The sequence below is a fragment of the Callospermophilus lateralis genome, unplaced genomic scaffold (assembly GCF_048772815.1).
Source record: "Callospermophilus lateralis isolate mCalLat2 unplaced genomic scaffold, mCalLat2.hap1 Scaffold_525, whole genome shotgun sequence".
NCBI classification, from domain to species: Eukaryota; Metazoa; Chordata; class Mammalia; order Rodentia; family Sciuridae; genus Callospermophilus; species Callospermophilus lateralis.
The window spans coordinates 281,794-353,882 of NW_027514457.1; positions in this window are offsets into that span (position 1 = coordinate 281,794).

Genomic DNA, 72,089 nt, shown 5'->3' on the forward strand with positions numbered 1-72,089 from the left:
GACAGTATATGGTTCCATTCATTTACCAGCAAATTCCATAATTTCATTCTTCTTTATGGTTGAGTAATCTTCCATTGTGTATATACAACACAGTTTCTTTATTCATTCATCTGGTCAAGGGTACTTAGTTGTTTCCATAGCTGAGATAATGTGAATTGAGCTGCTATAAACATTGATGTGACTGTGTCACTGTAGTGTGTTGATTTTAAGTCCTTTGTGTATAAGCTGAGGAGTGGGATGACTAGGTCCAATGGTGGTTGCATTCCAAGTTTTCTAATGAATTTCCATAATTCTTTCCAGAGTGATTACACCCATTTGCAGTCCCACCAGCAATGTATGAGTGTGCCTTTTTCCCACATCCTTGCCAACATTTATTATTACTTGTATTTGTGACAATTAATGTAATGACTGGAGTAAGATGAACTATCAGTGTAGATTTAATTTGTGTTTCTCTAATTGCTAGAGATGTTGAAATTTTTTTCATATTTATTTAATCTGACATTCACAGTGTTCTTCCTGTCTCCTGGGGGCAGGACAGTATGCCCACACTATGGGGTCGTGTTGACCTGCAAAGTCGACCTGGGATGTTTTCTTATACATGTTCTTATACATGTTTTCTTACACATGTTCTTATACATGTTGTTTCCTACCTCACAGAATTAAGTTGGCAGCAGGTGTGAAGAACACAGCCTTGAGAAATAGCAATGGAGACCAGTGGGCAGTGGACCACAGCAGCACCCAGATGATGGCTACCCTGGCCTGCGTGGGCCACCAGACACCCAGGGCAGGTGAATGCTGAGAGGCCCAAGGCCCAAGGCAGTCGAGGGACTGGGTACTGTGTGGGAATACAGGCCTAGATGTGGCGTCTAGACTGATGCAGCTCCATGTGGAGATGTGCTCTTCCCAGCCCAGTAGCCTGGCTTCTGAAGATCTGTGGTGAAGAACACATGGGGCAGAGCTTGGTTCTTCTGCTCTTCATGCACAAAGGCCTAATGAGGTGGATATTGTCCAGAGCCACTGAGTTCACATTTATTACGGTGCGAGTTTTAATATCTAGTTTCAGAAAATCTTTATTTTTGTTGTTATTATTGTTTTTAACTAAGGGTTGATGAAGGTAGTGGGGAAAGCAGAAATGACATAAGAGGTGAGAGGAAAGTGGACATTTTCTGGCAGACAGAGGGAAGCTCTGGCTTTTGGTCATTGTTCCTTACCACCTAAATAGTCATTGCTCTCATGTTACAAGTGAGGACCAGTGCATGTCTTTGGTCTTAAGCTAGGTCCCTGGAGCTGCTGGCTGGCAGCCTCTCTTCTCCAGCTGGGGCTCGAGCCACAGGTATGTGGACTGTGCTCAGCTGTGCTGCAGAGAGACGTCCTCACTGATGATGTTGTATCAGGACACCTGGTGGATGACAGGATTCCTTGCCTGAAGTCTCGGCCCCTGCCCCCTCCCATATATAGAGCAAGCATCTTCATCTTGTGGAGCGAGGTTATTCAGGTAAATGATGATGACAGCTGTGCAGAAACCATCACAGCTGAGGCCTCACCCTAGGTGAGGCACAAGCTCCTCATCTGGGCACACGCGCCCCTCCGGCAACTGCTCTGTCACCCTGCATTGTCATAGTCTTTTCTCTTTCCTTTCTTCTCTATTAGACTTTTTGAGGACCATGTGCACAGGAGCTTCGGTGGGTGTGTGGGTGGTGGGGGCAACATGTTCCCTGGAGTGGTATGGTGTGGCTGCCACTTCCTTGTGAACCTGACAGCATCAGCTGCAGTTTCCCTCTGCCTGCTCTTTAAGGGGCAAGAGGGGCTCAGATGAGTGCTGGTTAGAAGCCTGTTAGGAACCACTGTCTGGGTCATCTATACACCTCTCCCTTCAAACTCATTCCAGCAGCTTCAAGTGACCACAATGTCCCTGGAAATCTATGTCTATCTGCTGAGCACCCCCAAATGCTGGCCACCCCAAGTCCAGAGCATCCCCAAATCTTGAACATACCCAAATTCTGAGCACCCCAAGTCTTGAGCGAGACTTGTCCTAGTGTTTTGTTCTACAATCAGTCTCCAAGGGAGTCTTCCCTTCAGAGCTCATTAGTAAGCTGTGGGATCTATGCCTTTGCCCAAGAAGCAGGTACTCTTGGGAAGTACCTGTTGTGTAATATTTTGGGCTTTGTAGTGGGAGATGGTCTCTGCCATCATGGAATGAAGAGGGGAGAGTAGCCAATAGTACTCTTCAGAGTTGGTGTCTGTCAAGGTCTATGACTTTATTCCGTTTTGCACAGTGTGTGATGCAGCTTTTCATTACTGTGACCAGGATACCAGACCCCTACAGCTATGAAAAAAGAAAGTTTACTTTGTCTGACCACATCAGAGGCTTCAGTTCATGGCTGGTCAAATAGATGGCTTTGTTCCTGAGGTGAAGCAGAACATCATGGCTGGAGGGTGTTTTGAGGAGAGCTGCTCAGTCCCAGACCTTGGGAGTGAAGAAGGCAGGAGCTGGGGATGAGATGAACCTTCTCAGGCCAAATGCCTAGTGATAACCTTCCTACAACAGGGTCCCCCTCCCAATTAGCCATTCCCATCTTCAATCAATCTGCTGCATTATTCCACTAAGGAAGTCAGGACCTGGGGTTGGAGTCATTTCCTATGATCCCCACCTCTGGACATTGCTGCACTGGGGACAAAGCCTTTAGATGCATGATACTTTGGGCGACTTTCCAGACCCAAACCATAATGCACAGCACTGCTGTGCATATTCCTGGTGGAAAAGTTCCTCTCAGATTCTTGGTTTATCAGCTGGTTTTGTCCATTTGGTCCTGTAACATTGAAGGTCATCAGGCAGTTTGAGTTCATGGTGGACAGGCACCAGGAGTGTTGAATTGGGGCTCCAACCTTCTCCTCAGAGCCTGTACCCATATACCCATGGTTGTATTCCTCTCAGGTGCTCTCCATCCTGGAGGAGGATGGTGGAAAATGACTACATCTGCATCCATCTGCTGATTTGGTCACTCTGATAGAAGCTTTTCTTCGCAGACAGGCCCCGCACAGGTCCTGGTCAACCATGGCCCTGGGGATATAACTATGACATATGATCCCCTAAGCAACTGCCATAGCCAGCCCTGAAGTCAGGGTTTCCCATCAACCTCAGCTATAGGCCTGGGATGGAAGGTGGGAGGGGTTCAAGGGGGCCTTGGACTCTGATGGGGACTTGAGTGAGAGTGAGGCAGACAGTCACCACAGTGTCAGGGTTCCTGATACCCCCAGAGCATGCTGTGGGTGCCATCTGTCCTTTCATCCTGGGACACTGGGTAGGTGATGGTGTCCAGGTTCCATTCAGAGGGAATTTTTAAAAAATATTTAGTCAAATGGTAATGTTGCAAATGCAGAGAACCACACAAGTTCTTGGAGGTGGTTCACTGTTGTTTTCTAAGAGCAGAGTCTGCAGTTCTTAGAAGTGACTGAGAAAGAGCTGTGTGATTGACAGCTCCTGGCCTCACCCTCCTCCCCAGGGCTGAAGAAGGGCAGGGATTGTGGCTGTGGTGTGATAATTTATGCTTATTTTGAATCCCCCTAGAATCCATTCCATAATGTAAATAAATAACTGCTTCTTTTTATGCCTTATGTTCCATTTTTATATCAAATGAGATGTGAAACACAGGCCTGTGGAGGAAACTTGCTGCTAACAGGATTGTGTGAATGTATCTCAGCACATCATTTAGCAGGAAGCTGTGATCCCTGGGTTGTGACAACCTTGAGTGGAGCTGAGTTTTTAATAGAATATAATGTACAAACTGCCTGAAATCCTGTGATAAGAATTACACATGTTGTGTGGAGAGCCCTGATGCACACAGCTAGGAGGGCAGTGCAGGTCTTAATTTAAAATATTGTACTGAATACTCATCCTGAGTGAATGTGAGTAATAAGGATAAAACCAGAAGACAAAGGGTTTTGTTGCCAAAAGAGAAAAGATTATAAAAAGAAGCAAATTGGAAAGGTTCATAACAGATAAGCTGAAGCCAAGGGAACAACAGAGGACATGGCTCTCTGTATTGAAGCCACCTGCCTTTGGCCTGTGGGGGCAAGTGATTCCCTACCTTGTCTGGCTGTTGGACCTAGACCACAGGAGGTGAGCCACCTGGGCCCATAGTTCAAAGCCCTCCTCTTCTGAGCACTGTGGTTGGGGCAGAGGAAGCCTCTGTTGTCCACAGGGAAGAGGGGAAGCAAAGCCCAGGCTTTCTGCAGGGAGACGCCCTCCCCATGCTGTTTCCCTGGTGCAACGTGCGCTGGGAAATGTGACCATGTTTGGAAATCTGGAATCCATCCTCAGCTCCTTTCTGGGATTTTTCTTTGATGCTGTAGTCCAGACAACATGGTGACAGTTCGCTTGCTTCCATTACTGGAGCAAGCACTTGAGACATCAACTTGCAGAGAGAAGAGGTTTGTTGGCATATAGTTTTTGAGGATTTAGATTGTGGTCAGATTTGGGGGCTTGTGGTGAGTTAGCACCCTTCGGCAGGGAGCGTGGGGTAGAGAAAATGTCCACTCACTCTTTCCCTGAACAAAGAAGAGGAGAGAGCTGGCTTCCTGCAGTCTCCCTCAAGGCCCATGATCTAGAGCTTTCTGCAAAGTCCCCAAAGTTTCCCCACCCCATCAACACCAGACTAGGAACCCCATCAACAAATGGCCTCTGGGGACAACCCAGATCTAAATGGAAGCAATCACTAATGAAACAGGGAGGGTCACCCTGTCAATCATTTTGACGAACCCAGTTGCTTTTTGTTAATATTTAACCATTGGCCATGAAACCAAAATACAATGCTGATTAAGACAGCCAGCACATCATGGGGCATGGGGCATGAATCAGGCTGTGTCACCCAGTGGGCTTACACTTCACACCTGAGCTGAAAAGAAGGAGGCAGTTGCCGGCCGGTCCTCACCAGGCCACCTCTGCAGCAAGCCAGTGTAACTGCCCCTCCTCATCGCCATTTGGTGTTAGCTTCTCCTCTCCTTCTATTAATGGGTTAACTGAACAAAGTGATAGAACACATGGAAGGTTTAGTCTGTCTCTCAGGAACGTCTTGTGTCATTTCATCATCTATACCTTATTTTATGAAAAGATTTTGTTAAAATCACAAACACAAACACGTATATAGACAGACTTATATAAAATCATATATATGTCAGGAGCCAGGAATCATTTTTAAAGACTTTCAGGGGAACAACATTTCAAAAATTAGAAACCTGAGTCCTTGAAGTGGACACCTGTCATTATTCCCACTTGATAGATGTTTGAGTGAAGGCTCAATTCAGCAACTCTCATGGTACCACAGTCAGTTTGTGGTCAAAGCCATTGACTCCAAAGCCTGTGCTTGGACCACTGGCCAAGGCTCTGAAGATGCTACTCAATGGGTCCCTACATGGGTCCCCATCTTGCAGATCTCTGTCCCACTGGATGGAATGCTCAGTAGCAGCAGCTCCTACAGTGCCAGCAGACATCTAGCACATGGACCTAGGCCACAGTGGCCCCTCCAAAGAAAGGCCGACATTCTCATCTCCAGAACTTGTTTGCCTATCTTTGGTAAATGGGCCTTTGCAGTGGTGGTTGATGTGGGCTATAAGGTGACCTTCACTGAGAAACTGGCACCTCCCTCCTTGGCTGGACAGGGGAGGGAACTGGAACCATGTTCTGGGAAGGAATCCATTGCAACTTCTCATTCAGTGAGAAGCAGTCTTCTGTCCACAGAGAATCCTGAAAGCTCATCTTGAGATTTTGCCACAGACCGGCAACTGTGGGCCAGATTCTGTGAACACTGCCATGTGTGGGTCGAAGGTGACAATCGTTTCCTTTATTGACAAAGGGGAATGGGCCATTTACTGTGTTCTTGACATTATGCTGAGTTATGTGCTTCAAACTGAACTTTAATATGTATTTGTTTTCCAGAGCAAATTGCTCAGTCTATGAGATCCTACAAGTGGACTTTGGCATCGACAACAGCAGTGGTCTGGCTGGGACCCAGCAAATCAGCTGGCAAGTGGTGTACCCAATCAAGGAATTCATGAGTGAGCTGGTCATTTCTGAGATCTTTATCAGCCAGATGACCTTTGTGGACCTCATCCCTCTTGCAATGGTGTGCAATTATGGCTTTAGGAGAAGAAGTACAGAGAAGTTTTCTTTGAATACTTTGATTACTCTAATGTCATAAAGCAGAACGTCAACTGTTCTCTCCCATGCACTTGGTACATGTTGTTTAAACAAGAAAAATATTCTTAAATTGCATTTCAAGCAGAACTAGTATGGCACTGTTAAAAAACGTGGATGTGTAACCGATGTGATTCTGCAATCTATATACGGGGTAAAAATGGGAGTTCATAACTCATTTGAATCAAATGTATGAAATATGTTATGTCAAGAGCTTCGTAATGTTTTGATCAACTAATAAAAAAAATGCATTTCATTTACCTGCTTTCCATAGTTCCTCCTGGAAACTATGTAGGCCTACTGTGTAAATCCCTTTTCATTTTTGGAGGCTGTGGAATGGTGTCCTGGGGAGCCCTTGTCCTTTGTTGTCTCCATCTTTGTGCATGTCAGGAACAAGTGTTGTGCTGAGGGAAGATAGTTTTATTGAAATGTATGATAGGGTGTGTGTTGGGACAGAGTTCTGTGTGCCCAGTTACCAGACCCTCATCAATTGGCTTTGCTTTGTGACACCCCAGGTGGGCTGCGATTGGCAAACTTTGAAGTGCAGGTGGACCAAAAGAATCTTGTTGGCAACTGCCCAGATTAACTTAGACAGGATTCCAAAGCCCACTAAACTGCCTGCGGTTTTGCTTCATGGGTCAGAAGTTGCTTGGGTTTTTTTCCCTGTGTTTGGCTGAAACTCTGTCCACAACTAAGGCCCAGGGATTATACTTGAGGATGGAGTCATGGATGACATTCCTGTTCATAAAAAAGAGGGAAGGTGTTGTGGGTCTATGGGAGGGCCATGCACTCCATGCTTTTCTGTCCTGGAAATGATCAGGTACATTCTGCACTGATTTGAACTTCCTGCCGGGACCTCACACAGTTGTTCTCGGGAAATTTGTGGCTGCTTTGGATCATTTGTCACTCAAGTTGGATACCAGATTTGAGCCAATTACAGATGAAAACCCTATTCATTAACTAATCTACCTTTACTCCCCCCATCTTGAGAAACTAACATGTGCCCTTTGCCTGGAACACATCTTCCCTGCCTCTCCATGGGGTGGTTCCTTTCCTGTGAATTGGCTGTTAGAGAGGCACCTTCCCTGACCACACTGGTTTCTGCAGCTCTCAGCCCCTCTCTGCTCTTCTGTTTCTGTCCATGTCTTCCTGCTTCATGATACTCACAGACGTCACCACTGGCCATTGCTGGAAGCATCTACTGACTCTCTCCCCTGAAGATGGGATCCTGGTCAGTTTCATCCACTCCTGTCTCTGTGGAACCCATAGCAAGGCCTGGCACAGTTGATGGTTGTTGAATGAATGAATGGACCTCATGCTTGAATCCAAGATTCAGGGCATTTAGGTTTTGAAAATTATGTGATCCTGTCAGCAGTGATCCCCATTTTGGTGTGGTGGGGTCACAACTTGGTAGGAAAGCAGCTGCTAAGGAACAGAGGTGGCTGGTGTGTATTTCAGGGAGAGATGAGGCTTCCCTGCAGTCCCTCACCCTGGGAGCTCTCCTGCAGATTCTCCAGCTCAACCAAGCTTGGGCCACAGTTGGGGAATATCTTCACTCAAGTCCTTTCCCTTTGTCCCATGCTTCATCTCCAGCTCTCAATTCCCTATTGATGCTAAAGCCTCCTGACACTTATGAGGGTGGAATTCAGCAGAGAGCTTCATGCTCTCTTCTTTGGAAGGCACCAGTTTCAAGAGTTGCAGGGAAGCAAGATGTGTTTACCTGTCAGGGCCTGGGACCAGAGCAAGAGTGGAGAACAGGGCTGGTCAAGTGCAGAGGACAGGCTGAATCCAGCCTCGTGCCTGATTTGTACATAAAGTTGCCTTAAAATCCAGCCATGTTCATTGTTAGAGTCTATGGCTGCTTGGATAATGATGCTGATGGATTTGAGTATTTGAACTTTAATTTTACCACCTTGTAATAATGTGTGAGGAGGTGGGTGAGGAGAGGTCTGCTGTCCTGTTGCTGTTAGGGACATTGTTCTTGACTCTCAGCATTTCTCATCAGGAAATGGGACTTTGCCAAAAGCACTCCAACACTTTTTGACCAGTAGTGACATTGTTTTTCATTGGGCCACAAGACTCAGGTGCCTGGCTAATTGAGATGTCACTCAAGGGTCAGGTCCCAGGATGGGGATACAGCAGAATTGGGGGGAAGAGCTGCCAACAACTTCATGGCTGTGATAGAAGCCTGGGTGACAGACAGTATGTGGCCTGTGGTCAAGATGCAGGTCAGCTGGACAGTCTTTTTTAAGCATTACCACTGTCCTAGGGGGCTATCAGTTTCTTGGTGACTGGAGGAGAGGCCAGTGGATAGAGCTGGGTGCTGCCCCCATTGGTGGCTGCCTGCAGCTTGGGTGAGGTGCACTCTCTGTCACCAATTTCATTGTCCTGTTTTCTCCATGCTGGTGCAGGCTGATCGTCTTGACACCACACAAGGCCATGATCCTGCTGTATGCTGTGCACTTAGTGGCCATGAGCACTCCCACCTGGCTAATCTTCACTCAGTGGCCCTCATGGTGTAGCTATCTGCAGTTGGAAAGTGCTGTGGAGGGAGGGCACTGGTGTCAGGTGTCATCATGCTCAGGACCCCAGGCATTTAGTGGAGTTTCCTGAGGATTGATACATTACAGGCAGTCTTTGTACACTGGCCTGCACATTGCATGCAGTTAATAATATTTAGTTTTTATTATTTTCATCTAATATCGTCATCACACTCACACCCACTCACAGGTAAAAGGAGCCATTTCAAACTGTCAAGGACAATGTGTGTTCAGTGAGCTCACTTTACACATGGCCAGAAGTAACCACTCTTGTTGGTGGAGCCACAAGCTTGTGCAGCTGGTGTTCACACTTGCAGCAGAGTGGGTGCCACATGGGTGCCACGCTGGTGCCCAGCTGAGCATCTTTCCAGCACATGGCTGTAGTGGGTCATAAATATTCCTGTGCACAAATGTGAGGACGTGTTCCTCAGGGCTGTGTCTACAGTAATATTTATAACCCATCCAAAAAACGGCCATCGTGTGGCATATTCATCAAGGGCTTCTACCCTGGGAGCATTCAGTTTTGTGGGTGATGAGGCCTGAGTGACAACTTTAGGAGCGATTATGTGAGGGACTACAGGTTCTATTTGACACCACCTTTAAGGTGGTGAATCATCAGAAAAGTCAGTCTGGAGACAGTGCTTTTCTTAAAAATCAAAAGACCCATTTGATTGTTGGAAGGTGAACTAGGCTGTTTATTACGGCATGGAGCCATGGCTGTGGGAGCTGTGCATGGGCACTGTGGCTTACAGAAGCATTCCACAAGCTTTCTATTTCTGTTTGGAAATGACAAAGAGTTCTTGCCAACAAATGGCCTTGCCAGTCTCTGTGCTGGCCCTGGGGGGAGAGCCCTTCCCCACAGCTGGGGACCAGGGAGATGTCTGTGCTCACACTAAGACAAGCTGATCAGTTCCTTTCTAACTCACTCTCTACTGAAACTGTGACTTCAGGAGGTCTGCCTGGGTTGTCCCATCTGCAAAAAATCACATGGACTCCTCATGTTGTGTTACCAGTTATTGTGAAGGCGAGACACAACACACCTACACAAATGCCACATAAGGCACATATGGGAAATGCTAATGCTATATTTCCTTTTTATTTTTGCTTAAAGAGGAAATACACAAGAACAGTGATGGCATTCAAAATGTTCCTAATGGGTGGCACAGGCTCGGATCAGCTAGAATATGTGCGACTTTTAAATAATCATGATGGCTCTGCCCTTTCCTGGGCCCACCAGCTGCACGCCAGTTTCAAAGCACATAGCAAGTGCCCTCATGCCCCATGCTTGACTGGCTCACTGCCAAGCCCAGAACTCATTTCTAAATTTCAGTGGTCAAGAAGGCATTTTTTTTTTAAAATCTGCTTTGATTTTTTCTTTTCCCAGAAAGGAATCTTGGGTGACTGTCCCTAATGTACCCACTACATGGTGCTGATATGCCAGGTTGTGGCCACAGATGTGCCCTTCTCCCCTTCCCCAGAGGGCTCCAGAACACCTGAGGCCAACTGGCTTTGCCTAGTCTCTCCTGAGAGTGAGCAGATAGGCTCCCTTCTGTCACCCACCTGGTCCAGCGAGCACCTGGCACCTGGCAGCCTGGAAAGGTACTTTCTCCCTTCTCCACACTACTGCAGGCCCCACAACTAGATGAACGCCTAGTGGATTTTCCCCTCAAAAGTCTTTAATATATTTTTTTAAAGAATTGGTGCTCATTATACAAATTTTAAGCTACATGTGGAGAAATTAAAATCCCAGCAACCCCAGTGTGACTCCCATTCAAAATGGCTCATCAAAGTCAACGCTGTGCAGAGAGAGCTGGCTGGACAGAGAGTTGGGGGTTAACATCACACCCTGTAGCCATGAGCTCCTGCTCTGCATGCTAGAATTTCAAGAGATGTCAAGTCTCCCTTGTCCTTCTACTTAAGAGGAACCAAGAAATCTAATGTGAGATCCTTGCACTTCAAAAAGCACCAACCACCACAAGGTACTAATTTTTGATAGAACAAATACCATCTATATTTTGCCTAGAAGAATCTCAGTTCACCTCCAAAAGACAAACATAAGACAAAATTGAAGAATAAGACAAAGTTATCTCAAGCAAATAGAAACAAAAATTAAGTAGCTATTCTTATATCACAAAAATTACACCTTAATACCAAGTGATTCCCCTGCCTTAGCCACCTGAAGTGCTGTGATTACAGGTGTGCTCCACCACACTCAGCTGACTTTAGTTTTTAATGCAGTTGGAATTCAATCAAATTATGCAAATTTTTTAACTATTTAATCATATCCAGTTACCCCAATAACTAAAACATTCATTTCTTCTAATTTTAATGTTATTATTTTGATATATAAAACTTTAAAATCAGTCAACTGATTTATAGGTTAGTGTTATGATCCCTAAATAAGCACTGTTATTTACTAATAACATATTTTAAATAAATGCATGTTTCTTTAAAGCATAGTATAAAGATGAATAAAGATTAATGAAATGATGATGATGATGATGATGATGATGATGATGATAATAAAAAAGCAAAGATAAAAGAGTAAATAGTATTTTTCAGGAGGGTAACATTTTCACAGGTAAGACACCTAAACCTTTTAGACCTTTGAATTATTTGATTCTGCACATGCTATATCAATTAGATTTATATATTCATTTAATTTTCAAATCTCAGAATTGTGGAACAAATCTATGTAGTACAAGATATCAAAAATAGAAGACAGTAAGAGAGGAAGAAAGGTCACACAGCACAAGTAGTAAACAATAACCAAAAGGGCACTAATAAATATTCACCTGTCAAGAACCACCTTAATCGGGTAAATTTCCAGTAAAAAGTCATAAAGTTCTATAATAGATACAAGAAAAATCTATATTTGGCCTAGGAGAATCTCATTTCACCTCTAAAATAACACATACGTTAAAAGTGAAGAATAAGGGAAAAATATCTCAAGAAAATGGAAATAAAAATTAGAAGTAGCTTTTCTTATATCACACAAAATAGACATTAATACCAAAAGTAAAAAATAGACAAAAGTCATTGTATAACGACAAATCATTTTATTAAGCAAGAAACTATCATAAGTATAAATATGAAAATCACATAATACTACAACACATAGACATAAGAAAGACACTACTTCATCTAAAGGGAGAGAGAGACTTCAATGCATATTAATAGAGGACTTCTATTAACAGAGTTTGAAAAATGGGTGGATCATTCATCTAAAAACATCAAAAAAGAGACACAGGATTGTAAGTGTTTTGACCATACAAAAATAAGGACATCATTCCTATGGTGAGCAAACTCCCAGGAGGTAACAGGCACCGTGTTTCCTATGTTTGGAATATTCTCCACTTTCTTTCAGAAACTAGCAAGATAACTAATACATGTGTAATAACTAGGTGTTGTGGTAATGCCTTGCATGAGGAAGCTCTTTGCTAAAATCTTTTCAGCCTCAACCGTGACCTTAGGCAATTAGCTCCTGGGTGGGGACTCTGTTTTTAGACAACCACAGTGATTTGCCAAGCTCTCCTGCACCTGAATCTGTCCACATAATAGTAACTTTAAACAATGGACTTACTTGAGAGCCACACAAATCTCCTAACATTGCACATTGCAACCTTAGTAGGTAACTATCAAAGAAGCTGCATAATGTTGCTAAATGTGTAGCCTAATGGCACAATGAACAATTATGTACTACTGATGCCAGTGACCTAATGTAATCTACTACTATAAGTTAACCTGGCAGCTTAGACAAGGAGACTTTCTGCCATTCTATCATTCTGCATCTGCACCTTGCTTCTGTCTCTTCTTCTTTCTTTACACAGGATTTAAAGTACACTGCAGAGCAGATGGACTTCACAGAACTTTCCAACAAAAACCAAAAGAAGACAAATTCTTCGCAATAGTACTAACAACATTCTCCAGAATAGACAATAGGTTAAGTCATAAAACAAACCTTAACAAATTTTAGAAGCAAAAAATCATTTGAAATAACTTTTTTTCTGAACACAATGTAATAAAATTAGGAACCTACAACAGGAGGAACTTCAGAAATATCCTGTGTGTCTGCAAATGTAACAACAAGCTCTCAAATAGCCAAGAGTTGATGAATAAATAGAATGGAAATTTTAAAAAATTCTTGAAGAAAATGATGATAGAAACACAAAATAAAAAACCCTATAGCGGTAGTGCTTGGGGGAGGGGAGGCCAGAGCGGCACATGGGGTAGGGGAGGTGAGGTCCTTGCCCAGCGGGGACGGTCCCCCTCCACGTTGTCACGAGTGGGGCCTGGGCGCTCACTTGCAGCCCTTGGGCACCTTGGAGACACTGGGCTTGGCTGCCTTCTTCAACTTCTTGCTCCCAGTCACTGCCTTCTTGGCCTTGCTGCTGCTGCTGCTGCTGCTGCTGCTGCCCTTGTCCTTGGTGGCAGCGACCTTCGGGGTGCTTGCTTGTTGGCTGTGGCGTCCTTGGTGGGTCAGGGATCCATGTGGCGCGGTGCTGCCTGCTTCTTGGGTTTGTGCATTGCAGGTACAGAAAAGGGGCGCACCTTTAGCTGGCCACCAGCTTTTGGCAATTGAGCTTGAAGGAGACTGTGGAGCCTGTGCCCTTGACCTGCAGTAGCAAGTCATTTTGCACCAGCTTGCACAAAACACAACATCTTTGTTTGTATGTGGTGCTGAGGATCGTACCCGGGCCACATGCATGCCAGGAATATGTTGAAGTCTTGTCTTACATTTTTTGGTTCTTGACACTTTCCTGATGTATCTGGTCTGTCTTCTTTGATCCTGTTTATGCATAAGCAGGCATGATGGGAGTTCAGTGTTCTAACCTCTCTTCATTAGCCATGTGTCTTTGGGTTAGTTAATTTCCATTAACTTCAGTGTTTTCCTCTGAAAATGAGGATAATTACCTCCACTAAAGAAAGATAATTACCTTTCTAACTTTGGATCACTGTTTTGAGAATTGAGATCAAATCTGCATACTTGGTATTTTGTAGACTCCTAGATTTTTAATTTTTGTTTTTGTTTTATTTTGGTACTAGGGATTGAACCCAGGAGTACTCTACCACTGAGCTACATCTTCAATCCTCTTTATTTTATTTGAAAAATTAGAGACAGGATCTCTCTAAGTTGCCAAGTATGACCTTGAATTTGTAATTCTCCTACCTCAACTCCCATAGTCTCTGGGGTTATCGGTGGGTGCCACTGCATTCTGTCTAGACACTAGCGTTATTACATTGTAACTTGCACAGACACCTTTCAGGACTGTTGTTTTGTAATTTTACTGTAATATAGCAGCCTTTACCTGGGAATAACAAAGTAGCAAGCATTGCAATAAAATTAACTTGTTTAAAAGGAAGTTTGAATTATTCTTCTAATTAATGTATTTAAACTATATTTTGGTACTGAGGATTGAACTCATGGGCACTTTACCACTGCGTTGCATGACCTCCCCTTTTTATTGTTTATGTTGAGGCAGTCTCACTATGTTGTTCAGGCTGGCCTTGAATTTGTAATCCTTCAGGCTCCCAAGTATTTGTCATTATACGTATACACCATCGTCTCCTGCATGCATCTTTTTTTAAAAAAATATTTTTAGCTGTAGAAGGACACAATACCTTCATTTTATTTATTTTATTTTATTTTTTTGTGGTGCTGAGGATTGAACTCAGTGCCTCACACGATCTAGACAAATGTTCTGCCCCTGAGCCACAAACCCAGCCTCACTGTATGTATCATTAGTATTCAGAAGTTTTTGTTCAAAAAGTGCCTTAACAATATTTGAAATATTATTTTCCTCTATCCAGATTGTTGTGAATGGGTTTCTGTTTTACTGTTATTTTGAAGTATTAAAGACTAGGTACTAGATTTTATGATTTCATCCATATTTGTTTTTAATTAATTTACACTTAAATGAACATATGATATTACTTTTCTTAAGAAAAAATATATGCTTTTCCTCATTTTCAATCTTTGTACTTCATTTCATTTTATGTCATGTCACATTAATTTTTTCTCATTTTATTTAATGGTGCTGGACATTGAACCTAGGGCCTCCCACATAGCAGGCAACTACTCTACTACTTGGCTATTCCCCTAGATGTTTTTAACATCATCATCATCATCATCATCATCATTATTATTATTATTATTATTATTATTATTTCTGAGGAATGGGTACTATAAATTGAACTCAGGTGTACAAAACCAGTCCGCTGTTGTATTTTTGTATTTTTGTGAGTCAGGGTCTCACTGATTTTCTTAGCATCTCACTTTTGTAAGACTGGCATTGAACTCACAATTCTCATCTCTCAACTTCCAGAGCTGCTGGAATTAGACATGAACCTTTATGCCCAGCCGTTTATTCTTATTAAAAAAATATTTTATTTATTTACTTTTTAGGTGTAGATGAACACAACACAATGCCTTTATTTTTTTTTAATGTGGGCTGAGCATCAAACCTGGGTCCCACCTGTGCCAGGTGAGTGCTCTAGCGCTGAGCCACAAACCCAGCCCAGCTTTTTATTCTTAATATCAAACTTAACTCTTTTAAAGTCACTTTAGGGAAAGGAAATATTGTGAGAGTTACTGGTATAATCAGGAAAGTACATCATGGAGCTACCCCATGAGGGATAAGATGCATAAAGATATTCATGATACAAGTTAATATATGGCAAATCTCAAAAGGTAATTAAACTGGGATATAAATGTTGTTGTGTACTTTACATAAATTATCCCATTTAAGTTTCATGAAAATGTCAGTAGGCAGGAATTATCATTCATTTTACAAGTGAGAAAACTAACAGATTAGGTATCCCAGTAAGGCAGAGCAGAAATTTGAGCAGACCCAGCACTTGGTGCTATGGATCTTCTTTTCAAGAGAGATTCTCTAAGTATCTAGAAGCACTGGAATGTCACCTTGTTCAGCAGAAATACATTTTTATACCTCAATCTGTTCTAAAGAAATTTATGGGTGGATATTAAAATGATAGTAATGAAGGGATGTTTATAGTGTTGACTCATATTAAGAATCCCAGCAACAGTATGTTTGTTAAGGTTATACTTTTTCATTAGTATATTGTACATTCAGAAAATAGCAGGGAAATGTGAGAAAAATCTATGAACTAAAGAGATATGTGAGAGACATTTAAAACTGCATGTTACCACTATGAAAAATTAGGAATCTTGGACAAGAGACAATAGACTTGTGAAATCATTGAATCAAGAGGATCAGGAGTTCTCTTGTTGGACTCTTCATTTTGAATTGGAATTCCCAGTACCTCATTCTCTCCAGAAAACACTCTTTAATTTCTTTTGATGAGTGATTCAATTCACTTTTATTCATGGAACCAAAATCCACCTCACTTAGCCTTTTTCAGTGAAAATAAGCATTTTTTACATGTTTGTGTATATACAAACCTCGATCTAGTCCTTCCAAAAAAATAGGACCTAATCTGTTTTCAATGGCACTATAGTATGGACATGCATGACTTTATGTCATAACTATTGTCCAAACTCATTGATACCCTATCTTCTTGTAATACTTAAACAAATCCCCTACTTATGCTGCTCAGTTCTCTCCTTAGACTTCCTGCCCTATCTTTGGATTTCCAGATCACTCTTCACATGCACCATTCTCATTTGATAAATGGATGAAGTTACAGAAGATAATGCTAAGTGAAGTTAGCCAATCCCAAAAACAAAACAAATTCAGAACGTTTTCAGAATTTGGCTATAGGCACCACTTTTCCTCTGAATTTTCTCTTTAGCCTCAGAGTAAGAAGCTTTCCTGTTTGTAGGACAGCCTCTACAAAGATGTTACTTTTAATTTTTCAATAACTGTCTTTCCTTACTCACTAGTTTGCTTGATACACATAATTTTACAAATACAAAAATAATGTAGTGGGATTCCAAAATATTTACAAATAAAATTAAAACTTAACAAAGTTATAACTTCCACTTTATTAACTTTTTCATGATGTTTACATTGTAAAAGAAGATATTCTTTTTAGTTATTATGCAAGTATTTTTTAGTATAGTATTTCTCAATTTATTTTCTATTATATTGTATTCAGTTATTTAAGGGTTTTTTTTAGTATTTGAAGTAATGCACCTAGAATATAAACAAATGGGTTTTTTTCATATTTTGGATTTCTTTATTTCTTTTTTATTCATAAATGACAGCAGAATATATTACATTTTTATTACACATATTAGAGCACAATTTTTCATATCTGTGGTTTTATATATAGTGTATTCACACCAATTCCTGTCTTCATACCTGTACTTTGAATTATAATGATCATCACATTTCATCATCATTAAAAACCCCATGCCCTCTCTCTTCCCCTCCAACCCCTCTGCCCTATCTAGAGTTTGCCTATTAATCCGATACACCTTTGCCCTATCCCACTATGAATCAGCCTCCTTATATCAAAGTTAACATTCAGAATTTGGTTTTTTTGATTGGCTAACTTCACTTAGCATTATCTTTTGTAACTCCATCCACTTACCTGCAAATGCCATGATTTATTGCATTTTATTGCTGAGTAATATTCCATTGTGTATATATGCCACATTTTCTTTATCCGTTCAGCAATAGGTATAAGGACTTAGATTACATAGATCAATTTGGTGGAAGACACAAAATGCCAAAATGCATTGTATCCTTGGTGATCTTCATACTGGGAAGAAATTATTGTTTTCAGCATTGAATGCTCACCAAGCCATGGGTTTATTTAGGGTAGGATACTGATGTTTTATTCTGTAACCATGACATGGTATCAATCATATGTTAAAAAAAAAAAAAAAAAAAAAAAAAAAAAAAAAAACAGAAATTGGAAATGGTTCTCTCAGAATAAAAAGAAATTACAAACACACTGTGATAATGCACAGAATATCCCAAATGTGGCCTCTGTATATGGGCACCTACAGAAAGCATGAACTTGTATACCTACCTGCTGGGAGAAAGAAAAATGTTGCAACCCTCCAGCTAATTGGGCTTTATTGTTTGAAAGTATAAAAAAAATAGCCATTGGTAAAGCAATATTTCTTGCAGGACTGAACATTGAATGTACATTTGCAAGAATATAAAAGAGATTCCCAGAACTATTAAATACACAAATATTGTTAAGAAATGAAATTCAGAAATAGCCTGAATATCCATCATTATTTAGTTCCAACTTTCGTCTATCTATATCATGGAAAGTTAAGATTTTTGCATATGTGGAGTGTTTTCCAGGTTGTTTCATTGAGTAAAAAATAAGGGGAAGAAAGAATATACACGAGCACTCCCTTTTGGGTAAGAAAGAAATTTACATAATAACATATTATTGTAATTGCCTCCTACCAAAAAAAAAAAAAAGAAACAGTAAGAATATATACTAGAAACAATTAAATCAGTTGTTCATTAAGGGCAAAGGTTAAAGATTAGTGGGGATGGAATATAGGTGAGTTTTCAGTGTATTTTAACATAGGTTTATATTTGAGCGACATAAACAAAAACCATGTTCAAAACATAGAATTAAATCAAAAGACAAAATCAAACCCAACAGGCAGGTAAGAGTCTGAAAACACAAATATGAACCATACTATTCTGTGACTAATTAATTTCTTAAGCTTGCATAATTTCCACGATCTTTTCTCCAATGTGAACAAAATGTTTACCTAAAGTAGCAATGCTTGCTGTGATATAACATTTACTGATCAGTAATTGGGAATGAATATTCAGAGGATTCATATGCAATGTTTAGTGTCAGCACAGCAAGGGACAAGATGGGTTTTATGCTTTCTCCATTAGACTGGAGTTTACAAGAATAGCAGCCACTTCTTATCTAGTGTGAGCAGCCTGGTGAATACATAGATATGACTATTAATATACACTGAAGAATTGTTTGAAAGTTTAATGCCAAAACACAGAGAGAACTTGAGAGTTACTTTTGGGTCCAGGTTTCAGAAGCTTGGTTATACACACTTGGGGAAAAATGACCAGTCCTAGACCCTGTGTGAGTATGTATTTTAATGTTGTGGTAGTTTCTCATGAGCCTAGGAAGACAAAGGTGGGGTCCTGCAGGTTATTAAGTCATGTTATAGAATTATTGTCATTTATTAAAAGAAAGCTGCAAAGAAACTTCTCAATTTATTTTGTGAGGACAGAGATCGTGTACTTCCTTACTCTCATCAAGCTGCTTTAATAATCAATGGTAGACTGGGTGGTTTATAATCCACAGACACTCATTTTTCTCAGTGTGTTAGATCAAGGCACAAGGCAATTCAATGTTTGGAAAGGTCATTTCTAATAGGTAGAAGCTTCTGGCTGTGTCATCATGTGGTGGAAGAAGCCAGCTAGCCTGTAGCACTATTCATTAGAGCATTAATTCCACTGATGAAGTCTTCAGCCTCAGGACCTTAACACTTCCCCAAAGACTAACTTTTTCATACCATCACCTTAATGGAGAGGAGTTCAACCAAGGTACCCAAGGAAACACAAACCTTCAAATTAGAGCTGTCTATGAAAAAGCAGGTTCTCAATAGTCAATAAACCTGTTGGAAACTTGATCTTGGACATCTCAGCTTTCAGAAGTCGACAAATGAATATTTTTTTGCTTGTAAGGTATATGTTCCTAGTACTCCTTTAGAGCAGTCCAAACAGACTAAAATGTATTTAAAGTGATAATTCTGTCTTTTCAATTGTTCCTTCTATATAAACTCTTCCCTGAATTTTACACAGGTTATCAACTATCTGTGAATCCCACCATGTATGTGCCTATGTACATGCACATACAAAAGCAAGGAGCTTGGGGCTTTCCGCCAAGCCCGATCCTCATATTCTGCATTTCTACATGTCAAATTTGGGAACCTCCCACTTGGCCCCATCCTTACAAGGCAGGCGCAGGCCTCCCGTGGTATTACTCTCTGAGCTACCTCTTTAAGATAGGAGTGAAGCCTCCTTCTACCCTGCATTCTGGACTCTACTCTAACCTCCTCAGGTGCCCTGCCTGTATCCTGGTTAGAGCCAGGCCTCCCATTGAACCTCTACATCATTTTCCTGCTCTATGACCTGATCATTATGTGCCAACACTTTACAATGCTCATATGTGCATTTTTTTCTCTGTTCCCAAAGTAACAATGAAGCTGCCATTTGCTAGCTTTGTGACCTTAAGCAAGTTAACTCGACACAGCTGAGCAATCCTGTCCTGCAACATGGGTGTAAACAAGGATTCAACTCATGGAGTTCTTATTGCCAGTGTAGAGGTCAGGGATAAAATTCTCAAAAACAATAGTCCAGTACATGATCTTCAATTGCTCCTGATGTCATTAAGTGTCACCATTACTAGCTGTCAATCCCACTTCACAACATGGGAAACATGAATCCTTGAAAAGTATAAAATAAAATAATTAAGTTCATGTGGCCAGTGGGCCCAGGTCTGCTCTGATTCTAGATTCCCTACCCCCAAACAGAGCTCAGGGAAGAATGAATACAAAGGTGCTGCATGAGGAGAGGATTAATGTAAAGTGGATAAAGGGAGTTTCATGAATCGTCAAAAGGGAAAGAATTGAGGGAAGGAGCCAAATCTTACATCTGACACTTGGAGAATCAGAAGATTTTACCTTCACATTGACTCCCTCCTGTTGAGAATAAAACTGTACTTAAAACAGACCACTAAGACAGGTTAGTCATTAATGCAGACAATGAAGGACACACTGGAAGTTACCAGGCTGGTTGGTGCATGTACAAGTAGTCAGAGACACAGATTGGAAGCCCTCAAAATTGACCTTTTGCTTCCTGCATCTTCATTCCCTGGATCACACAATGGCAGGCTGAGCTTGGACACTGAAGGTCCTCCGTGCTGGCAGGTGACATGCCCAGAAAATAGCATCCACACGTCTTTTCAAAAATTTACTCATTCTACTCAGCCATAAACAAAAATGAAATTATATCATTTGAAAGAAATGAATGAATCTGGATAACATCAGATTAAATGAAATAAATCAGATGCCAAAAGTCAATTGTCAAGTCTTTTCTCTCATATGTGAAAGGTAAAAGAAAATTGGTGTTTAAAAAATAAGTGAATCTCAAAAAAATTGGAGAAAGAATAGTTGAGTATAGACTGATCGAAGAGAGGATAAGAGAGATGATTCAGGCACTGAGAAAAGACACTGGTCAATGATGTTATGCCCATATGTGTATAAATCACAATTGAACATACTAATGAAATAATTATGTCTTAAATTAAATGACATTTTGGGTACCAGTGACTGAAATCCAGCATGCTTCACCATTGAGCAACATCCCCATCACCAGTCCTATTTTTGTATTTTTTTTTGAAACAGGGTTTTGCTAAGTTGTTCAAGGCTTTGCCAAAAGAGCTAAAGCTGGGTGCCCACAAAGCAAAAATACAAAGGCCTGGCATCACTCTAGGTTATGAAGTACTCACTAGGAACTAAGTACTAACTATCTATGTCTTTAATTTTCACTGTTGTCTTGGGAAGCAAGTGGCATTAGCCCCATCTTAAAGATAAATAAATAGAAGATAAATTAAAGAAATACTCAAGCTAAGTGAGGTGGCACATGTCTGCCATCCAAGCAGATTGGGAGCCTAAGGCAGAAAGATTGTGAGTTCAAAGCCAACCTCAAAAAAAATGATGTGCTAAGCAACTCAGTGAGACACTGTCTATAAATAAAAATACAAAATAGGACCTGGGTTATGACTTAGTGGTTATGTGCCCCTGAGTTCAATCCTAAGTACAAAAGAAAAAAGAAATTATTTAAGCCTCTATGAATATATAAAAGCCAGAATACAAATGTATGATATGTACTCAAGACCTTGGTCCATTAACATTTATTTTATACTAGTCATAACATCTAGGAACCTCCCTGCAAGTTTCATAAATCTAATGAGTGAGAGTACTCCACAGAGATTTTTGTTTTACTGACTGGAGCTAAAGTTAAGGTATCAGGGTAATTTACTCTAATGATCACAGTTAGGGATGCAATTATTTTCTATTAAAAATCATGGAAACTTAGACAATGAGATTGGATTCACCTGCTCAATGTGATGCATCAAGTCCACAGGAAAACTAGGGGTGTGTCTGTATCTCTGTAGCTCTCCAAAGAGCTCTCTGTGGCTCCAAACAAAAGAAGACTCCATGAAGCTGGGTGGGGGAGGACACAAGCCAACCCCTCTGACAGAACTCATCCCACAATACTCCCAGGGAATAAGTGTACATAGAGGAGAGAATTCCAAGTGGTACCTTGGTGATCAATGGACAATGACATACAAGAAAATAGGACACAACCCACTTCAGCAAAGGCAGAGGAGTGGGCTGGGCCAAGATGGGGGCTGGCCTAGAGGATAAATGTTTCCATGGCACATAAAGCCCAGGGCTTCCTCCACCCCAAATGACCCTTGCCTTATCACACATATGCTTGTTCAACTATTTATGCCCTTCTCCTATTTTATATTCCTATTGCACATGGCTTTGGAGGTCTCATGCTTTGGCATTTTTTATAAATTATTTTCTGCAGCTTTCAAACTACTCCAAATTCAACCATGTGAAAAATTACCTGTAGAGGTTATAGTTTTTATTTTATTTTATTACCATTTAATTCAAGTTTCCAAATCTCTCTCAAAATACTTTTTTTTTCTTTTTTGATATTTTATTAACTCTTCACACATTGGCAATTGTTGTCATAAAGCAGTATCTTCTGACTCCAACACTGGAATTTCAGTGACGTGCTTGAAATGTTTGTACTTCTTTTGAATCTACATCACAAGTCTCCATTTTATTTTTTATGCTTTATATAACTTTATATATACTACAGACAAGACTAAGCTAATATTACATAATTTGTCTCAGAGAAAGGGCAGGCCTCCTCTCTATCTCCATTAGTGAATATGAGGGCTCATCGCAGGTACATTAGGGTTGCCTTTCAGCATGGGCTCTGACTCAGCTCCATGTTCAATCTTCTTCTGATCTCCTCAGCCTGTGGCCTTAAGTTGTTGTTGTTCTTCTTCTTCTTCCTCCTCCTCCTCCTCTTCCTCTTCCTCTTCTTCTTCTTCTTCTTCTTCTTCTTTTGAAATTTCAGATTAATTTTAATATTTTACACAGAGCCTGAATCACAAAAAAGCCAGTTTAGAAATGGTGGCTTGCAGAAACAGCACTACCCAGAATCCAGGTGCTTTTTAGCAAGGGAAGAGGAGCCTATCACACATGATAGAGAGAGGACCCTAAGAGCCATGGTGTAACCAAAGGAGGTGCCAGAAATCCCTCACCCGAAAGTTGAGGCATTGTAAATTGTTTAATATTACTGGACTAATTTGAACTTATGGTCAGAGCAATAGCAATTTTGTTTGGACATGATTCCAATTGAGATGCCTTTATAAATATGTCCAGAAAAATTTTTGGAGACCAGATCTCCCAGGATTGATGTTATCCACCAAAGAAGAAGTAAAATTCAGAGACAGCTTACATGTTTCACTGAGAAAGCCACAATTATGTGTTTACCAGGGAGATTTTTGTCATATTTCTCTAGACAATAATATTATAGGCTGGCTGGGGTTGTGGCTCAGTGGTAGAGTGATTGACAACCATGTATAAGGCACTAGGTTTGATCCCCAGAACCACATAAAGCAAACAATAAAATAAAGTATTTAAAAAAATGTTATAGGCCTCCAGAGACAGAACTTAAAGATGTCTTCCCTTAAAACGTGCAACTCTTTAGGCTATTACCTGCACACATCATCCTTTGCATCATCCATCTGGATATGTGCCTCTGCTTTCTTAGATTCAGAAGTAGTGTGCAGTTGGGTCATGGAAAGGCTGTGGAAAAAGGAAATTTTAGCATACTAGTGAGGTTTCTTGTAGATGCAGAACAGAGACTTCAGCTCCAAGAGTTTTACTCAATCAAGAAAACTCTGTGCTGTATAATACATTGTGAATATTTTCTTCTAACAATGTTTGCTTCTTTAATTTATATCCTCTTAAAATGAGTCATTTTTTAAATTGTTAATAATGATTAATTTTAGTTTTCCATTTGTTTTAAGTTTAATGAGTTCTAGTGATACAACTTACATATGGAATGTCATCTAGAGATTTTAAAAATTACTTATTTGTATACATATTATAAAAGAAGACATGAGTTTTAACTTGTTATTTTATAAACTTTTATTTTATTTTCATGTGGTGCTGAAGATAAAACCTAGGACCTCACACATGCTAGGTAAGTGCTCCAACAATGAGCCATATCTCCATCTGTAATTTAGCATTTTTCATTTGTAAACTTGCTTCTGTAATATTAAAAAATAAAATAAAACTACAATTGATGTGGAGTCTATAATTTGAGTAATTATAAGTTTTTAAATTTTTAGAATGAAATGATATTCTATGTTCAAAACTTCATTTCATAGAAGGCAATATCACAATGCCATTAAATACTTGTATTTCTCATTAAGTCTTTGGATCCAATTTAACTCAAAAGATTAAAAATTTCTTGATCCTGTACTCTTTCAGTTAGGAAGTGACAAATGAGAGGATCATGAAAAAAGGTTTTGGAAGAACACTAAATATTTTTGAAAATCAAATGAATGTCCTAGTAATTTCCCATTTCTGGATTAAAAATACACAGGATTATAATTTCCAAGTTTAGAGGAGGAATATTTGTGTTCATTTGTTTTTTATGTATTAGTTTCATGTATATATATATTACTATATACATACATTTATGCCCTTTTCCCATTTCTGTCACAATGGATATGTCTGAATCTAATTTTTCTTAAAGGAACATTTAGGTCAGTGGAATCTCATCCTACCCTGATCACTGTACTTAAATTTCTGATGTTTTCACAAACTCAGTTGTTTTTTAGTTTTTTTCTTGTTTGTTTGTTTTTTGTCTTTAGCATGAACAAATAATTGTGAACCTATCTCATTCTCTGGTTACTGAAACACAAAGAACAAGATGACACAGAAAAGCCAAAGTTGTGGGGAAGAAAAGCAGGACTTGAATTTTACATAACTACATCAATCAGAGGGACAGACTGCCCTCTAGAACTCCTTGGGTTTCCCAGTAATGAAAGCTTGACATTTGAGAAGAAGCACCTCTCTGGCTTCCTATTTCTTTACTTTAAGATCAAACAGATCTTAACTTCATGATCCATATAAATTTATTGATCATCAACTATGTGAAAACTCTAAGGCTAGACTCTGGGATGAGAATTTCTTTAAGCCACTGTGCATTTTCTAGCTCGCATGGTAATTGGTCTCTAATTTAGAAACTGTATGATTACCAAGAGTTTCTAAAAATATTCTATAATTAGAAGGAGGCATATAACTCATATAAGCATATATTACATTAATACATCGGAATCAATGAAGCAAGTGAGATCACAAGACAAAAACATAGACCTAAAACTCCTCACATGGCTATAAAACATGCTGCAATTACAAAGCAAAATAACTGTGTTTAAGTCCAAAGCATGTGTTTTCAAAGCCCTGTAGCTAATAAATATCTATTCCTTTTTTATTCCAAATTTATTGCTGTGCATGCATTATCATAATTTGTTTGAAGGATCATGTGTTGATATAGTGTTTCATTTCAAAAAACTCTCTTAAAAGGACTAAGAATTTTTCTTGTAACATCCATCACTAATTGTATTAGTACCATAGTTATATGGTGAATTTTGAGCCTATAGGAGAAGTTTACTTAAAATTTAAAAATTCTGTTTCACTGAAAAGGTAGGAGATATTAAAGCTGACCTTATTGTCTAGGAAATAGAATTCTGTCAAAGGAAATATATCCAGGTATTTGGTCATTTTTGAGGTACTGATCTGTGTATATAAGTAAAATTTAATTGTATTTGCAGATTTATGGAACTGTGCTTCAAAATAAATGTGCCTTGAGAAATAATATTAGTGTATTTAACTTCTACATCTATGTCTAGAAAATTTACATAATATCATAAAATTATATGATTTGTGTAGAAATGCTATTCACTTTATATTATTTTGAGATTCATGGATTTGTTATTTTTGCTTCAAATATGTTTTGTCAAAAATAAAGAGAACTTGGTTATAAAGCTTTTTGTTTTATATTATAACATCAATTTATGGTGACATAATTATTCTCTTTCAAGCACAACTATATATAAAAAATAGTGATTCTTTTTCTTGGTGTCATGTTATCTTCCAAAATTCTTATCCTTTGTGAAAAACAATGAAATTTTTCAGTGCAGAATTACATCCAAATGAAGCCTATTTTATTTCCTCCAATTTTAATCATGGATCTAAATTCATATTAAAATGTATTGAACATTTTTTATTGTGTATTATAAGCCCATAAACTAAGCTAACTAATTGACTTAGAGATCTGGATCTTCAAATATCCAAGTCTATTTTACGCACAATTAATTAAAATAACAGAGAGAAGCATGAAATGAGATAAACATCCACATTGAAAAGAGGAGGTAATCTCCAGTGACAAAAGACTTCAAAGAACTTCTGGAAAGCAAAGTCTGGAAGTAGATGAAGGATGCATTTGAGTCCAAATTAGGGCTTCCCAGGAGGTGGATTAAGACTATGACTAGGTATCTTGGAAGTCCATAAGTTAGTGTGCTTCAGATCAGCACAATGCAAATAAAGGGAAGGAAGCACATTTGGGCCCACAGAATCTGGAGTTGAAGTCTAATGTCAAAAGAGGCTTCTACTTACTGAAAGTGAAATTATGAATCTGTCTTGTACTCTTTCATTTTTTGTACTTGAGACATTGAGTGTGATTTACATGAGTCTCAAACAGTCTTGAGTTTAGGAAGCCTTAAATGGTAATAGCCAGAAAAACGATCTTCTACTAATGAAAATATTTTGAAAAGACCACTTTCAGCAATTGTCTGGGAAATGAATCCTTCAGTCCTAATTATGCCATAAAGCATATTTCCCATTAGCGACACCACAAAAACTCACTTTTCAGTCTAAGTTCTGTACTTACTTTATGGTACTTGTGAGACTCTATGCTTGAAGAAAACTTATAAGAATGGAAAACAGTGCAATTAATTACAATTTTGACAGCTGTGTAGACTGAATGTCAAATTAATAGTCATCTTGTGTCTCTTCTGCTATTCATTTTAGATCCACTAAACATAATTTTTTTGATCTCTATACTCATCCCAAAATTATTTGAGGCTCCTCACTATAATTTTCTCAAGACACAACTACTGCACTGATCTTTTTACAATTCCTGTATACTAAAAATTAGAGAATTGGATCATCTGTTTTCAAATTGAATCATCTGATTTTTATCTTCAAATGTACAATAGACTTTTATATTTGGATACAGTGGATACCAAGATCATAGACCAATAGTAATATTTTTATTTTTGTTAAGTGTGGTCTGATTCAATTTTAGGCATGATGTATTGGCACTTTATTAGTGGCACTTGCTTGGCATTGCAACATGGAATCAATGTCCTTCTAGTGAGGAGGGTGAATTGACCTAGCTAGGATTGTAATTTCTCCTCTTGCTTTCTGTTTTCTTACTATATAGAATTTAGAGTCCTCAGGCACAGTTTAAATTTTAGTAGGAATTTTGTTAGACATCCTGTTGGAAAAATGTCCTCTTAAATAATTAGGATTTCTAAAAGTGGAGGATGCAGAGGCATGGCGTAAGAAAATATAATTGCCAAGTGCATTAATAGGAGTGATGGTGAGTTAAGACTCTTAAACTTTGACACTCTGGATCCTGGATCTATATAGTGTGTCTCTTGCTAGCACAACCAGATATAATGATGTGAAATTTAATTAGTGTTAGCAATACCATCACCTGTCAAGAATTCTACCAGGCCAGCAGCTTTTTGTTTCTTTTTTTAGATGATAATACAGTGGATACCATGATCATAGACCAATAGTAATATCTTTATTTTAGTTAACAAAACAAAACACGCACACACACACAAAAAGCAAACAAACAAACAAACAAAAACCGAATTATCTTTAATCTAACTTTTTATATGATGTCTCAGATCCTCTTAACTTTGCACATTATTGTAACTGCTTTTTGTAGTTGAAAAGAGTGTGACTATTGAACTTGAAACCTTTTATTCTGGGCATCCTGGTGGTTTCTGGTGAGGTTAAGTGGGTGAGAGGGTGAAAGGAAAGTGGTGTTCTTTCCTATCTTAACATGAAGTTCCCCCATAGTCTGCTCACAGGTGCCAGACCTCAAGTATTTCTTACAGTGATATACTTTGATTATTTTTACTTCCCCTTTACTCATAAGTGTTAATAGCATTTTATCAAACTGCAATTATGAAGAACCATTTTTAAAAGAAAGTTATAGTTCGCCTAACCAGTCTGTACTTATTGCTTATGGTTTAACTCACCTGCTATGCCTGTTTTTGGTATCTGAAAAACAGTTATAGTATTTTCCATATTTTATCCATTTTCTTACATGTATATACTGAAAATAAAATTATGTCTGGAAATCTTTCATTTTGATTAAGTGCTATAATCAAGAAAATAAAATTTAAATATGCTAAATACATCTCCAGATTTTCTCACGTAGCTATGCTTAAAACAAAGAAAATATCCTGAAATGAAAAACCATGGTCAGCTTCAAGAAAGCAAGAATAAAACCCAAGTATTTATCCATAATGATGGATTATAGATGATAAATATAGAATAACCTCAACATTTAAAGGAAAAATAGTATTCAACCTGGTATTCTAAAATGAAGCTGATTGTCCCTCAATGATATATAAAAATAGATTTTCATAAATAATAAACATCTAAAAAACCATTTCCATGCCTCATTTCAAAGAGAGTTACTCAGTATAGAAGAATTTTTTTTAAAAAAAGGGAGCAGAGTTTGTTTAGAGAAACAGTGGCTCTAACTGCAGAGCTCAAGAAAGTTATGCTGATTCTGCAGTAGACCTGGAAAATAGTTTTGTTAGCATACCTCAGTGCTACATTTAAAATGATGGTTTAATAGAAATATTAGCTAGTCAATAGTCAAGTGATTGAATGTAGCAAAAGTTAGAAGATTTTAGTGATCTATTTTTCTCACCACAAAAAAATTGAATATTAGAAAATACAGGAAAAACAAAGTGATGAAAAAAGAAAGTAAAAACTCACTAAACACAAATAATGAAAAGCCAATTTCTGTATATGAAATACAGTAAAATGTGCACTTTTTGTAAAATTTAATGGGACAGAAACCAATGCCCACAATCAGTCACCATAAAATACTTCCTCCTCCATGTAATAACCCTACTTCATCCCCAGGTACAGGCCTTATATCCTTGAGGACACACATCCTTACTGGTGTGTGTCCCCAGGCTTGGCATTCTCTAACTTCTTCAAAGATCAATCAGCCAATGTCCAGACCCAAACTGCTACTCCTCAGCCAGTTGCCCCTGCACTGCCTCCCACTGCTTCCCCTCCCAGGACTCCCAGCCTAATCCTCACAAGAACCCTGTCCTGACAGGATCCTGCATTCTATTAATTCCCCTTTCTGGAATCTCCCACTGCCTCCCACTTTCCTGCTGCTCACTAATACCTAGACACACATCCCAGGGCTTCCAGGCATCCAAAGCACTGTGGTGCATGTAGAAGGCAGATGGTCCTCTCAGTAGCAATATTCAGGAGCAAACTTCCCCATTATGTAGGCCACAACTAACCTCCAATTTGCATCATTCCCATGGAGTCAAGCAGAATCCAGATCGGGGGGCTCTCTTCCATCCTTAAGCATTGGTGATGGTGTCTGCCAAGTGGATGTTGAACCAGAGCCCACACTGCCTTTCTGCTCAACTGCAAACCAGTGCCTCCTAGCTTGCAGCAGGGTCTCCAAGTGTCTCCAATCCACTGATTCATGGTCAGCCTCAGATTCTCTCTCCAGCACCTGCAAGATCACACTTGGTTTGAGTGTGAGAACTGATGTTTCTAGGAGTCATTCCCTTATCATTGGAGCACCATTCTTCCCATTATACTTGGTGTCCCATCCCATCAACACAACCTGTCATACACAGAAATGGAATTTAGAGTGCAACCATACCAGGAAATACTCTTCACAGGAAACCAGTTCACTGACTTGAGGCTCATTAAATTTCTCCTACTCAGCAAGCAAGCCCTGAAAACTACCAGGCCAAGGATCAGAGGCAACGGTGCTGCTATTTCCATACATTTTTAATACCAACCACAGCGTGTTACTGAGCATTCAGACAACAGGGATACATTTATCAAAACTGAGCACAAACAGAATGAGCTAAAATAACCATGTTAATATATTTAACTACCATGAATATGTACAACTCTGGTACATCTAAGTTTCTACTGGTCAAAATGTAAGCATCATTTACAAAAGAAAGAGAGAGAAAATAAGAACTTCACTCACACTCGACTTTTTTTTTTAGGTTTACATACAGAAGAAAACTGGAAGCAAGAAAGATAAGGAAAGGCAAGGCAATGTCCTCACCATTATTGCAGTACTAACAGATCAAGGCTAAACTAAAACAATTCTAGATTCTTCTACCTAGAAAAGATACACACAAATCTCAATATATAGCTAATTTTTTTCTCAACATATAATGCTTTTCTGTTCAGAGATATCTTGAAGGATCATACTGCAGTATCCTTTATCTTTTCTACTTGAGAATGTCATGCTCCCCCTCAGGTTCAAAATACTTTTGAGTACTTAATTGCACATGTGTGAATTCTATTTGGACTAAAAGTCATCGAATCACACACTTCAAAAAAGGATCTACAGTGGTCTAAATGTCTGTATAGACATTGGGGACCATGTTAATGAACAACATTGGAAAGCTACTCTGCTAATTGGGAAAGACCAAATAAAAGTCAAGAAAGAAGTACACTAAATATTTCTGACAACATTAAGTTGTGCATGGATGTGGAAATATTTAGCATACAAAAGAGTGGACCACTGCCATTCAGTTGAACTGGGATGAACGATCAGTGAAGAAGAAAATAACCACTTCTGAGACTAATCCGGTGAAGTATAGACCTGCACTAAAAACCTGCAAGTTCTTCTTCAGAGGAAACACAACCACTGTCAGCTCACGTTCTGAACCTTGACTTCAAATGACACAACTTCAGGACACTTATTTATGTAAGAAATCTCTCCTTTATTCCAGTCCAAGTGTGCTTCCTACACCCTGAAGCCCTCCCAGTTCCCAAGCTTGGCATGCTATCACCTCTGAAAAGCTGCTGCCCCCACCAAACACCCAGCCTCCACTTCCTCTGCTCTGCACAGAACCCCTGAACAGGCTTCAATGGTCTCCCCTCCCCCATCTCTTTCTCACCCCAACCTTCCTCAGCAAAACTGTGCTGGTCCCCTGGAATTTCTTTTGACAAAGAATGAAACAAACAAACACCTCCCACTCCCCCTGGTCACCCTAGAGCCTTCCCTACCTGCTGCTGGATGCTTTTCCAGGATGGGGTTGGGCTGGCAGGTGATATCATCCAGGATGGTACAGAAGACTCCAGGTACCACAGGCCAGCCTCTTGGGAATGTAACCCTGCTTACATAAAGCAGAAAGTTTTTAATTCTTACTGAATTGAGATTAAATGTCATTTGTATTTACCTTGGCTCCCCATCCAGAATCTGCTAAAAGTTTACCTTCTGTTTTCCCATGAGCTCTTCTTGTCATCTACATCGTTCCTCTTCTATCCATAACAAAGTACATATGAAAAAAGGTTCATTTTCAGAAAAATTCAAAAGCTTGTACATTTCTTTAAATTAAAAGTTTTTTGAATCTATACTGTATATTTCATCATATGCTGGCCTGGTCAAGAATTATCCTTCCATATTTAGTACTTAAGAGCTAAGTTTTTAAACAGTGTGATAACAGAAAAGGGTGGGATGGTATTCCATGTACTTATATTTTTGTGAGTGTTTAAACATTTTAATAACAATATATTAAAAAATAAAAATAAGGACTGCTTCTGTGTAACAGTTGCCACCCTTATCCAGGTGCACTGGTGTATACTTGTCACCTCATCTATTCAGTAGGCCGAAACAGAATATCTCAACTGTGAGGCAAGTTTCAACAACTTAATGAGAGATTGGAACAAAAATGTTTTTAAAATTAAACATAAGTTCAGTTGTATGGTAAAGGGCCTCTGGATTCATTAAAAAATATCAATGAAAAAGGTGGGGAGGGGCTGGGGATGTGGCTCAAGCGGTAGCACGCTCGCCTGGCATGTGTGCAGCCCGGGTTTGATCCTCAGCACCACATACAAACAAAGATGTTGTGTCCACCGAAAACTAAGAAATAAATATTAAAAAATTCTCTCTCTCCCTCTCTCTCTCTCTCTCTCTCTCTCTCTCTCTCTCTCTTTCTTTTTCTCACTCTCACTCTCTCTTTAAAAAAAAAAAAAGAAAAAGGTGGGGAGGACATCACCACCGGGAGCTGGCCTAGGTAGTTACTTCAGCTTTCCTCCTGTGCACCCCACAGAGTTACACCCTCTCTTCCACCCAGGTTTCTCAATTTTGGAGAGAAGCTGTGGCTAACTGATTAAGATGTGAACTGCTGTATAATGTTCCTTTAGATTTACAAAACCCAGGATATCTGGTGATTCTCAGATAAAATCAGAATGTGTCATGCCTCTTTTTAGTCTTTAGCTACATACCAACACAAAACAAGCAAATTTTTGTGACATTTACCATGCAGAAAGAAATATGTTGATTCAAAAAAAGTATAGGTACTAGCCCCAGAAAGTCAAGCTCCATTGTGATGGTCCATTCAGAAAGAAAGAAAAGGAAACACACCCTCAATGACAAAAGTTCTGCTAAAGAAACCTCTCCCACTGCCTCACAATCCCATCTTTCTCTCCCTATAAAAATCCTTTGTGTCCCTGAGATTCCCAAGAGGACACTATGAGGATGACAGCACCCTCCCTCTACCAGTGTGCTGGATGTGATTTCTTTCCCACTAATTCACATCTCCTGACTACTGCTTTTTCAGTAACGAGGAGCCTGGACCTGGATCTGGTAACCTCGAGTCTGCCAGTTTTCTCTATCACTGATGATGACTCCAAATTCCTTTTAAAAAATTCCCTTTTACATCATGTCTATAGGTTCATGTTTCAACAAATGATTCTTTTCTATTTTCAAAGTAGCCCTTTTATACAGACAATGGTTTGTGAAGAAACACTGATTATGGAGTGCTTACACCCTGTAGCAACTCTTTAGGGTGCTAGTGTTCAAAAGGTACAGCAAGGCATTGTATATACTTCCATAAGTGCTAACAAGCTCACAAAATGCTCACACACCATTTACAGAGTGTAAAGAATCATGAGCCCACATACCTCTTGATGAACCACCTCTAGGGTGTAGGAGACCATCTTTATCTTCTCCCTGAAGCAACGGATCATTTTACCAACTAATCTGGAACCTCACACTTCAAAATGAACTTCCAACATTCTTATTACTCCTAGGAGGGTACTATTTGCCAGCTGTTGGACAAAGGTCAGATGTCTCCCAGGATACTAGTTTTGTTTTCATCATGTGCTCTGAATGAAGGATGTTGAACAATTCAGATAGTGGTGTTTTAGCCATCTCTTAACCTCTTATCTTTTTATATAAAAAGCACTGCATGCGCCACAAACTTTTGTTCAACTACCCACTGATTGATCTCTATTAAATTTAGTGATCATTTCAAAAGTTAATCAGTGGAGAAATTCACAGAGAGAGGGGCCCTGTCTAGTTATAAACCTGTTAGTCTGAAGCACAATAAAATCATTCCCAGATATATGGTACAGGAGAGAAGACCCTTTTTACTTACTCTTCCATATGCTTTTGGTCTTACGATTTTGCTTCTCTTATCTGTTCCTGTGTCTTTTTTATGCATTTTCTTCTTTATTTTTTTCTTCTGATTTCAAAATGGAAAAAAAGGGAATAAAACAGGCAAAACAAATGACAGTTTGTAATTATATATATATATATATATATATATATATATATATATATATATATATATATATAATCAATTGAAACGAGAATACAGGCTTACTTCTGAGTTCTTTGAGTTCTTTCACTGAGTGTTGAGGGGGGGGGTGGGGGGGCTGGGAGGGGGGGAAGGGGGGGGGTTTTTTTTATATTACAAGCAGAGCCTCTCTCCCTACCTCACCCAAACCAAACATCTGTATTTAGAAAATCAATGATGAATCCTAAACAATATTTTAAATTGTCAACATCTAATACTGGCAAAGAGGACATAATGCTAAACCATCATACTATCTGGGCCAGTGAGTTTTAATAAGAATGTGTTATTATCTCTATTCAAACAAACTGAATTCATTAGATTTTTGGGCCTGTTACTACAGCTTGGCTCAGGGAAAACACAAATAACAGTGCAGAACTAGGTTTCTATCTGTACTCTATGACTTACTGAAACTGGGATTTGGCTAAAGGGCCTACATTTTATGAACCTACTTTTACGATTTTAAATAGGATTATCACTGCCTTTATCTCTTGAAGGTATTATGACTCTTTAAATGAGCATGACACACATGTAATTTATATTTTTCTTTCCATGTATCATTTATTATTTAACTGCTTCAAGAGGGACATGAGTTGCCCATTTACAAATCTTCTTTACAGCAAAGAAAACAATCAAGCATGTGAAGAGAACCTAAAATGGGAGAAAAATTGTTGATACCTGCACATCAGGTTCAGCATTCATCTCGAGGATATATAAAGAAATCAGAAAACTTAACACTGTAAAAACAAGCATTTCAATCACCAAATGGGCAAAGGAACTGAACAGGCACATCACAGGAGAAATGCAAATGGCCAACAAATATATGAAATAAAATTTCAACATCACTACAAATTAGAAAAATCCAAATTAAAACTACACAGGCATTCTGTCTCACTCCAATTGGAATGACAATTATCAAGAATACAAGTAATAATAAATGTTGGAGAGGATGTAGGAAAAAAGTTCACTCATACGTTGCTGGTTGGACTGCAAATTGGTGCAACCAATACTTGAAAGCAGTATGGAGATTCCTCAGAAAACTTGTAATGGAGCCACCAATTGACCAAGTTATCCCACTTCTCAGTATACACCTAAAGGACATAAAATCAGCATAATAGACCCTATCAACCAAAGGCCAAATAATTTAATGATATGTGAATACTAACAAATAATAAGGGGGGAGAAGGAAGGATACATATTGATTGGATTAGACAGATGGGAATAAAAGAAGGTAGGGGAAATGGGAATAGAAAAGACAGAATGAATCAGACATAACTTTCCTATGTTTATCTATGAATACACACACACAGTGAAGCCCCATATCATGTTACAACCATAAGAATGGAATCCTAATTAGAATAAGTTATATGCTATACTCGATGTATATATAATATTTCAGAATTCACTCTACTGTCATTTATATATCTAAATAGTGAAAAAAAATATTTTTTTTAATTCCATACTATAAACCCACATAGGATGTTCAATGAAATTCTAGTAATCTAAATTTAGAAAAGTAATATTGCAACTTTTGGGATAATTGTTGAGTAAATTTGAGCATTGTTATTTCATGCATCAATTCCTGCTCTAAGATTCTCAAAGAGGCAGCTACTAAAAGATTTGAAGTCCTTTGTAGTACTCTGGGACTATTTCTGGGAAGCAGTCTCATGTCTACACATGTCTCATTCTTCCTTCTCCCTCCTGATTATTTGTTAGTATCCACATATCATCAAGATTATTTGGCCTTTGGTGCATTCAATGGACAGGTGAACCCATGCTACAGCTACACTGTGAATACAACCTTGTGTGTTCCATGTGCTTCTGGCTGGAGCAAAACTTTACTGAGCTTCATATCCTAGTTTATTCAGTGTGAGTGATGCCTGTGTGTGCCTCACAGTGCTACCATGGGAAATACAGGGAATAGGGCACATTATGTGCTCAATACATGCTCTGGGTTGAATAATCATGTCCTTCCCAGCATATCAGCTTATTACCTCATCTGGAAATGAGGTTTTTGCACATAAAAATGTTGTATGAGTTCATAGTCAATTAGAGTGGGCTATAATCTAATGATTCATGACCTTAGAAGAGGAAATTTGGACAAGTATAACTGTGCAGAGAGAACAACATGTGATAATCATGACAGAAAAAGGAGAGATGAATCTACATGTCAAGGTATGCCAAGAATTTCCTACAACTACTGAAAGCTAGAGGAGACAAGAAAAAATCCTCCCCTAGACCTTCCAGAGCAGATACCTTGTAATAATTCGGTTTGGACTCCTAGACTCCACAACTGTGGTATAATAAATTGATTTTTTTGGACACCCAGTAAGTATTATTTTTCAGAGTAGTCCTAGGAACCCAAAAGGGCCCATGTTTGGCTCCTCCTTGACACTCAGTAGAGGAGTTAGTCGCAGACTGGTAGCTTCCTTTGATAAAAGGGAAAAAGAGGAATCCCATTGTCATCAGCAATATCCTGTGTCCACAAAGTCCTGGATAAAATATCATGAAAACGCAGTGTGGAATTGTAAGAGTAAACGATGTTCTAAAATTCACATGGAAATCAACAATCCAAAAGATGAGATTCTAAAAACTGATATGAAGATAGTGGTTGAAGTACAGAGATAGGGCTTGCAGTCTTCAGGGAAAAAAATCTGAAACTGTGGAAGACCCATGAGACTGGAAGATCCCATGTGCTCCAATTTCTCATGGACATATGCAGGTGTGATCTAAGTAGGAGCTACAGTAAGTTTCTCTGTAGGGCACTGGGAAAAGAGGTAGGGAAAGAAGGTGAAGACTGGACCCAAGGAGGACCTTATGTCACCTTCACTGCCCCTGAAATTTCTAGATCAGGGCCATCAGTTGGAAGTCTTTAGACCAGGAACTTTAGCAAACCCTGGGTGCTTGTAAGGAATAAAGAAGGGCCACCCCGGGCCCTGAGTCAGACACTCTGAGTTGAGGCCCAGAAGTCTGAGTTTGAGTGAGCTCTCCAAGTGACTGTCATGTACCCTACTTGAGATGTACTATTGTAGTCTTGAACAGATGGCCTGGGATGAAAGTGTCAATTTTATTCTCCATAAGGACACCTGGGAATTACAGAATCATACCATTATCTTTTCTCTTCAAGCTTCTGACTCTTCATCCTAGTCTCTCTTAAAATCAAATATCCAAAAGAATATATGGTTATATATACACAATAGAAATTACTCTGCCTTAAAGAAAAATCAAATTAAAACATTTGGCAATACATTGATGGTACTAGGAACTATCAAGCTAAGTAAAATACGTCAGTCCCAAAAACCAAAGGCCAAATATTTTGTTTTATATGTGGATGCTAATACACAATAAGGGACAGGGAGGAAATAATCGAAGTTCATTGGAGTAGACAAAGAGAAATGAAGGTAAGTGAGCAGCATGATAATAGGAAAGACATGAAAATGAATTGAAAATAACTTTCCTATGTTTATATATGAATTCATGACCAGTGAAATTCCACACCATGTACAACCACATGAATGGGATCCTAATTAGAATAAGGTATATCTCATCCATATATAATATCTCCAAATGTACTCTACTGTCACATATATCTAAAAAGAAGAAATAAAAAAGGAGTAAAAAGACCTGGGGGAGGGAAGGAAATAAAGGGAAACACTGGGGTATAATATTGCTTATTTTTATATTAGATTTATATGTGAATATGTAACAATAAATCCATTGTTCTGTAATACTATAATGCATTTACAAAAATATGAAAAAAATTAAAAAGTGGATAGTGACACATGAACCTAATTGGAAAATCATGCCTTGGTTCAATTCCCCAATTCCAAAAAAAAATTTAAGTACATATATGTGTACATATATACATATGCACACACACATGCATGCATGCATGCGCGCACACACACACACACACACACACACACACACACACATATACAAAATTTACTGTATAAACAAATTTAAGTACAAAAATACCAAGATATAATCAGCAGTTTCAGAAAAGCCTGTTCACAACACTCAGCACCCATTCAGGTTAAAAACACCAGAGGGACTAGTGATAGAAGGAGAAATCAAATGCCAACATCAAACTGAATTTTTAAAAAATTGAAACATTTTTTCTAAAAACAAATACTAAATAAGGAAGTAAACTTTCATCACTCCTTGAATCCCCAGCAAGAGCAAATAGGCAAGAGAAGAAACGAATTTCATACACATAGGAAAAAGAAGTCCTGTTGCCTCTGTTTACTGATGACATGAACATTTGACTTAGATGACTTAAAATGTGCCATCAGAAAATTTATAGTGCTGATAAAAAATCTACTAAAAGAGATGATACAAGACAATAATACATAAATCAATTGCAGTCCTATAAGCAATAGCAAACCCTCTTCCAAACAATTGAGAAAAATGTCTCATTCAAAGCCCCTAAAAAAATACTTTGGAAAATATCTAACTTAGGAGATGAAAAACCTCAACAATGAAAATTATAAAATGGTGAAGTAAAACAAATCAAAGACAATCTTAAGAAGTGGAAATACTTTCAATATACTTGAAAAAGAAAGATTAATATTATCCCAATGGTCATACTACCTTAACCAGTGAACATACTCAGTAGAATCCCAGTCAAAATATCAATGACATCCTTCACAACACAGACATTCTTCATAACACACAGACAAAACACATTTCTCAAATTCATTTTGACACAGAAATGACATAGAACATCCGAATGTATCCTGAAACAGAAGAGTGATACTGAGATCTTCACACTACCAGATATCCAATTATATCACAGAGCTCTAATAAAAAAAAAACAGCATTATATTGCACCAAAACAGACCTGAAGATGAATGGAAAAGTAAACACAGACAAACCCACATAGATAAAGTGACCTGATATGGGACAAAGGGGCCAAAAATATATGTTGAAGAAAACAGAAACACTCTAACAAGTGGTGGTATGAATACTGGATATTCATATGTGAAAAACATAAAACTTGATTCCTATCACCCTGCATAAAAGCCAACTCCAAGTGTATCAAAGACCTAGGAATTAACCAGAAACTCTACAGTTGCTTAAAGAAAATGTGGCCCAACACTCCAACATATTGACAAAATCATCAACTTAACAAGACCTCTAAAGCACAAGAAATAAAACTAACAGTCAATAAATGAGATGAAATCAAATTTCAAAACTTCTGCACAACAAAGGAAACAAGAATGTAAACCAAGAGCTTACCAATGTGATAAAATATTTTTCATCTGTTCCTCAGGAAATTACTATACAGAATAATAAAAAACCTAAAAAATAGTAAACCTCAATTACTAAATGAAATAGGCACAAAATCTAAATCAGAAATTGCTTAAAAGAAAAAATACAAGTGGTGTGTGTGTGTGTGTGTGTGTGTGTATGTGTGTCTGTGTGTGTGTGTATGTGTGTGTGTGTGTGAGAGTGTATAAATATACATAAAACATCTTTGGTAATCAGGGAAATGACAATCAAGACTACAAGGAAGATAAAGTCTGTTACAATGTCCTTGCTCTTTCCCTATACTTCAATAAAACTATTAGATTCAAAAAGAACTGCATGGAGATTTTATCTCACTCCACTCAAAATATTAATAATCAAGAATATTGTGCAGAGATCCACATATCAGACAGAACATTTGGGGGGAAAGGAAGAATAAAGTTTACTGGATTAGACATAGAAGGATGAAGGGAAAAGAGAGGATGGGAATAGGAAAAATAGGAGAATGAAACAGACATAACTTTCCTATGTACTCTTATGAATTACACAACCTGTGCCACTCTACAGTATATATAGCACAAGAATGGAAAGTTATAGTCCATGTATGTATAATATGTCAAAATACACTTTACTGTACATACACCTGAAAACAATTTTTAAAAAGAAAAAAATAATAATTCATGGGGAAATGCAGTGTTGGTAGGACTTCAAATTAGTACAGCCATTCTTGAAAACTGGATGAATAGCCCTTTCAAAACTTGGAATAGAACTACCATCTGACCCAGTTGTCTCATTCCTTGGTATATACCCAAATATCTGAAATCAGCATACCATAGAAACACAGGCACATCAGTGCTTATAGCAACACAATTCATAATAACCTAATTACAGAACCAGCCATCAAACCCATCAACAGAGTAATGGATAAAGAATACATGGTGTATATACACAATGAAGTTTTACTAAGTCATTAAGAAGAATTAAATTATGGCACTAGGTGAAAAATTGATGAAATGAGAACACAATTCTAAGTGAAATAAGCCATACTCAGGAAGCCAAAGGTCATATACAAAGGGTGGTGCTTGGGGAAAGCTATAAAATAATTAATAGTGCATAGGAGGAACATTGATATTTCAATTGTCAAGATTTAAGAAACACTTTGCATATCTGTTCAAGGCTTCCAATCATGCTCTTGAATATGAATGAGAGAGGAGGAAACAAAGGAGACCCAGAGGCTAGGGAAAAGCAATTAAAGGGCCTCAGACAGGGCACATCAATCCCTGCAGAATCCCAGGCGTGACCTCGTTGTCAAGCAGCAGAAGTCTAAGTCCGGTTTTGTCTGGTTCCTTAGTGAGAATGGGGTCCCTTTTGTGGCCTCCTCTGAGATTTACCCGCGCTTACATCAGAATGGCGCCCATAATTTTCCTTCAAAATGGGCTTGTGTGGGCCACATGCAATAAAGGTTATTGGGCTCAAACCAGTCACTTTCAGATTCACTAATTAGTTTTATAGTGTCATGATCCTAGAAGGAGATAAAACCAATAGCCTTCAGCCAAATTTATTTACACTCACAGGGACTTGAGAATTCTGCTTTTTCCTAGAGCAGAAATTAACTTGCTTCTTTCAAGAGCAGCTATGAACAATAAAGACCGGAGAGTTTGCATTACTTCATTTCTTCTTACCTCAGTAACTAAGATAGGCAGAACAGTCACTATAAGAAGATTGGCAGAACAGTCATTATCATCCTTAGTTTTATACACGAAGCAGCTGAGGCAGAGGTGAATGATTTTCTTGAAGTCATTCAGCTAACGGTTGGTAAAATGGAAACTAAGAACATCTTCTTTCCACTAGATGGCGCTGCCCACTAAGCTGGAGGCTGGAGCCAGGCGCTGCTCGGCCAATGGTCCACAGGGCTTGCTCAGTGCAGGTTTCCCCATTAAATAACTAAAAGCAGCAGCCCTCATTATACATTCAAGGGTCTTCCATGACGTCTCGGTTCAACCATAGTTTAGTGTCTTCAGTGTCATTGTACCTATCTGAATGTGGCCTTTCTCCAAGAATATGCTCTTTTCTAGAGGACTGATGTTTTGCAGGCAGCATTTATATATTTCTGAAGATTGGATTGTTAAAAAACTTTGATTGGCACAATTAAAATAGATATAGATATCAAGAAAAGAGATTCTACATCCCATACAAAATATGGATGTATAGAAACAAGGATAAGTAGTTGAAAATAATATCATTGAAAGAAAAAAAACATAACATTTGGATAAGGTTTTCATAGTAATAACTCAGAATAAATAAGAGCAATATTACCTTAAAATTTCATTTTCTCTGTTTTTCAGGCATACAAGGAACAATGTTAATACTATGCAGAATTCCAGTTTCCATATGTCTAGTTAATATGCTGTTTCTAGTCCAAATATTTTAAAATATTGTTAATAAATATGAACAAATATTGGTTGTGTTCTGAGTGTAATCTGTGTTAATGCATAGTTCTGTCTTGGTTACCGTTGATAGTTGCTTTTTAAATTTTATATTTTGTATATTTAGTAGAATTATATTCTAGAGCAGTTTTAGGTTTACAGAAAAATTGGTCAGAAAGTAAAGGGTATTCTTATTTCCTTCTTCTCCCTTCAGGTTCCTCTGTTATTAATATCTTGCATTTGTGTGGTATATTAATTAAAATTGGTGAAACAATATCAAGACATATTGTTATTAACTAAAATTCATAGTTTATGTAGGGTTCACTCTTTGCATTGCACACTTTGGGGGTTTTAACCAATATATAGCTGTGTGTCCACCATTTCAGAATCAATACAGAATAATTTCACCATTCTAAATGTTCTCTGTGCTCCATCCATTCATTCCTCATTCTCCCAGACCCAACACCTTTTTTGCACTGTTGTCTGTAGTTTTGCCTTTCCCAGAATGCCATGTAATTAAAATCAAAGATTATTTAGGCTTTTAGGGACTGGCTTCTTTCTCTTGGCAATTAGATTTAAACTTTTCTCATGTCTTTTTGTGGCATCTTAAAAAAATTGCTGAAAGAAGACCCATCAAATGGGCATACCACAGTTTGTTTATCCACTCACCTATGGAAAAACGTCTTCTTGCTTCTGATTTTGGGCACTATAAATAAAGCTACTGTAACCATTTAAGTGCAGATTTTTATGGGGGCTTAAGTTTCCAATTCCTTTTGATAAATGCACAGGAGCAGGATTCCTAGATTATATTTTCAGTTTAGTTAAGAAGCTGCCAAATTGCCTTCCAAAGTGACTTTGCCCTTTTGCATTCCCATCAATATGAGGAGAGTTCCTGTTGCTCCACATCTCCACCAGTATTCAGTGTTGTCAGTGTTCTGGATTTTGGCCATTCTCATAGGCATATAGTAGTATCTCACTGCTCTTTCAATTTTCATTTCCCCAATGACATCTGATGTTGAATGTCCTCTCCTATGCTTATTTGCTATCTGTATATTTTCTTTGTGAGGGGTCTATATGATCTTGCTCATCTTTTAAATTCGGTTGTTATTTTATTGTCTGGATTCAAGTCTTGTTTGTATTTTTTGAATATATGACCTTTAGTAGGTCTATCTTTTGCAAATACTTCCTTCCCATGTGTGGCTTGTCTTTTAATCCTCTTAGAAGAACTTGCTTTTATGACCTATTTTAAAATTAACAAGAAAATTTGATTTCTTATCTTTCTTCCTACAGCTTCTTCATGGTAAACAGCCTCTGGATTTCAAGGCAGGCTGTGTCTCAAACAGAGAGAACAGTTTCCTCTCTTAGCATCAACTCGCTTACATGTAAATACAAAGAAGTTGGGTTGGATTATTTGTAAAGTTGCTTGTAGGCTGATGGTTCTATTTGATGGATGAAAAACATGGATTTTTTTCAGAAGCTGAATTTCTCTACATGGATGCTATTATGGAGGGTTTTTCTGATTCTTTATATATACTGATGTCAGAAATGAAGAGCTTGTTGTTTAAATTCTGTTCTATTCAATCTTATCTTAATATAGTCATAATTCTGTAAGGTCAACAGCAAGATTGATTTTGGAATACTACACAGTAAAATGCACACACAAAAAAGAAAATAATGAAAAAGAATACAAGTTGGTGAGTTTGGAGAAGGAGGAACAAAGGATAACTAGAAATTTGGGGGCAGTCAATAACACTACTAGGAATTATGGTAGAATCGACCCTTACAGATAATGTTTGACATTTTGGATAGAAAAGAATGAGGCTGACCTCCTGTCCTACACACCAGAGAATTAGGGTGGCTAAACACAAGGATTTATAGAATAAATGGAAACAGAACTTAGAAGTTCAAGGATGAGAGACTGAATCATGGGGATGGTTCACTAGTTCACTAGGATACTCAGTATATTTTGATCTCAATTGACATTGAGTGTCCTCCAGGATTTGGAATTAGCTTACCTTAGAGCTTGTGTCCTGTTTTTCCCTCTATATGGGAGGCATCCATCACTAACCAACCTTCATCGCCTGATCCTTGTGTCATTTCCACCCTCCCTTCCTGATTCCATCTCAGCAGACCAATTTTCATTTATCTGAGATTCTCAGGTTGTCTTTCTGTCCTTGTCTGCTTCTTGGGTATCTTTTCTGATACATTTCTCCCCTGTATGAGGCTCTTGTTCCACAAACAACCTCACTCATTTGTAAGAGCGAGAGAAGAACTGTTTCCAAAATTCTTCCTCTCCCAGATTTTTGCAGGCCTGGTAACTGTCATTAAAATCCAAATATCTCTCCCCTGAGTAAGACCTTCCTGACCCCTCAAACAAAAGTGAACTTTGTTACCCTTTTTGTCATACTCCAACTAACCTCCATTTCTGCCTTCCACTACAATTTTATTTATAAGTTTTTGTGGTGCTAGGGATTGAACCAGGGCCTTGTGCATGCAAGGCAAGCACTCTACCACCTGAGCTATATACCCAGCCCCTTCCATTACAATTTCAAAAATCAACTGTAACTTCTACAGGTAAGTTTTACATATGACTTTTGTCTACTGGTCGTTGCCATTACGTTTTAACCTAAGAATTATACAAATAAACCAGGATCATTCTTTTGGAATCCTGGGCCTCCTGCATGCTAGGCAAGTGTTCTTCCACAGAGTTACATCCCCAGCCCAAATAATATCTTTTCTCCTCTAAAACACTCATTAAGTTTAATCACCATTACCTTTTCTTTTTTCTTTTCAATTCTCAATACATATTTATGATTTTTTGCTCATTGCTTTCTGTATTAAACTTCTTCTGGGTTTTATTTCCATCTTAGAAAAGTATGTCTCTTAATATAGTTATTTCATTAAGGATTTGTAAGTAGTTAACACTTTATTTTTTGTATTTCTGGAAATGTTTTTATTCTGCACTTTGGTCTTGAATAATCATTTAGCTTTCTGTTGCAATCTACTCTGACAGTTATTTTCACACTACTTTGAAGATGTCAGTCTTTTGTCTTCTTCCATCTATTATTGCTTATAAGAATACATATCACTGTAATGGTTTGATTCTAGGATTCTAGAAATGCTCCATGAAAAGGTTTTGTTTTGCAAGTGTGGTCCCCAAATGCAGCAAGTTTCAGAGGTGGGGCTTTCAAGCAATGATTAGAACTGTAACCTCATCCCTAGATTAATCCATTTGATGGAGTAGTAAATTGGATGGATTACTGGGTGGTAACTGTAGCAGGTGGGACGAAGCTGGAGGAAGTCAGTCACTAGGAGTGTGCCCTTGGAGATTATTTGTTGACCCTGGTTCCTGTTTTTTCTCTCTCTTGTTCCCTACTGTCATTAGCTGGGCTGTTTTCTCCTACCATACCCTCCATCATGATGTTCTGCCTCATCTTAGGCCAAAAAGGATGGAGTTAGTCAACTGTGGGCTGAACCTCTGAAACCATGAGACCCAAACAAACTTTAAGTTTGTTCTTTTTTTTAATATTTATTTTTTAGTGGTAGATGGACACAATATCTTCATTTTCATTTTTATGTCGTGCTGAGGATCAAACCCAGTGCTTCCACATGGTAGGCAAGTGCTCTACCTCTGAGCCACAACCCCCACCCTTAAGTTTGTTGTTGTCAGGTATTACAGTCACAGGACAGAAAGTTGACTGACATAATTATCAATCTAATTATCATCCCTTTTTAGGATTTTTTTTTCTGGTAGCAATGGGAATTTCTTTTTTTTTCCTCTTACATTCTTTAGTTTTATTCATAAGTGTGTGTTATAAATTCATTTCATTGGTCTTACTTAGAAATCATTGTGCTTCTTAAATCTTGGAATTCAGATCTTTCATTGATTTCCACCCCCATCTATTATTTCCCTTCTTCTACTCTCACTGTGCTTTATTTATTGTTCTGATTCTAGTGTCTTAAGGTGGGAAGTTAATGTCATTAATGAGGATTTTTCTATAATATAGATGATTGGTGCTATAAATTTCTTTCTAGGAGAAATGTTATAATTGGAAGAATTGTTAGAGATCAAAACTCTTATTGTATATATGGAGAAAGGAAACCGAGGTACAGAGAGAATTGACCAATGTAGGACATGGTAATAAAATAAAAAACAGTGAAATTGCCAAGAAGGTATTATTTTTTGTGTGTCACAGATTGAAAAACTCAGGCTTATAGGAGGTAAATGATTTATTCAGTGTTACATGAAGTGATAGTGATGGGATCATTTGTTTATGAAGAGAGAGAGAGAGAGAGAGAGAGAGAGTCTGTGTGTGTTTGTGTGTGTGCATTTGCATGCTTCTAGTTCTTTTTTGAAGATCTAGTTCCTATTCACTGGTTCTAGACCTCAGACCCCTTCTGATGTAGCCCTGGAGTAACTTATAAAGTCTAAGAACTATCTGATTCATAGGATTCTGAGAACGTGTATGCCACAAAACTACTATATATAGCTAGGATGAGGACATCTCCTCCCTAGTTCTAGAATAGTATCTTTGAAAACTATCTGCATCAAAAAAGAGAAAATCTTTTCCTACCTCAACATTTCATATCACCCATCAGTTTCACCTCCTCAGTACAATGCAGCTATCTGTACCAAGTGAATTAAGGAGAGAAAATTATCTTGAAAGGTTCATAGCTGCAAGCTGAGGCTTTTCCAGAGTGTTTGACCGAAGTATCAGCAGGGGCTTCCCCCTCATGTCCAACATCTATCGACTTGGAAAATATTGAAATGTAACAGCAATTTATGATATATCAACTATGTTGGAGGTGGGCAGAGATGAAACCACAAATTCCAAAAGAAAAGAATTACAGGTTGTAATTAGTTGTCTCTGCTTAATAAGTTGAAAATTGTATTGGCAGAACATGACACAAACTACTAATTACATTGGTTTGATTCCAGAACCCTGATGTTTGAGCAGAGACCCTAGAATTCTCCAAATTTTCACTGTAGCCACTACATTCATCATTTTACCCTATTCACGGTTGATGTCAGTAGGCAAATGGTTTGAAAAAACAGGATATAGCAAAGAAAATTTTTTGAACAATGAAGTGATTTGTAAATATCAACTGTTGGTTCCTTTTGTTCAAGGATTCAAAGTTTTGATATTGTTGAAAGGAACAAAATTTGTAAGATTGCTTCATAGAATTCTTGTCAGTAGTTTTTTAATTGTAATTGGACACTAAACCTTTATTTTATTTACTTATTTTATGTGGTGCTGAGGATCGAACCCAGGGCCTTCAACATTCTAGGTGAGCACTCTACCTTTGAGCCACAACTCCAGCCCATTGTTGGTAGATTTTATTGGCCACAGTATTCAATCATTGACTTCCTGTATGTCTAATTCAGTGTCAGTTCATGTTCATGTTGATATAAGGTTCAGCAATTGGAGGGCTCTCACTTTCACATACAAAGACATTTGAAACAATTGGTGTTGTCATACAGCCTTTAGACTACACTACCAATTCAGAGAGGACAACAAGATGCAGAGCTGTGGTAGTCGTGACATAACCCAACAGTATGTCCTTGGAATTCCTGTGGCTTTGTGTACCATTTAGAGGAGGGTATTCCATTTAGAGAAAAATATTGGCTTCTTTGTTCTAACATTATTTAAAAATTTCACCAAAGTAATATATGCAATTATTTTGAGAAGTAAAATAGTTTCCAAAATCTACCCCCAATTTCTTCCCACTAAAGCAAACATTTAAGACTCTTAGCTTTTCCTTCTGGATTTAATATTTTCTTTCTAAATAATATGTGTGGCAAATTATGTTTTCACAATATCTGCAATAAGGTCTCCATCTCCTGTGCTTTTCTTGCAGTGTAACATTGAATGCCTCCCATTGAGAGTTGGTGTCCACATTTCTTCACTTTGAATTAATGTGGGCTTATGACATGGTAAACTTTGTGAATTTGTGATTTCAGTGACCAAGTCATAAACAATGATTCATCCTTCTAGGACAATTGACTTTAGAGATATAAGCTCCTATGTAAGAAGTTTGAGGCCACCATACACTACGGAAATCCATAAAGTATGGAAAAACCAACATTTTAGTATTCTAGCCAACATCCCCAACTGAGGTCCCAGACTACTGGCAGAATCAACTCCATTCATGTGAAAGATAATAATAAAGGATGATTGTTGTCTTAAGCTGAGTTTTGGATGATTGAACTATTCATCTATATTGCTATCTTTTAATCTGTTAATTTTAAATAAAATCTGTTGTCTTTTATGGTAAATTAAAAATAAAGATCTCTGTTTCTTCTTATCCTTTTGATATTGTTTTGTAAATCTTGGTTAAATTAATCACTGAGCTTATATTCTTATGCCTGTAGTATGCTTTTATCATTCCCTTTCTTACTCCTTACATATCTTTCTAAGTGATTGAGTAATTGCCTGGATTTTTAATTTGCCTAATTTTCTTGGACTAAATTGTTTTCTTCTCCTTGTAAGAACCCTCAGAACAGTTTTGGAAAAAGCCAATTATAGGAGGTAATTTAATAATTTCAATTTTTTGTTGGAGTCATCTTACCTGCAAACTTTCATTTTCCTTCGATCTGGGCTTAATATTTTCTAAGCATTTTGCCCATAGGTCATCCTAGGATTTCCTTAAATTTTAGAAAAATTCTTTGATTTTCATCCATTTGGATTTCCTGTATTCTAGAGTTCCTATTTTCTTCTTCTTTGGTTTAATTCCTTATTTTGGTGGAACACAGTCTTCATGTTGAAAAGATAGTCCCATAGCAGAGGACATGATAAGGACAGCCTTGAATAATCCTGTCTCTGCAATCCAGGGTGGAATAGGATTGTGAAAATTTGGGGAACCTCTCATATCTGAAAATATCTTTTTAGAATTTCGTGCTTAAAAATATAAAAGTTCCTCTGCAACAACTTTATGTACATTTGAATGGGAATTCCCAGCTTTGGGGAAAACATTGAACTGCTTTAGGAGACATGTTTTTGTGGAAAGAAGCTTAACTTGGATGGGAGAAGTATAAAGAATGGTGACTGGGGGGCTGGGGATGTGGCTCAAGCGTTAGCGCGCTCGCCTGGCATACGTGCAGCCCGGGTTTGATCCTCAGCACCACATACAAACAAAGATGTTGTGTTCGCCAAAAACTAAAAAATAAGATATTAAAATTCTCTCTTTCTCTCTCTCTCTCTCTCTCTCTCTCTCTCTCTCTGAAAAAAAAAAGAATGGTGACTGGGCCCTAATAGGAAGCTGAAAGGATGAGGAAAGTAGATGAACATATTTATGACAATCATGTGTGAAATACAATTAGGGACATTGGAACCCTTGCACATTGCTGATAGAAATGCAAAATGGTTCAGTCATTATGGAAAATAGTTTGGCAGTTCTTTAAAAATTAAAATACAGGGATTATAATATGATCCAACAACGCACTTCCATGTGTATAACCCAGAGAATTGAAAATGGTTGAAGATATAAATTCTATACACAAATGTTTATAGCAGTAGCCACCGCAGTAGTCAAAGCAATCTATGTCCATCAGCAGATGAATGGAAAAACAAGATGTGCAATATCTATATAATGGAATCTTATTCAACTCTCAAAGGGAGTGAAGTACTCATATATGCTACAGTGTGGATGGACCTTGAACCTTCCACTCAACAAAAAGAAGCCAAAAAACAAAGGTTTAATTCCATTTAGATGAAATAGAATAGATAAATCCAAAGGAATAAAAAACAGATTGGTGATTGCCTGGTGTTAGGATGAGGGGAAAATCAAAAGTGATTGCTTATTGGGTATGGGTTTTTTATTTTGGACTCTCAAAAATATTTTGGAACTAGATAGAGGTAATGTTTGGACAATATTGTGAGTATTCTAAATGCCATTCAATTATTCACTTCAAAATGGCTCTTTCATGAGATGTGAATTTCACAAGCTTAACTTAGTTAAGGAAAAAAGAAAGGGGAGCATTTGCCCTCTAATAATGATCCTTTAGAAAGAACTACTATATTCTAGGCTGTGTGAAGGGAAAATAAAATTAGTACACTTGTAAGGACTGCATATAAAGTAAAACTTTTTAAGAAGTGGGCACCTCTGTGGGTACATATGAGTCTCTTTTGACTTTCTAAAACACAGTTTTCCTTGTTTAATGTTTTTCTATCATATAATACTTTGAATAGGAAGGTGTTCTAGACAGGTTCATTCTGGCCAGCTTAGTAGATTCAGAGCCACAAAAACACATTGTGATAATAATTGAAAAAAATTTGTGATCAAATGAGAGAATATCTGAGGGAAAAATAACATTAAAAATTAAGCACAAGGAATATTTAGGGATAGTACATTTGAAGTAATATTTGCCAAATAATTTTTTTTTAATTTTTATAATTAAAAGCAAAATAGGAGATGGAACCCAGGACGAGGTGAGTAAAAGCCTCAGCTTAGTCGGTCTCCCTTTGGCCAGCAATGGCTCTCCACTCGCCGAGTACATTTATGTGCACAAATGAGCATGGCCCTTCTAGAAGCAGCAGGAGTAGAGCTTGCCAAGGGTCCAGCAGCTCGGTCCCTATTAAGCCATAGCCCTGGAGCCTCCCAGTTTAATTTTATTGTTTCTGGGATGCGAGTGTTGTGCAGTTCTTAGGCAACTTTCTTTCCAAGCAATTAAGTCCTCCATATCCCCATCTCAGAAGCCACAAAAAGGAAGTAAATAAGAAGGGGAGGCAGCGGCTTGATGGGGGCTTCTGGGTTATTTATTACTTTAATAGATCTGAGCTCCTCCCAGCCCACCTCAGACTCCTGTTTCTGTCAAGCTCCTGAGGACAAACGATCCCTTAATTGTAGAGTTTTTGGGCCAAGATGGGTACCAAGCACAGTTTATTGTGCAGGAAAGGCTGTTAAGTAAGACAGTATGATAGTGCCCTCGCCAACAAGTCATTAGGCAGAAATTAAAAGCAGAAAACTTCCAAGTGTCTTCTCTCTAACTTGTAATAACCTCTTAAAGGAAGAGTCAGATGTGTCTGTAACTGAAGGGAAAGGACAGCTGGCTGGAGAAGGCTTTGACACAGAGGAGGAGAGGAGAAGGGCTGGCTTTGGCATTGTCCCCTATGCCCTGCTGTTTTAAGGACACAGTCCTAACCCATTCAATCCAGAAAGCAGCTGCCTTGCTTGGAAAGGGAAGGCTACCAAATACCTGGCAATGTATTTTCATCTGTTATCTTACCAGAACTTTATTCCATCCTTGATATGGGGCACATTGTTATGTCCACATGAAATTATGGCCAGGGCTTCTGAGTCTTGCTTTGGTTCCTGGCCACCCTGACGCCAGTTGTTGTGTTTTATTCTGAGCAGAAACTGTGACCTCATGGAATAATCTCAGACTTGAGCTTGAATTAATTGTCAGTGTAGTGTTATCTTTTGGACCAGAGTAATATTTCTTCCCTCTAGGGTTAAGGAATAAGGAAACCAAAGAACTTTGAATATTGGCCCATTATATGATCTCTGCTTGTGACAGTGTGAAAGAAATTCAGGGCAAGCAAATAAAAAACAAAGACCATTTAACTTGCTTTTCCTTCTACTTCTATTGACGTGCTCTCTTTGCATGTACACTAACCCCCTGTTATTCATAGTTTTGCTTTCTGAGTTTTCCGTTACCCAGCCTGCCATGGTCAGAAAAGATTGTTTTGACTTTTTTAATAGAGAGACTGCATTCAAATAACTTTTGTTACAATGTATTGTTATACTTGCTCTCTGTGATTATTAGTTATTCCTGTTAATATCTTACTATGCCTAATTTATCAATAAAACTTTATCATAATTATTTATGTTTAGGAAAAATTAGCACCCATAGGGTTTGATACTATCTGCAGTTCAGAATCCACTGGGGGCATGGAACATATCCTGAAGATAAGTAGGGATGACTATATCCTCTCACTCTGTAAGGTCTTTTTATTAGACTGGTTTCATAGCAGGTTAAAGTTGACAAAATAAATTGAACACAAGGTATGAGGATTTCCTTCATGTGTATTTGTCCCCACAACTATATAACCTCTTCTGCAATCAACATCCCTCAATAGAGCAGTTCATTTATTAATTGATGGGCCTGCATTAATGCCCCCTTATCACCAAGTCCTTGGTTTGCATTAGGTTTCACTCTTGGTAAAGTACTGTATGGCTTTGGACTAGAGGGTGGCAAAACTTTGCCTCTACCCTGTTTGTGTCTCTGGCTGGGACTGAGAATTAAATTAACAAAAGATAGATTAATAGGAGAACAGTATACAGATTTTTACATGTACACAGGATCTGGCACAGAAAAATAAAAAACTAAAGTAGCAAAACATAAGTGTTCATATAGTAGGTTGGTCAAAAAGTAGCAATTTTGAAAAAATAACAAAAAAGGTAGGGGAGGCCAAAGGAGGAGAGAAGTTATTTTAACCATGTCTGTACAGATTTTTTTCTCAGCTTTTATTTCCATCTCTAGTGACAGAATTCTTCTCTCTCTCTCTCTCTCTTTTTTTCCTGATCAGGGAGGGCACCATTCACATCTAAGGTTCCACCTATCTCTGGGGTTAAGAATGTTCTCTTTTTACTGGGATGGGATGAGCACAGTGACTTTTTTATCTTTAGTTTTTCAAGTGACTGTTGCTAAAAATAATTCTTATGCAAAAATGGGATATTTTGGGGTGACAGAATCTGGCATCCTTCAAGACAAATCAGTACATACATGCACTATCACATAATTACACAAGATAGTTTAACTAGCTTAAAAATCTTCCATGTCCACCTTCCTTGCTAACTCCTGGCACTTGCTGATCTTTGACAATCTTCATAGTTTTGATTTTTCTAGAAGGTCTCATGGTTGGAATCATACAGTCTGTATTCTCTGCAGCTTGACTTCTTTTGCTTAGTAATATGCATTTCAAATTCCTCCATGTCATTTCATGGCTTGATAGCTCATTTCTTTTTAGTGCTGAATAACATTTTATTATCTGGGTGTACCTGTTTATTTTTCCATTCACCTACTATGTTACTTGAAAGTTTTGATATCTATGAATAAAGTTAATATAAACATTTCTGTGCAGGATTTGGGGTGGACCTTTTTTTGGCCCCTTTGGGTCAACCCTAAGGGGCACATTTATTTGATCATATAAAACTATGAACTCAAAATTTGTGTCCCCCTCAAACTCTTAGGTTGAAGCACTAGTCCTCAGTACATTAGTGTTCACAGGTGAGATCTCTGCGAAATAATTAGATCATGAGGTGGTGCCCTCACAAATGAGATCATTATAAGAAATGATGCATGAGAAATGATCTTTCTTTCTCTCTGTTAAGGACATAGCAAGATGGCAATGGTCTATGAACTAGAAGGAGGGCTCTCACCAAGAACCCAATTATGCTGGCACCATAATTTTGAACTTCCAGCTCCTATAAGTGTGAGAATAATGTTTGCTATTCAAGACACTAGTCTACGGCATTTTTTTTTAACACCCAAACTGATGAAGCCATAGGGTAAGAGGGATTTTGTGAGAAATAACCAAACTCCGTCAAAGTGCCATGCCACCAGGGGTGAATGAGAGTATCTGATGCTACATATCCTCACCTGCATTTGGTCTTGTGAATGGTGTAAGTTTTCCCATGTAGTGGAATCTCATTGTCACCTCATCTCTTTTAGCATCTCTGTTTCTAAATGTTGATCTCCTTGTTCCTCCTTGTAGATAGTTACAAACTGATTTCTGATTCCTCCTGTCTCAATGCCCCTCTTTCCTCGTTCCTCTACCCCTTCATTTTGACCTCTTTCATTCCTGTATATTTTATTTATATTCCTCCTTTCCACTCTTTTCTGATTCCTTATCTTTGTCCTACCTTCCCCCCTTTCTTCCATTTCAATGTACACAAACATGAAATTGAAGAGTAATATATATTTTGAGTATGTATTGGTTGTATTGAATATATTAGTTAGCTCTTAATAAAAAATAACCAGTGTTGACCACTTTATATTTCTCTCAGGGAAACAGAACCAAATAAATCAATTTCCTTTTTGTATGTAGCTCATGATTTATTTTTGTCTATGGAGTCAGTAAATCTCAAAAGTGATTTCCTTTTGATTTCCTACTCCATTATTAGTCTGTAACCTACAAGGATTTTTAGTAAATGGAAAAAAAAGGATTCTCAGCATATTTCTAATCCTGTAAAATATTGAATGCTCAATCCTATATTGTTCAGATTGAAACTGAATCTTTTTTTTTTCTCTTAAGCAATCCATAGCTGAGTGTTGTATTTTCCTAATAATGCACTTAAGTGGAGAATTGAAGGATGACCTTGTCATACCAACTGTTTCTTCAGTTTTAATAATGTTTGTTTCCTCTGTTGTTCTCTACCTATATTCTGTCATTGTTTAGGAAAATTATCCAAACCTTAGAAACAAGGCAGAATGATCCTGTGTGTCATTTGATGTCATACAAGAGTGTTTTATAACAAATCCACTCAAAGAGAAGGTAATTTTGTTTAGTTTATTATTTATTATTAAATTTGGACTCAGACTCTGTAAAGTTGGATGCGGAATTGTGGGTGGTTGATATGTTGCAAATGATTTTATTGGGTAAAACAGGTACCTCAAAGACTATGGCTTTATTGCTATGTCAGACTTTAATCAGTTTTCAATCTTGTCCTTTTATCCCACTGACATATATCAGTTTCTCAAATTTCTTTTTCAAACCAGCATTCGCCAGGCCAGTTCCTTCCCTTTGATCCATATTTCTACTCATATAAAATGAACTTTTTGAAAAACTCTCTGTTTCCTTCGCACTGAGGTCAAGTGACAAGTGAGGACCGTCCCTTATTACTTTGGCAATATTCATCATGTCTTTCAGAGTTTTGGTAATTGATTTAAGTGAGCTAATATCCCTATATTAAAAAAAAAAAAAGAGTGTACGATTTTGGAGGCAGAACCTCTGTGGCACTTTTCCTTTATACCCAATTCTTATCTGTGAAAAGAGATACAGCCTCCTTAAACCTTTATTGGATTGAAAAGGATTGGACTGCATCTGTCTCCATTGTCTTCACCCTTAGGCTGCTAACAATAGCCTGCATGGAAAGAAAGCTTTTGATCACACAGAATATCAGTTATTGTAGATCTCCATTATGGTCTCTTGGGAGCATTTACGCTGGCTAGTGTCCATCTCTGGGCCCAATTTTGAAACCTTTCCCGGAGTCTCTCCGTTAGCAGCAGAGAAAGTTTGAGTCATCTTTCTAATGCCGGTGAAATGTCACCCTCGTTCCACCTTAAACCATTGCACCATTCTTTCCCTATCTAGAAATTGTACCTACCATGGGCTAGGCTCTGCCTAGGAATTAGATATAATGTAACATTTTCACCCTTCTTTTTTTGTTGTTTTCATATGTTGAAATTAATGTGTCATTGCAAAGATTCTAAACAGACAGGGAAAGGTCAAGGTTTCTTTGTTGCTAAGTGTGTTTCCATGGTTACAGCAATATGTGTGCATTATCAGAAAGCATCATTTGTTTGGCTGCTGGTGGCTCATTAGAGGAAGGAGAAGCCCCGCCTTGATGGTTCTGGGTGGTTTATTTTTGTTTTACTTTTCATCTTGCTGTGAGAAACACAGTGATAGGTTGAAACACAAATAAAACTGGTGGCTAGAGGTGAAGAATACCCATAACAGGTTCACATTTGCATATAAATAACCCACCAAATACTTAACACCAAACACATTGAGAAAATTGAACCCAGATGAAATAAGTTCTGAGTAAAATGAAGCAGGTTTCAACAAGTAAACACCTGGACTCTGCTTGTCTCCTGGCCTCACAAGTTTGTATCTGACATGCCTTGCCTCTTTGCCTATTTCCTGCAACAGGCTTCCAGTATCTAGGGGATGTTGGGAAGACCCATTTCATTTAGGGGTTCCTGGGACTCCCATACCTGTTATTTTTGTCAGCTCTATAGTGATTCTGCTCTAATGCAATCTGGGTCTGCAGCAGAGATGTTGTGAAGAGGAACCCTTTGGACCAGACATCATTAGGACTAGGGGAATTGACCAAGATGACCCCTAGGAAAGTGATCTGTGAAGAAAATGATGTGAATGCATGTTAAACTGAGATTTAATTCAAGCATAATTCAAGAGATTCTGATCAGGCTAAAATGTGGGGGTATGTTAATGAGTATTGTATGGATGTTTAAAGTCAGAACATGTCAGGTTGTCTGTTTGGTTTGGGTGGGACTCCAGTTAGTAGCTCAAGATTTGGGGCAAAGGCCCAGGGACCAGGAAGAGAAACATACAAGGCAGACTTTAAAGGACCTCATATAAGGAAGACTGGATTTCAAATCAATACTTTAACCACAATGAGAACATGAAATGGACACATGGATCTCATCCAGACTAAATGACAGCAAAGGTAATTCCAGATTCCAGTGGCTCCAGGCTCCTGGGTTTGCTGTCCACTTCAGCAAAGTGCTGTCCATCTCAGTAAGGACTCACGTAAGTTCTGTCAAAAACCTGGGATTTATTTGTGCCTGCATTTCCAGCATGCTGGACAGAGCTCTTTCACAGCAGGGTTCAGTAATGCTTGACTCCAGAGGGCTGTGCCTGAGGGACCTAAGTTTTTGCCTGGCGCTGTGAGAGACTAGCAGAGCCAGGAGCCGAGAACTTCTACCATCACTGTCAAGAGCACATCCCCAGTCTGTATCTTGGTCTCTCTGGAGGACGATTGACACTTTTCAAGATAAAATTTTGGTGAGCTAAGAGGAGTATTAGAGTCGCAAGAATGGGGCCATTCTCTATCTACAACTAATTTTTAATGCCTTAGGACTGTCTTCTCTCTTTTCTGGGCTTCCTTTTCCATTTTGGTGCAATTTAGGGCTGAGCTTAATGATCTTCTAGTGCATAATAATGCTAATGATGATCTTTTTAATATACACTAAAGCATCAACAGTGGAATACTGCTGTGTTTATAGATTTGTGCTGCTATCACATCATATTGGAGACTAGATAATTTTAAAAAAATTGAAAAAAATTATTTTTCAGTTTTTGAGGCTAGGAAGCCCAAGATCAAGGCCTCATGAGGTTCAGTGTCTGGTGAAGGGCCTGATCTCCCCTTCTAAGATGGCACTTTGTGTCTGTATCCTCAGAAGGGAATGAACACTGAGTCCTTGCATGGTGGAAGGAATGGAAGAGTAAGGGCTGAACTAGTCCCCCCACCCCTGATTCCTTTCATGAGTTGCAAATCAATTGACTTAATACAGATATCATATATATTATATATATATTTATATAATATATATATGAGTATATGAGACACTAATCCATTTAGCAACTTAATCTCTTCCCCAAACCCTCTTTTCTTACTACTACCACAATGATGATTAAGTTTTAACATGAATTTTGATGGCTTCACACATTGAAACTAGAGCAATTGCTTGGTGTTGAATTTTATTTTTTTCTGTGCTGGAATGCAACCCAGGACACCTTGCATGTCAGACCCTGTATCACTGAGCCACATCTCCAGCCCTTGATATCATAATTTTGAAATACAAAAAATCCATCTTTTTTTTAATAGTATCAACTGATAGTACAAAAGAGCCCACCTACATCTGATGGTGGAGAAACATGTATCTTCTGCTGCTAGTTGAGCCTGGGCCATCATGATTTCATTCAGTCCTGGTTCCTTTCTGCAGCCAACTAACCAGTTTTTTTACTTCTTCTCTATCCAGCTTACTGCTGTCGGAATTATTCTTCCTAACAGTATCATTTGTCTTCTTGGAAGACTTTCTACTGTGCCCCGCCTCCTGCAGGATAAAGAATATGCTCATTAGCTCTCTATTGAAAGCTATGCATGTGCCATCTTTATTTTCCCTGGCCACTGACATAAAACAGATTGGCTGGGCTGCTTGTACTCCCCCTGACTGGCCATGTTTTCTCCAGGCATGTTCATACTTTTCTATGCCCTTGTGTCCACAGACTGGTACCTCGCTCTGAGGTGTGATTTACATCTCCTGTATTACCTTGCTAACTTTTTGCTCTTTGACACACCAACAGCAGCCTAGAATACTTCTGTCGATATGATATGGAATGTGCCACTTTACACTGCCTTCGTCTATCTAGGGGGGCAATTAATAGTTTAGCACATTTAGCCTCCCCATTCTGGGCAACTATGTGGGAATGAGCTGACTATAGATCTCTGTTCAGGCTATTTCTTCTTTGGGAATTTTCTTTTTTAATTAAATCTCTCTTCCCTCCATGCCTCCCCTTCTCTGCTGCATTTGGGGGATGGTGAGATACTTTCTAATCTTTCATGAACCTGCATGTGCATCTGCTCTGTTGGGAAACTTCACTTGGTTCTCTTCTTCCATTTAGCTTCATTGCTAAGAGTTGAAGGGAAGTGACTGGAAATTCACAGTTGGACCCTGAGATCCTAGCCCAGCCTCTTAGTACACGCTTGTGGAGTGACTATTGTTCATTTGTATTTCCAAGAATAATTTCTTCTGATAAAACTAGAATATTACAAAAGGAGGGCAACTAATATGAACCTTTTAAAAGATTTATTAAAGGACTGTGGAGTCATACATGGAGAACTTGGTCGAGATCAGAGATTGAAGGCCAAGGACGTGGGTCTCAAACTAATATTTTTTATTTAAACTGAATGATGTTTTCACTGTTACAGAGTGAAATAATTGCCAGAGCCCCCTGCTGATGGACCTAGAACTCTATCACCCATGTGGGATCAAAGCCTTTAATATGGTGCCTCCAGTTCTCCCTAAGTCTGTACTGCTCTCTTCTCTGTGAGTTGGCAAAGCCAGCTGCTTCCTGTTTGTAAGGAGAAGCCTGATGCTTATTGAGTTCCAGGTGCTAAGGATTCATTTTTTCACATAATTTTTCACAAATCCCTTTGCTCTGCTTATTTATTACTTTTTTTTTCTTGTGGCACTGGGGATTGAACTCAGGGGTCTGCTACCATTGAGCTACATCTCCAGTCTTTTTTAATTTTTATTTTCTGACAGGATACTACTAAGTTGCTCAAGCTGACCTGGAACTCTCAGTTCTCCTGCCTTAGTCTCCGAGTAGCTGGGATTGCTGGCGTGTGCACCATACCCAGCTTCTTTATTACCTTTTTTGAATTTTTGTTTCATGCTTTGTAAATTCTTTGGTGGAGAGTATATATCTTTGATCATTATTTGTATCAACCTGTAAGTAAGAGAAGTCAGGCTCAAATTCTTGTTTTCTGCCTCTGATTCTATGGCATTTCCATTCACCACACTAGCTAATGTAGGAAAGGGGAGGGATACAGCCTCTTGGACAAGAGTTTTCACATTCATAACACATATTTGAAAAATTCCTCCCCCCTCACCCTTTAGAAATTCCCTTCTTCTCCCAGGAAACTAACAAGCAACCAAACAACATCTTTGGCCCAATTTGTTCTTCATAAAACCAGAAAAGCATGACTTCTCTATCAGAAAGTGTAATTATTTTTCATTTCTGTTCACAGCTCTGTCTCAAAAGTAACTTGAATTTCAGGAAGAGTGCTTTTGATACAATGTGCTTTTAATAATCCCAAACTCTACCAGGGGAGAAATGACAAGGGAAGAAAGGGGTTCTATGGGAAATACACACTCTACATGCTTTCTTGGATGAAACTTCTGCTGTGAGCAGTGATTTATTTTGGGAAATTGAAGTGTTGGGGGAAAGAATAAATAGATGGTCACTTGTTTAGAGAAGCTTGAGAGAGGAGAAAAATCCTAGCATAATGGAGTCATAGATTTAAAAGGGTCAAAAACTGTTAGAGAATCTCCTAGAATTATGTATTCCAAAATACTGTTTATAACTTTTAGTCAGGCATGAAATTGATTCAACATCAGCATAAAAAAGAGAATAAAATAGAATCTCTCTCTCTCTCTCTCTCTCTCTCTCTCTCTCTCTCTCTCTCTCTCTCACACACACACACACACACACTGGTTTTATATGTGTTTTGTACAATGGGTGATGTCAAGATGTTTAAAAAATCATTACACTAAACCTAAGTCTTCTTAAGGACAGGAAAATGCCTGTTTTCCTTATCACAACATGTCCTTGGTCTAGCACAGTGCTGGCCCAAACAAATATTTTATAAGTATTTGGTGAATAACCATCTTTTTAACCCTGTTATCTTAGTCATAATACAGTGACCCAGAGAAATATAACTTCTTTTCTAAAGTCATTAAACTGATGAGGGACATAATTAGGAGTTCTTATTCTTTGTCTTCATCCTTCAAAAATATATTTTTTTAAATTATTGGTACTATTATTATTTCATTGGTGACAATCTATATTACCTTAATTTTTACATGACATTTTCCCTTAAAACATGAATCTCCTTGTAGGTGTTTGATCCTTTCCTATATCCATAGTCTTTCTTGTGTCTACCCAGTATCCCTGCTCTTCTTCATCAAGGAATAACTGACCCTGTCTTTGAACCATTGGTCATCATCTCATTCATCTGTGTGCCTAGATTTCTGGTCATAGCTTTTTCCATTTGGCTTCTGTCCTATTGTCATAGCTTTCAAACTCCATGACATGGGAATCTTTAACTTATATATTTTCCTAAATATTTTACTTAGCTGTGATCACATCACACTGATAATTCTGCATTCTTCTTTTTTTTTCTACTGGTATTTTGAATGATAACATGTTTAATGATGCTGGAATGCCTTTAGAAAGAGAGACCCAGAAAGACAGTGACTTTTCAGAAGACTCAAAGTTGAGCAGCCTCTACATGCTAATTGTCCAAAAGCAATTGAGTTCTAAAAACCACTGTTTCCTCTGGCAAAGGAGATGTATCTTTATATTGGGCTATATACTCTCATTGGCCATTGTGTGTAAAACCCAGCAACCTTTATTCCTGGTTGATGATATTCAACTCAATGGTGCGGATCAGGCTGGATCCTCCACACTCTCTCTAGTTTCTTACTGAAAGGTGGAAGTAGGGGATGGATTCTCATCTATGACAAGTTGAAGTGGTGATGCATGCTGGGGCAGTGATGCCCTGTTTCATACCTTGATCCTGTTTGAGAGCATGGTAACTTCTTGCCCTGATAATTATATAAGTAACAGAAGAACTGGGAGTGAATGAGCAACTCAGGTGGCCTAAAGAACAAAGGGTTTTTTATTCTAGAATGAAAAAAATGGTTTACACTCAGATAAGTAGACACATTATAATTTTTTGTAAAGGTATCGGATTAGAAGACTTGAGTTTAGTTCCTGGCTCTGTCTCTAGGAGCCTGTTTATTTGGGACCAGCCATTTTTTATGTTTGAACCTAAGTTTCCACATCTGCAGAATGAAGTTGGTTCTAAACCTTGGGCCAACTTCAGAATAATCTATATATTTTTAATAAACAAATTGCTGTGTTAGTTCCACTAGTAGGGATTTTAATTGAAAGACAGTGAGGTCCAGAATTAGACATGAAAACAAAGTTCCTCATTGTTGTAATATGCAGTAAGGACTAGATGAACTCAGTCTTTCAATGACAATAGTCATAGCATTACTAGGTATTAAGCAGAATACTATTTCAGTTGTGGCAGAAATACAACTCAACTCAATAAGGGAAAAAAAGACAATGGTTTCTCACTGCAGGTCTCCCTTTCTCACCAACTTTGAACTTCATTTTATTCTTTGGTTTGATATTATGTGTTCTGTCATGCAAATTGGATTTCTATATGAGCTAAGGCAAATTAGCAGCCCTGAGTTAGCCCATTTCAGATTACTCAATGGAAAAAAAGAGCTGCTTTCTATTAATATCTGTACATCATTTCCAGATAAATGCTGTTCAGCCTTGCTTTCCCCCGTCTGTGAGTTGGGTTATTTGACTGACAGTCCCACTATATGGTGGTCAGCACAGTGTTCCACTCAGACCTCCTTTTCAGAGAACCTGCTGTAAGGGCACAGTTGATTGACAGTGTTCAACTGCCTCACCTAGTGATGAATTGTATCATTCGCACTAGGCTGTTTCCAGCCTATGACCAGCACAGTGGGTGTTCCCAAACCTAGCCATTGCTGCCTGAGGAGGGACTCCCCCGAGGAGCTATAAGGAGTTTAGAGACTCCCCACTGGCCTGGTTGAGACCCTTTCATAACGGCATTAGAGTCCGAGATCCTTCCTTTCCATTTCTCCTTGCATAGGTATCAAACTCACATTATGGTCTCAGTGAAGCTTCTCCCTCTTATTTCTTCTTTCTCCCTCTTCATCTTCTACAGGTATTTGCTCCAGTAAATCTATTGCTTTCTATTCCTGACTTGGTGTCTTCTTCTGGAGAACTTTACCTGATGCAGACTAAAACCACAGGGAGTGGGGATGAGACCCTTCTCCTGAGAAAGGAATGTCGGGTGTTCCAATAAAATACATACAAACTACACTATGCAGCTTTGGGACCCTGTCTAATATGGGTCACTCTACAGGGCAAGGGCCAAGGTATGGAGTGGTGAGGCAGGTTCCAAACTCTTAGATGTCCTCTAGGGGACGGATATTTGCAAGTGTAACTGAAATCACTAAGGGTCAAGATGAAGGCATGGTGTCTGACTATTGAGGAGCTTATTAAGAGTAATTAATCTAAATGCACAGAGTTGTTACATGTTTCATTTTGAGCTCCCTGTATACATTAGAATAGAATCATTTGTTTTGTTAGTATTCCACTTCTCATTTGATGTCTCCAGGGCGCATTTTGCTAATATTTTTAAAATTAAAAAAACACAAGAAGTATAGCCTCTGTTTAATCACCATTGGGAACTGATAAAAGCTACTGCTACTACTACTACTACTACTACACTACTCTTTCTCTCTCTCTCTCTCTCTCTCTCTCTCTCTCTCTCTCTCTCTCTCACAAACACACACACCACACACAGACACACACACACAATTCATATTTGATTTTTCGTTGTTTTAAAAAATTCTTTTTTATTTTTCTTTTCTTTTTTTGATGATGGAGATTGAACATGGGACACTTTACCTTTGAGGTACATCTTCAGACCATTTTATTTTAAAATTTTGAGTCTGATTAAGTTGCACAGGGGAGCCTCAAACTTGTGATCCTCCTGCCTCAGCCTCCCAAGTCACTGAGATTATAGGCAGGAACTACTGCATGTGACTTTAACAATGCTACTTTTTAAAGGGGAACTTCATCAGGATCAAGGCATGAGAAGCTTTTGTGGAGGGAAAGCAGAATTCCATTACTCCTTAAGCATTACTCTCAAGATATCGACTCTGGAACGCCCTTGCTTACATTCATTCTTTCCTTGAGGAAAGTTCTTTAAGGGCCTATTGTCAACATGCTAGTATTCCTTAGAGGGTTACTCTTACATGAGATTATCCTTTGTAAGCTCTTCAGTGTGAAGTACTCACCAGCTGGGAGCTTGCTGAGAGTGGGGTGAGAAAGAGGGAGCACCATGTCTCTGAATTTGGGGGTAAGGAAGAGAGACGGCTGGGGTGTGAGGTGATGTCTTATGGACTGGCTTGGAAGGCCACCAGAGTCAGTGGGGTGAGCTGTTGGGCTACTGGGCATCACTGGAGAAACCGGGTTAGAAAATGGGGAGACTGAAGAAGAAATGAGGAAAGATGAAGAAAGAGGTTTTTTTACTTTCTGATTCTGCCAAGGGTCTGGCTTGGACTGTCTCCTGGTGCAGGAAAATGTGTGAGAGGCACAGTGACATCCTGAGAGAACAGGTGGTCACAACCTCCCTGCATCTCTCTAGCCAGAAGGAGGTTAACGTCCAACCCCTGGTGAGTCTCACTTGATTCATTAGGCATAGCGGGATGATCAGAGGATCCGTGCCAATCCTCCTGCCTGGCCAAGCTGAGAGACCAACTGTTCCTTATTTTCTAAGCATTGAGCTGCTTCTGGACTTTCCTTCTTTATTTAGGAAATGGATCCAAATTCCTTTCCTTTGGACTTGCTTGATTCCCAAGACTGAAGTCAAGCCAGAATTGACTATTAACTATTCTCTCAGCCCCACATTTAGTAACAACCACACCACACATTTATGGGTCCACTTCTTGTTTTCAAGGGCTCCTGATTTGATATGAGTAACAAATCTCTACATTGAATTAGGCAGGTGTTACCACCTGTTTGACTGATATCAATCAGGAGATCTGAAGAAACTGACAGAAAGCTAGTGTCAATGCCAGGAGTCGGACTTCAGCCTCTTCATCTGTGGTCCAGGGATCCCAGTGGGCCACCTCTTGGAAAGAAAACCCAGTCGTGCTTCCTATTGGGCAAAGCCTAAACTCCTAGGGAATTTTCATCTTCAGTTCTCCATTTTACAAATAAAGGAAAGCTGACATGAATATGATAGGGACAAAGGCCACCCACTTGATGGGGAGAAAGCAGTAACTTGTAGGAGCAGATGGTTGTGCCTATGATTTAATAGAAGGAACATGAGAAATAGGAACACAAGAAACATCCATAAGAAAACCTGGATTTTTATCCTGACTTTCCAATGAATTTGCTCTGTAATATTTTAAAATTCACTTATTCTCTTGGAGGTTTGCTCTCCTCTTCTTTTACCCAGAAATTAACACTGCCATGTGTATTCTGTAGGGCTGTTAAGACAATTCAGTGAACCTGTGAAATAAAACTGCTGTTAAAGTCATAAAACATAATTTGAATAGAAAGGTGTGTTTTTGCATTTTAATTATTTATACACAGATCAAATATCTATTAGAAGAATAAGTGAAGAAATAAATGGATTATTTGGCACTTTAGAACACTCTGCATCTTCAAGAGCTCTTGGAATCTTTAAATTTCTCTGATGCTGTCTTCTTATATCATTCCTTCTTGATTAAGGGAAAATTGTCTTTTTCCCTGTTCCCTTAAGTGGTATCAATCTGCTAGGTAAAACCTTGACCGCAAAGGTATGTATATAGTCACCAAAAACTATTTATTAACCCTAAAATCAGCAATTACAGCCCCTGCCCAAGCCCCAAACACTGGGAGGTCTTCCTGAACCTAATGATTTCTACCTGCCCTGCTCTTCTTTCCACCACCAACAAGGAAATTTGTTGTCACCAAGTTTGTCAATAATAAAACTCATGGACACAACAGGGGAACACAATTATTCAAAGAACCTTAGAGCTAAGAGGGTCCTGGGTGGCCATCTTAATCACCTTCCTTATTCTATAGTTGCAGCTGCTGTGTTTCAGAGGAATGGAGAGACTGCATGGTGCTTACACACCTAAAAATTTCAAGAACCACCTTAGTGGTTCAAGGCTTTGGATTTCTTTCTGATTTATAATTCTGAAAGAAGTCTGCATAAAAAAAAAGCTGAAGGAACCCTCAGGATTTTCTGAACTTGGGGCTATTTTTAGATGGAAGTGAAAATTTCAAAAGGACTGTCTATGGTATCCACACCTCCCAATTTGAAGTCCTCTCTGAAATGTTCCTTATCCTAGCCGCAGTGCTCTCTAGAGCTACATCCTCCTGAAGCTAAACAATTCTATACTTCATTATTTTCCTGATTTACACTGTAGAGGACTCGAGATTTCATGACTACCTTCATATTGTTTGACTATTTTTTAATGTTCAGTTTCATAAGAGGGTAAATGTAATTGATGACTTAGCTAGCAATTTTACTGAGGAAATTTCTACATTAATAATTCCAGTTACAATGAGTAATGTTTGGACAACCTGGGGCAAACTGGGACAAATTTCAGTGACCATATTGTATGTTCCAAAGATTTGAGGCTTTCAGGGTGTAAGCTAGCACAAGAAAGATAGCAAATTGTTTTTTAGGAAATTTTGGTCTCCAATATCAATTGCACTTTCAGGAAATTTGTAAAAGTACAGATGCCAAACAGACCAATCCCTCTGAAGTAACCAGGCATGGTCAAGGGTTCAAGGGCAGCCCTTTCATCTTTGTGCTAAGGGTGACTTGGACAACAACTTTGATAATTCATTAGATAGTTTTGATTTTTCCTTTTACCACATAACTCCTGGCTTATACTAAAGTATGTATGTGGCACCAAGAACATAATAAATTCAGAGATAATAGATTGTTACTTTGGAAATGGGGAATTTTAAGAAGCCCAAGGGAAGACTCCAAATCATAACCAGATAGTTGGCCTTTGTGATGGATAAGTGTGACTTTGATATAGTTCTTATATGTATAGAAGAGAATATAAATTATAAAATGCTTTTATATTTATAATATCTCTGTAGCATCCTTTCTTTCATAAACATATTCAATAAAATGTTCTTTTGTTTGTATGTATCTGGCACTCTAAGTAGAGATTATACTTATCAGGTGAGGGCTATTACTAAGATAAGCAGAGATGGGTGTGGTGGTACATGCCTGTTATCCTGGCCACTCAGGAGGCTAAGGCAAGAGGATTGCAAGTTCAAGGCCAGCCTTAACAACTTAGCAAGGTCCTAAGCAACTTAGTGAGACCGTGCCTCCAAATAAAAAATAAAAATGGCTGGGACCTTAGCTTATTGGTAAAGCACCCTTTCATTCAATCCCCAGTACAAAACCAACCAACCAACCAACCAACCAACCAATCCCCAAACCAATACAACAAAAAACTAAGGTAAGTAAGCTTATATTTATAGCTAAGACTTACAGTGAGGATGAGGACGTTTTCAAAGAAAGCACTTCAAAATTGTAAGGTGGACATACCAGAGACAGACCTTCTGAAATTTAAATTTCTATCTAAGGGTGATGATATGGTTTGAAAGTGATTTGTTTTAATCAGAACTCACATTGAGACTACTTCCCCAAAGTGATGGTGAGGAAGTAGTAGGGACTTTACAGAGGGAAAGTAGGTAATGGGGTCACCACCCTCATGAAAGGATTGATGCTGGGCTTGAGAAGGGGTTTGGATATCACGGGACAGGATTAGTTCTTGCAGAAGTGAATTTTTATGCAAGAGCAAACTTTGTCCCTTCCAGTCTCTTGCTTCCTCTCTTACCATGTGAATTCTCTTCCACATGTTCCCTCAGGTGAGGCTGTTTGCTATATTATTACACAGCCCAGGGACTATATCAAGATGCCAGCACCATGCTTTCTGGACTCTTTAGCCACCAGCATTTTGAGCCAAATAATCAATTTTATATATATATATATATATATATATATATATATATATATATATATATATATATATATATATATATATATATATTATCCAGCATCAGCTATTCTGTTGTAGCAACAAAATGGTCTAAGATTTATCTTTTTTTTTTCAGAGTTGGGGATCAAACCCAGGGCTTTGTACAGACAAATGATATATTAATTTTTTTTTGTGTGTGTGTGTGTGTGGAGCTGGGTATATAACTCCCTGTGCATGTTAAACAAGTACTCTACCACTGAACTTCATCTCCCAGCCCTGCAGATGAACTTAATGAGACATCTTGTGTGTGTCTTCTGACTTCTGAGACAGGCTCCATTCCTTCAGAGTCATAGTATGTTATCCTACTGTGAAACAGACAAATAGATGCAAAAGGACCAGGCTTGGATTTGAATATTATAAAGTAACCATGTAAAGTAGAAAGTACTGAATTTTTCATTTTTTACCTGTCATGTCCTTCTCATTGTCTTGTGTCCATGCCATACTGGTTGGCAATTATTTGGACTTCTCACCTGATTATGACACTGTTCCACTTCAGGCAACTTTGTCTTTGATGAAGTAGGTGCTCAGCATTTGGAACAGTGTTGACTGGAACTGCTTCTGCCCCTTTGGTTCAGATGTATTTTATTTTATTTTATTTTATTTATTTATTTATTTAGAGAGAGAATTTTTAATATTTATTTTTTAGCTTTTGGCGGACACAACATCTTTGTTTGTATGTGGTGCTGAGGATTGAACCCAGGCCGCACGCATGCCAGGTGAGCGTGCCACCGCTTGAGCCATATCCCCAGCCCCCAGATGTATTTTATTGATTAATGCCTTTGTGTGTGTCCTGGAGCCCAGCCCCATCCATGCCAGGACCTGGAGATGGGTCAGAGGAGCAGCATGGAGAAAACAGTGTGCGTGCATCATTTCCCTCATCTCTAAGATTATAAAAACTGATCTCTAAAGGGTAAAGTTTAATTCACAGAGTCTTTCTGAGGACCAATCCATAATAAAATCAGTAGCAGTACCTAGTAAATGATAACTCTTGAGAGAAATAACAGATGGTGTTATGTGTTTTGTACAGGGAGATGCAGGGAGATGTGGAAGGTGGTTACTGCCTGTAGCACCCGGTGGCACACATAAGCCATCTATCAGCCTGTCAAGTGGGAGCTGGTGTTCCTCATTTTGGGACCCTTGGCCTCCTGGAAAGGGTTTGACCCTTGGTGTTTAAAGAAAAGATAGCTCAGAAGACAAGGGCCTATATAGATACTGAAGAATAAGTACAGAAAATATATCCTATGGATGTTCTCAAAAATGTAGAACTTCCGTTATACTGAGGTAGGATATTTGGACTTGGTGTAGCCTTAATTTAAGGGAAAAAATTCTGAAATTAGAGCTAATAACCATGGAATGAATTATATGATTATCACAAATAGAAGTAAATCTTCTCACCCTGAAGTATTCAAAGGAAGACTGGAGAAATCACCCATCAGATCTCCATAGGAAATTCTGTTGAAAGACTGAGGAGGGTATGTCAGGGAAGTATCCTGGATTTGACTATATCAGAGATTAGTTAGTGAACAAAAGCCGGACTTATGTTCTGAATAGCTTTCAGCAGAGTGTTAGGAACAAAGAAACAGATTAGAGTAGGTTGAAGAATGGAAGAATAGGAAATGAAGAAGCAGAAATTAGGTATAATTAAGACTTGTGAAGTTTTGCCATGGAAGGGAGTAAAGGTAGTGTGAGCTGAGGAGGGTTTTTGGTTTTGTTTTGGTGTGAAAGATATCAGAGCATGAAATCATATACTGTGATTTCTATAGTAGCAGAAATAGACTAGCTAATAAAAAGTACTAAAGGCAGAGAAAAAATATTGAGTCAAATAGAGGTAGACTTCTACCATGATAACATTTCCAATGTTTTTTTTTAATAAATGGGGAAATATACCAGGCTCATGTGCTTTGTATTATAAAAAATTCTAATACTTTGTAAGTTTACTTGTAGGCTCAACATAGTTCCAATAAAAATATGAACTTTTTAAAAAAGAAAAAAAAAGGAAATCACCATCAGAAACCTGTACCACATATAATAAAAATCTAGTTTTGTGTATAGTGCCTACACATTTTCAAAGTAATTTTATATTTATCCTTTCCTACTATGGTTATAATACTGTGAAAATTATACCATTTGCTAAGCACTCTTCTAATATACTTATTTTTTTGATATATTAATATTTATAATACATATAAATTCATTTAATACTCACAAAACCTTGTGAGATAGTACATTATTTCTTGTTCTGTTTCAACAGACAGTGCAACTTAGATGTCAGGAACTTCCATCACTTTCCTAAGGTCACATTGCTTGTAAATGGTAGAACCAGGATTTGAACGCATACCATTAAAGCCACATCTGTGCACTCTAAAACACTGCACTGTGTGGTAGAGAAGCAAACTGATGCCTATCTGGCCCTGGCCCGAGACATGTATCAGTGATGTGGGCTAACTGTATAAATGATATAACTGAATAAGTTTATAAGTGTATAATGTATAAGTGATGACTGCCCCATTCAAAGAAGGCATGAGACTATCAATACCAGGCAATTCTTGCTGTGCTGAGGATACATTTTGGATCCTCTGATTTTTTGTCACATCTTCTGAATTATATATGGCATCACCCCATTTTAATGTGTCAATTAAACAAATCTATATTTAACATATTTATATGTATGTGCATATGTATATTTATACACACATGCACATATACATACATATGTGTATATGATATACACACATACATACACACCCACACACACGTGTACACACACACATGTATATAAAAGCCATCTTCTCACTGAACATGTAGACTAGCTTTGGCTTGCATGATTTGGTGTTTTGTGATCTCTAACTTAGTTAGAAGCCTAGGAATACTCTACCTTGTTCAGCACAGAGGAAGAGGTTAAATGAAATGTTTGAGTGATAATGATTGGTTGACTCTGGGCATAAGGAATTCCTAACATTATCTCACTGTCATGCCCATTCTACACCATACATACATAAAGATGGAGTAAAGTCAGGAGCAGCAAGCAGTGAATGCTCAAGCACATGGAATCTCAGTGGTAGCATTAAAGGCAAGAGAGTCTTTGCTGTTCTTATTATTGAGAGATGGAAGAAAAGTCCATCTCCCTAAGTGACTTGCTTGACCAATAGAATTTGGCAGAAATGATGTTCTGGCTTCTCTGAGATTAGCATTAGAAGCCTTACGGCATCTGTCTGGTCCTTTTGGTACACTTGCTCTTGGGATGCTTCCTCTGGCACTTGGCCACCTGCTGTGAGAAGTCCAAGCCACATGGAGAGATGGAGTATCAGCTCTCCAGTTGACAGTCACAGCTGGGCTCCCAGCCATCCACTAGAATCAATTGCCAGGTATTTTAGGCCAGATTTCAGAAAAATAATTAAATCTACCCATATGGAATGTGAGTCCTACGTCAGCTGCTCTAGGTCCCTCAGTCAGCCCTGCTGTTTCATGGTCAAGAGTTCAACTGCCCATTTCAGTCTTCCCTAAATTTCTGACTCACAAATGTGTGAGTAAAGTAAAATAAAATAGTAATTTTAAGCTACTGCATCTGGGGTACTTTGTTACATAGTAATAGATAATAAGAATGAGCCCTTGAAAATTCTCCAAAGCTGCATCCTCTTCTTCTCTTTCAAGGTCAAGTTTTTCTTCAGGAATTTCTTTTACTGATGGAATCTCACACAGGCCTGGGTGTTTGAAGAACTCATTTTTATAAAAGATGACATTGAAGACTTCATTTTCATATTGAATGCAGTTGTCATTTGGGCATGGTTGATAAGTAGAAACCCTCAGATAATGGGGTGAGTAAAATATGATGGCATATTCCGGGCCATAAACTTTCTCACCCCTCTCTGTAAGCCTTTGGAAGACAAATAGAAGTAGGAGGAGGAAAGGTTTAACAATTTGAATTTTAAATATATTCCAAAGAATGTATGCTAAAGGCAAGAAAGTCAGCCTGTGGTGCTAGTTAGGGATGGTTTGGTCCCAGTAGGGCCCAGTGAGGTATTAGGTTGTGCCTTTATTGGGAATGTTGGGACCTCAATCTTTCTTTGTCTCTCTGTCTCTGTTTTCTGATTGCCAGGAAGTCAGCTTTGCTTCACCTCATGCTCCCTGCCATGATGTTCTGCCTCATCACTGGCCCAAAACGATGGGGTCACATGACCATGGGCTGAAACAACAGAAACCTCTGAAACCATGAACCAAAATAAATCTTTCTTCCTTTAAAATTGATTATCTTGGGCATTTTGTCACAAAGACACAACGCTGAGTAACAGAAATCTGTGTGATGACTCTGGGCCTACTTAGAATTCTACCTGGGTTCAGTGTTGATCAGAAGCGATGATGGTGGAGAGAAAGAGCAGTGTGGGCCTAGGATTGCTGTGCCTGACAGTCTGACATTTGTGGATGCTCCAGGCAGCAGGCATTTCTGTGTCCCTAGGCAGCCCTTCATCTTCTTCTCACTGCAAGCAAACGCTAGGGCTGGGGATATTAAAATGAACCAATATGACTCTTTCCTTAAAAAGCTACAGATTAAATGATATGTTTGTATATTTACATATACACATACATACAGATATAGAAAAACATATAGATTACTTGGGCTGAGAATTTGTAGAGTACAAACCGAAAATAGCTTTATTTTTTTTTTTTTACATTTCCTTCAGCATACTTTATCTTATCTCATTTCTCTACCTGGCCTCTTGATGATATCTTGGGAAGATTCCAAAGCTGTGTAATCCTTTTTTACCCTTTTGTGACAATACAGAATCCTTTCCATGTATTAAAGAGTGCAACTGTCTTTTTTTTTTCAAAATTACACAGTGAGCACGTGAATCTCTCTCAAACAACAAAGGACGAAAATAAAAAAAATAAAGAAGGGAGATTAGGGTGGGGACCAGTGTGGTTTCTTTTCATTCTTTATATTGCCCTCCCTTGCTCCATGTTTCTCCAAGATCTGGGTGTGGGAGGAGGGGAAGAACTGAGGACTGTGGTCTGGGATTAGACACTGGAAAGGTAAGGAAGGCAAGGGCTTGTATGGCTAATGGTTTGAGGCAGGCATCCAGGTTCTTGGCCTTATCAAGTCCGGGTGTCAGAGGAGGCACATTGGTAAGTTTTCACAGGTCTTCCTGCTCACCAACGTGGGGATTTCTGAAATGAAGTTTCCTGAGGCAGATGCCACATTTTCTGAAAGCCTCCTTCAACCTCTTTTTAGTCCCTGCTCCTCTGAGTTCATGCAAGTCTTCCAGCTGTCTTGGGCAGAATCACATGAAGTTACCTGAGCTCAGCCATCCTCTACCTGCAGCACAGAGAATTCCCATGCACTTCTCAAGCCCAACACTGCCTTCCTGATGCCTGCTATCCCCTCCCTGAACTCTTGGGCTGCTCTGGACAGCCCTGTCCCCTAGAATCCTCCAGGTGGGAAGCGCATGCCATCCTTGCTTTCCATGTATGCTCACAAACTCCATTTCTGCCAAGATGGCACTTATGATTCCGTGCTTCATTTATATCCCCTGCTCTGTGAGGCTGTAATTCAG